Source organism: Corylus avellana, chromosome 4 (assembly GCF_965113065.1).
Source record: "Corylus avellana chromosome 4, dhCorAvel1.hap1.2, whole genome shotgun sequence".
NCBI classification, from domain to species: domain Eukaryota; kingdom Viridiplantae; phylum Streptophyta; class Magnoliopsida; order Fagales; family Betulaceae; genus Corylus; species Corylus avellana.
Window position 1 is genome coordinate 5484198 of NC_142493.1, and position 72089 is coordinate 5556286.

At 35.8% G+C, this 72089-nt stretch overlaps 4 protein-coding genes, 1 long non-coding RNA gene and 1 pseudogene across 7 annotated transcripts in view; 2 read left to right on the top strand and 4 right to left on the bottom strand.

Annotated features, from left to right (window-relative positions):
• Positions 1-634: 634 nt before the first annotated feature.
• LOC132177646 (uncharacterized) lies at positions 635-2934 on the bottom strand. The gene is made up of 2 exons (XR_009439788.2): positions 2758-2934; positions 635-2116 (listed from the first exon to the last, which is right to left on the bottom strand). It is a non-coding gene; the product is annotated as an uncharacterized LOC132177646 (long non-coding RNA).
• A 1405-nt stretch (positions 2935-4339) lies between these two features.
• Positions 4340-17693, bottom strand: LOC132177910 (small RNA 2'-O-methyltransferase-like; annotated as a pseudogene).
• A 1684-nt stretch (positions 17694-19377) lies between these two features.
• Positions 19378-20151, bottom strand: LOC132179962 (dehydration-responsive element-binding protein 2A-like). The gene has a single exon (XM_088515489.1). The coding sequence runs from the start codon at positions 20149-20151 to the stop codon at positions 19378-19380; it is 774 nt and encodes a 257-aa protein (XP_088371615.1).
• Positions 20152-40501: 20350 nt separating this feature from the next.
• LOC148586184 (uncharacterized) lies at positions 40502-46537 on the bottom strand. The gene is made up of 9 exons (XM_088515490.1): positions 46061-46537; positions 44976-45944; positions 44800-44862; positions 44647-44709; positions 44463-44537; positions 43832-44306; positions 43575-43772; positions 41227-41459; positions 40502-40600 (listed from the first exon to the last, which is right to left on the bottom strand). Exons 1-9 carry the CDS (start codon positions 46502-46504, stop codon positions 40502-40504), a joined length of 2619 nt encoding a protein of 872 aa, XP_088371616.1. The 5' UTR covers positions 46505-46537.
• Positions 46538-51589: 5052 nt separating this feature from the next.
• LOC132177521 (Ankyrin repeat family protein with DHHC zinc finger domain-containing protein) lies at positions 51590-62123 on the top strand. Its single transcript, XM_059589884.2, has 13 exons — positions 51590-51960; positions 52342-52482; positions 54671-54783; positions 55131-55210; positions 56144-56307; positions 58019-58157; positions 58249-58345; positions 58816-58873; positions 59287-59364; positions 59498-59596; positions 60706-60784; positions 60880-61028; positions 61705-62123. The coding sequence occupies exons 1-13, from the start codon at positions 51727-51729 to the stop codon at positions 61891-61893; spliced, it is 1620 nt and encodes a 539-aa protein (XP_059445867.2). The 5' UTR covers positions 51590-51726; the 3' UTR covers positions 61894-62123.
• Positions 62124-65655: 3532 nt separating this feature from the next.
• The window catches only part of LOC132177639 (small RNA 2'-O-methyltransferase), a 10179-nt gene continuing 3745 nt past the window's right edge, over positions 65656-72089 (top strand). The window contains exons 1-7 of one of the 3 annotated variants that reach the window (XM_059590038.2): positions 65656-65890; positions 66470-66626; positions 67722-68003; positions 69854-69943; positions 70336-70793; positions 70908-71153; positions 71858-72089. The exon at positions 71858-72089 is cut by the window's right edge and continues 724 nt beyond it. In XM_059590038.2, the coding sequence (XP_059446021.2) occupies positions 66486-66626; positions 67722-68003; positions 69854-69943; positions 70336-70793; positions 70908-71153; positions 71858-72089 (1449 nt within the window). In that variant the 5' untranslated portion in view covers positions 65656-65890; positions 66470-66485. The remainder of the gene's footprint in view (positions 65891-66469; positions 66627-67721; positions 68004-69853; positions 69944-70335; positions 70794-70907; positions 71154-71857) is intronic. The other 2 variants (XM_059590036.2, XM_059590037.2) reach the window with 2 other exon arrangements.

Below are 72089 nucleotides of genomic sequence, written 5' to 3' on the forward strand. Positions count from 1 at the left end.
ACAGGCTCTTAATCTATCAAAGGGTCCAAACAGAATTTTTCCTTTTTAATCTCTCTAAAATGACTACAAGTTCACATACCTTCTATACAAGAGTTTTACATTTTGTGGTCAACCACATGAAAGTTACAATTGAAATGATTCATATGTTGCCGAAAGGTAGTATAACATTCACTTATGTTTGAAATTCAGGAGTTCTAAGATAAATTATGTCTAGTATAATGCATGACAGAAATGCAGTAATCCTAAACATACTTGTTCATATTGAAACAAATCAGTTTAAAATCGTGAATCAATGAACCTGCATCACAATTAAGTCACTAAATTAAAGGACAAACTATGTGTACAAACAATAAATTATGTGGCACCAACGTTTTTTATAGTGGAATGGTTGCTATGTGCTGCAAATCAATGGTTTTTGTTCAAGGGATCACACATTAAAGAATCTAAACAAGGAAGATGAGAAACATAAGTATATTTAAGCATGCACTAGATGGAAATTACTCTAAACCAAGAGATAGCAATTAAATAGATGACCATTAATATAACTATGTATTTCATTGAACAAACATATATACTACAAAACTTTTTTCCTTATTAGAGATCATTAAACTTCAAACCCAAAACATTGTAAAGAGAGTTGAACATAGTGTGTATTATGCAAGACAAGCAATAAGAAAAATACACAACTAAAACTTTGTTTATTATCCCGACCCATAAAGATCGTTCATTTACATTTATATACCCCCAAAGCCCCAATCTGAAACCTATAAAGATCACTTACAGAGGAAAAAAGAAGTTAAATTCCCCAATCAGCATGGAGAATCGCTTATATATATAAGCTATAAAGAATCAACTAAAAAGAATACAAATCAACATATCTAACAAAATTGCCATACCCTCACACGAGTCAAATCTGAAATATAATAATCATGAATTCATCCTTCTTATACTCCATTAACCAACTCCGGAAGGTGCCTACCCATATGATTCAAACCCCTAGCAACTTGTCATTTGGATTTTGCAACTATGTAAGATCTAATGATGGCTTCCCACATTGGTCGACATCAAGACACCCCAATTGACCAATATCGTCGAAAAATGATCCCATGTCTTTAAAGAAATCATCGTTGAAAATCCGAGAGGCTCTGGTTGGGTACTTTTACAAACTCTGTGGAAGGTGCCCGTGCTTATGATGAAGCTGCGAGCTGCGAGGATTCTGTATGGCTCACGTGCTCGCCTCAACTTTCCAGCAGGGTTGGATTCAACGACTACATCAAACTACTATAAAATACCCTTGAGGAATGAGGATGGAGAAAGCATTGCTACATCGACATCACGTTTTAGGGTGTTTCTCCTAATGTGATGATTGAGGAAGGGGAAGGTGAATTGAGAGCTGAATCTTAGCATTCTCTAGTTGCTGAAACTAACACGCCCACGATACAGGAGGATCTGACATGTCCTTTGATGGATGAGGGTGAAATGTTTGATTTGGATAGCATTCTAGAGCTTTTCAACGATGATTCAATTGGGGTGTCTTGATGTCGACCAATGTGGGAAGCCATCATCAGATCTTACACAGTTGCAAAATCCAATCATCAAATTAGGCGAAACATATGTGGATGTAGCAATGCTTGGACATGTCAAATCCTCCAGTATAGAGAGCGTGTTAGTTTCAGCAACTACAGAATGTTGAGATTCAGCTCTCAATTCACTTTCCCCTTCCTCAATCATCACATTAGGAGAAACACGTGATGTCGATGTAGCAATTACTCAAGGGTATTTTAGAGTAGTTTGATGTAGTCGTTGAATCCAACCCTGCTGGAAAGTTGAGGCGAGCACGAGAGCCATACAGAATCCTACTCGCAGCTTCATCATAAGCACGGGCACCTTCCACAGAGTTTGTAAAAGTACCCAACCAGAGCCTCTTCCCCCGTTTGGCACTCGGATTTGTACAAACCATTTGCCCCAGGTCCTTTGTCTTACTCCTCTATGCATTGTGCGTTCTGAGACCCTCCCTGGCCTTTCATGCATCCTTTCTTAGACCCAATGGCTTGAATTTACCAGATCGTTTGGTGTCAACTGTGCAAGAGTCTCAACAGCTCGTGACTTCCTCTTTCTAAAAAATAAAACAAAAAGAAGAGATTTTTAGATCACAAGTAGCCATCTTTGAAAATTCTTATGCACATATTGTTCATCAGCAAAAGGCAACAATCAAGCAAACTGAAACAAGGCGTTACTTCTAATACGAGAAGAGAACGAAACCAAAAATCCAAATATATATAGACTAAGCCCCAACTACTTGGGCCTTACTGTGGGCTGCCCAATCCAAGATCCGAACGGCTTCGGCCGCTAACCTAATATACCCATTACAGAAATTTGAAAATAACCTTTTCACCCAACAAGTACATTACTACACAGACATGCAGATCTAGAAGGGGAGAGGTCGACCGCATAACGGTGTAAAACAAAGAACCAGTAAATCAGTGATGGCAAATATTGGCTAACAGAGTAATCGACCGACCGCAGTACTTAGTCAAGGGAAAACCTAGAGATCAAACAAGAAACAATCCAAAGATCAAACAAATCGACATGTGCGTACGCCCAGGTGAAATTAACCGAGAAAAATCAAACAATAAACAAAAATGAAAACCCAAAAGACAAAAAAAGGAATTTCTCAGAAAAAAACAATCACCGCTCCCAGAGACCAACTCACAACAACAAAAAGAAAAACTTCAAAGAAAGGGACAGAAAAGGTACCTGCTCTTTGAAGACGACATGGCGGAAGCGAAAGAAAGCTCTGTCTGCGAGAGGCTGAGAGCAGAGAGAGCGATCGATTGTGAAATTCAGAGGCTCGGAGAATGCGTCTTGCGAAAAAAACCCTAGAAAACCAACGCGGCGATAGAACGCAGGAAACCGAGTAGGCGAACAGAGTGAGAGAAGTTCCTTAATTTATAAGTAGCTATCTCCGGATATTACATGACTTTTTGAAAAATAAGAAAATAAAAAAAATAGATAAGACCAAGAAAGGCCTTTTTTTTCTTTTCTTTTATCTTCATTTCGTACAACGTTAATTATCTTTTTCTTTTTCTTTTTTTTTTTTTCATTTTTTCTTATATATATATATATATATATATATATATATATATATATATATTACAGTTAAGGAATTATCATATTTTGTGTTACCTTTTGCTTTTATCTTTTTGAAAAAAAAAAAAAGAAAAGGTAAAATCAGTCTAGTTGGTTTCATTAAGTTGCAAATTGTTTATATATATATTTTTTATTTTAAAAGAGAAAAGGTAAAATCAGTCTAGTTGGTTTCATTAAGTTGCAAATTGTTTATATATATATTTTTTATTTTAAAAGGCACGTGTTACAATATTATTAGCGCTCATATAACGCATTAACATATGTAAGATATTGTTTAATTTGCTAACGAAAATGCCCACATAAACCTATTTATGTTTTCTGCTTACTTTAAGGAGTTCTTAATTTTTTTTTTCTTTTTATAATAATAATAATAAATTTCTTAATAATTAAATATCTCAGCTTGTGTAATGTTTATAATTTGAAAGTTTATGCATCATTCTTTCGATATACCCCTTCAAAGTCTACCATTCTTTTTTAGAAAAAAAATAAAATAAAAATGAGCCTTGTGAGATAACACAATGTGCATGTTTTCTGCCTTACTCAATTAGAGCATCGACGGTTTGTATGTATAGAATTCCAATATAAAGATACAATGTTATTAAAAAAACATATGTTTCTTACATGTTAAGAGACAAATGACAATTTATTAGACTAATTTGTAGTTTGCTACAAACCAGTTTGTAGCTACATTTTGTTTAAATTGGAACGTTATGCATGAGTCTTCTATTGGATATTAATCTTCTGAGTATTATCTTTTACATGCCTCTTTATTTTTCTCATGTTTCTTAATTTTGCTAATGTCATCACCATTCAAGTCAATAATACTCATATGGTCATTTGTCCAACAAACAAAAACAAAAGGTTTACTCATATGAAACTTATCCAAGTTCGAGATATTGGGTTGAGTAGTAAAGATGCTTCCATAGTTTGTTTGGCATTTACAAAGAAAACGAGAAAAACAAAAAATAAATAACCCCAATCTTGAATGAGTAAATGGACCTTGAACAAGGATCTACTGGTTTGCTTGTATATTCTCAAAAAGGACAAAAAAAAGGTCCAAACAAGTCTTAATATATGCAATTGAAGGAAGAGAACATGCAAGAAAATCAACAAGGATGGCCAATTGCATGACTTTGTAACTACATGTGCATGCATACACATGTATTATCTATCAGATCCAGTAATTTTTCCATGCTTAAAATCAGATACTCTACCTAGGAGGCCTAAAGCTCTAACAAAATCAAAAGCAAAAGCAAAATCTCAGTTGAAGCACTCAAAAAATGACCAAACAAGGGACATTAATTTGTCAACTAGAAGATGTTAACCTATCCCACTCCCATATAACTTTGTAATGACATGTTGAATCATCGCCTTTTGGATGAACGTCTCTCTGCAACGGGTACATTCTTCTGAAGACAGCAATCTGGGAAGCAAACCCTGGCTCCGAATCAGCAGATCCACCAACCCCGCTGAACTCGACACTGAAATTGTGCTTTGCAGCTAATTTGGTTACCCAACAGTTGAATTGATCTCTAGCCAACTCAAATTTGTTGTCATGGTTTCGAAATTTACAAGATTGTGACTGGGTTTTATCATCAGGATCATCTTCTTGGCTTGGTGGATTAGCCTTTTGGAGTATCACATTGTATTCATAGTTTGGCATCAAAACAATAAGAATCTTTGGAAGAAATGAACTCAACACCACGTCTCCAAACAGATATGCCTGATCTTCCTCCATATGCTCGATAACCTGAAATGTTTCTATAAATTCAGTTGTATGAAATTGAAGATTCTTATTTTTTAATCAAAAAATAGGATAGGATGAATACGTACATTTATCCATTGAAGCTAGTTGCAGAAAATGTAAGCTAAATGATTTCTTAAAGAATCTACCACTTTTATGCTTAAATAAAATCCAATGAAGTGCAATTTATTTTGATTCATATTAACAATGGTCAAGACGAGGATTTGATAATTGCCAGAAATATATTCTATAAATTACAATCTACCATGCATGTCTCCTCTTATCGTCCAAGGTGCCAAGAATGTGAAACTTCAACAAGTTCCCAAGGTAGTCTTAAATATTTTCTCTATCTTTCATGGTGAAACCACAAATGTATATGGTCCTTACTGTTATTTTATTCTCTCATACACCATGCTCACTGGCATATGCCATTTTCTTGGCTTCTGATCCTTGCTAAGGAGTTATTGTCCAGAACACCAGAAGCAGCACTCAACAGCTAAGGAGTGAACATAAACAAAACTTTTAGGATATAATACATAAACTCTCCATTTGAAAACTCAGCAGCTGTAAATGGTTGAGACCTTTGCAGCACGGCTTAGACTCTTTCGTGAAATATCAATGCCAACAACTTTTTCCAGAGAAGTCGGATGATTCAATAAAGCATCCAATAAACTTCCAGAACCACATCCAAAGTCAACCTGAAAAGAAAACAAACATCAACTCAATTTAAAATATCAACATTGGAAAATATTAGTGGAAAATGCTTGTATACCAAAGTAGTAGCATGAGATTGTCCGATGTGTTGCACTGCATATTCCACACATTGCTTCGAAAGCGGAGGGCTAAAAAGAGCCTGCTCCATTCTGTCCTCTAGAGGTTCTGTAACTCCCAACAAAGTTATAGAATACTCTAAACAGCAGGATTCTGCAAATTAGAAAACAAAGAAGACTGCACACAGTTAGTTGAATCTCAGAATCAATACTTTCAGCTAAAGATATGTAAGAAGAACAACAAATAGGACCCTATTACAGATTGCTAACCAATTAAAATGATATGTCAGTAGGTTCGGTCACAAGTTGCAACATAATACAAAATTTGTTATATTTTTTTATGTGTTTAATTATCCATTCAAGGTAACACATTTTCCGGAGGGAAAAATGTTGTTTCCACCATTTTTAATCATGAATCTTTTTCTAACAATAACAAAGACTGTTGTTACTGACTCTTTATAGTAAAAAGGGAAGTACTCACCATATTATACAATAACAAGGAGTAATGAGAGAGACTTCTTATTGAGAAATTTCTAAGATTTAACCTTGCTATACACCACTCAGTCAAATGACTTCTTTTTAAACTCATGCACATGTTTAACCGTGTCAACCAAACAATCACATGCCTTGAATGTAATGAACCATCTTTCAAAGTAGAGGAAACTGAGACAGCATATCGAGATAAGATCTAGATTAGAACGAAAATTCATCAATTTCATAATGACGACAATCAAATTTAGTAGTCACAAGCTGCTCCATGAAATCATCTTCATAACATTTCTACGAAAGGGGATGGTAACTCACTAGAAGATAACAATGAAAAATTCCTTGCAGAATCAACTGCAGCAGCTAATATAAACTCTTTAGGGGCCAAATCTGTTTTGAAACAAGCAGACTGACCAACGGACAGCTGTGTCACAACTGCTTCAAGATGAGGAATCACTGCTCTAGCCCCTATCTCAAATTCAAATTCATCACTACTTTCAAGAATTTCTTTCGTATGTTCATCTTCTGTCACCAAAGATACATAATAACTAATAAATAACAAGGAACCTATTGGACGGGCAGACACCAGAATCTGGACCTTCAATGTTTAAAGAGAAAACCCCTTGTCCTGGCATAGTATTTAGCATACTCATACTATTTGGTTCTAGAAATTTCACGCCTTCAGTCTCACTGTGGTAAACATTATGAATTGATCTACACAACGCAAACTCCTTAAAAAGGTTTTCATGACAAATCCGAATGTTGAGAATATTGGCAGTGCTGTTTAGCTTCTCTAAAGGCATATCTATGTCCCTGAAATATGCATTTAACCACGAAAGAACTTTCAAAGAAGTATTATGGATAGAATCATATTGCTTCTTAAAAGAGTTTTTAGGGAAAAACTTTCTGTAATCAAATGCTGACACTTGGAACAGATTTTTACTTCACATTGATAGGTGACAACTGATTCAGCTGATTCGCTAGTACCAGTAGCAATAGCACCTTTATTTGCACATTCTATCTCCTCATCAGTTGAATCTATACCTTGCAACTTCTTGTGTGACTTTGTTGGCTCAGACAGTCCTTTTAAAGGAGTACTTACAATGGAGAAGTCAGGCTCAGATAGCCTATGGTGAAGACAAAACATACACATGATCTCTCTAGGGAGAAAACCGTAGAAGCAAAATTTGTTGAATTCATCATCGAGCCTGGGGGTAACTCTTTCAGCTTGAGAATAGTTGAACGAGGGAAAGGGTATTTTCGTTCGATCTTTCTGGGGAGAAACAGTGCATTTTGGCTACTCTCGACCATTAACGATGTGGCTAAGGTGGAATGGAAATCAGTGGGGGGTTTTATTTGAAAGTTCAAGAATGCTCAGTGTGCCCTCTTGGGCAATGGGCTAGCGGTGTAGCAATGGTCATGGAAGCTATATGGTCATTCCCGTAGAGGAGTTCAACAATGGAAGGTGGAGAGACTATTTCAAGAGGAGGAAGTCCTTGTTATGCTCTGTAGAAGCAGCTTGGTTGGAGAGACTATTTCAAGTGGAGGAAGTCTTTCAGGTAGTGCTTAGCATGGATGGTGATAAACCGTCAGGTCTGGATGGCTTCACTATTGCTGTCTTTCAGTTGTGTTGGGCTATAGTGAAGGGCGATCTAATTTTTACAAGCATGGGTTGTTTGAGAAAAGCCTCAATGTTAGTTTCATTACCCTTATCCCTAAAAAGGTAGGGGCAGTTGGAAGTAATGGATTTCAGACCTATAAGCTTGGTGGGGAGTCTATAAGATTTTCTTTCCTACTAGAATGAAACATGTGCTGAGTTTGCTCATATCAAATACTCAAAATGCCTTTATAGGGGGGAGACAAATTCTCGACTCAATTCTTTTAGCAAATGAGTATTTCGACAGAAAGTTAAAATCGAGAATTCCTGAAGTTATGTGCGAGCTAGACTTGAAAAAGGTCTACGACCATGTCAACTAGGAGTTCCTTTCCTATCTATTGGGGTGTCTTGGCTTTGGCTCTAAATGGAGGCAATGAATGTCTGCATGTATCTCCACATCCCGATTGTCTATTTGGATTAATGGTAGTCCGCATGGATTCTTTAGGAGCTCTAGGAATTTAGCATATGACATGCTTATGATGTGTGATGTAGATCAAGATCATATCTATAATTTGGGACACATTCTTTTGTGCTTTGAGGCTATTTCGAGTTTGAAGGTAAATCTTCGAAAATCTGATTTAATTGCGGTGGGGGAGGTTCCAAATCAGGAAGAGCTAGCCAATATTCTCAATTGTAGTATATCTGCTCTACCATTGAAATATTTGGGACTCCCTCTGGGTGCTTCTTGCAAGTCAAAGGTTATTTGGGATGGGGTAGTTTGAGAAAATGGGAAAAAGATTAACCAGTTGGAAGAAGATATACTTTGTCTCGGGGTGGTTGCCTAATACTAATCAGGGGTACATTATCCAGTTTACCCATGTATTTTTGATCCATGTTCCCTCTACTAGGAGGAGTAGGTAGAGGATTGGAGCGTCTTCAAAGGGACTTCCTATGGGATGGAATAAGTGGTGAGCCAAGTTTCATGCGGAGGATTGTTTGCTCCTCAGTTCTTAGAAGTGGATTGAGTGTTAAAAACCTCATGCTATTTAATAAAGCGTTACTGGGTAAATGGTTCTAAAGATTTGTGTAAGAGGATAATTCTTTATAGAGAGGTGATTGTTGAGAAGCAAAGGATCCAAAGAGGGGGTTGGTGTTCGGAGGAAGTTAGAAGGCCCCATGCGGTGGGCCCTTGGAGGAATACCGCAATCGTTTTTGGCATGATGTTGGTGTGGAGAAATAATGCTCAAGTCTTCTTTCCTTGAAATTTATTATATAGCTTGTGACAAAGATGCCTTAGTATTAGATTACTTGGACTCTTCTGGCAATTATATCAATTAGAATCTGAGTTTCGTCAGGCAGTCCAGGATTGAGAGTTAGAGTCCCTACACTTGTTCCTTGACCTATTGTAATCTTTGAAAACCCATCTGGAGGAGCCGAACCGAATTAATTTTATGAGAAAACGTGTGATCAATAACAAAAAAAAAAAAAAACAGCATCTCAACCATGAAATGATATGCTTGATTTACTGAGGATAATTCCAACTAAACAGTATGTTGAGCATAAAGGATGATTAAAACATGGAAATATGTAGCGACATGAAAAAACTATTTGCATTAAGGAGGAAAATACCTGAGTGGCAAAGATAAGTAGTTCACCAACTGAAAAAAGAATTAGGAAAACATACATGCTCTTGAAACAAAAGGCACTGAAGCAAAATACCGCTCCCAAAAATGTTGCCACTGAAAGAAGCTGCAACAGTTTCCAACTAAGCTATTTAGTGGCAGGGGCAAGAAGAAATATTTTCGGTATGATTATTGTAACAAAGACATAAATATTTGAATTGTATAAGGCCATTCCTGAAGGTTTTCTCAATTCCATAGAAGAAAAAGAACTGTCATGAATTCTATTTCAAGACAAGCCAAGTTCATTAAATTTCTATGATGTGAATACAAGATGATTTGCTTAATCAACATTGTAATTAGTTTCTAAATTTAAAATTGAGTTCTGCACTTTATTCAGTTTCACATCATAAAGGACCATGGAGTTTTGTGATGTTGAAATATAATATAGAAGGCAAATATTCATTTAAAGGTTTCTCTTCATTACAAAGTTTCAATAACGTCAATAATATGTAGAAATAGCATCGGTAGCTATAGGAAGATTTAGTTGTAGGGAACTGCATTCCTAGCTCTGTATGAGAATTGCACACATGCCAATAATATTTCTTAGAACTTAATGTAATAATGGCAAAATGCTTAACAAAAAGCCTAGAGGCCTAAACAAGCTGCCATGGTTAATTATTCATCTACTGATGCAGCAAGGAGAAACCAAGTAGACAACTAGAATAACAGGGATAAACAGCAACTTTTACTCTGAAAATAATTGAAGGACAAGTAGCAAATAGAAACAGGAAGTGAGAACCCTAGACAGCTCTCCAACACAAGATTAACTAAAAGCTTAAGCTATCGAGTGGAGAGGTACAAGTACGTATACCGATAACCAAGCACACACCCAATGGATGTGAGATTCATAAACATGTATGGCTTATATTACCCTCTACGTAATAGAATTAAAACATAATAATCTAACAGCCCATCAAATTAATTCAATAGAGTAGAACATTAATAAGCTCCCTAACAGCATGCTGACTTGTGGCTTCATCAAATACCTATTTCCCCGATGTTTGTCACTTCAACACATTTTAGCACCTGCTTTTAAGTATGGCAATCAAATATTCTAAATGGCTGTCTCTAGATGTTGTGATGCTTGGAGTATATACGCTGGTTATTCTTTTCGATCATGTTCTTATTTTATACTAATATCCAATGTGCCTAGAGTACCAAAAATGTATAAGACATGCTTTCCGAAGTTGAAAAAATTATTTTCTTTAGATAGTTTGTCTTGGATACATATCAGGAAGTATCTGAGAATAATTGGTAATATGATATAAACATGGCTCCCCTAGAAAAACTGAAGCTAGTTAGGTAACATATCAAAGGAAATCTTGGCGGATGCTAACCTTCACCTCAAAGTGATTTTATGAAGAATAAAATTTCACAAGAAATAAAAAATGGCCACAGAGAGAGAGATAGACAGCAAAATCAAAGACCACCTAGCAGTTCAAAAAGATAAATATTTGATTATCTCGCTCTTCTATGCACAACAGCTCAACATGAAGAAAATAATGCATGAATGCTACCAAAAGAATCAGGGAAGGTAATCCTAGTTCCTTTCCTCTAAACTCAAAAGAACCCACCATAAAAGTATTGGAGATGGTGTTATTCATAAAATCAAGAACAAAGCCTCCAGCTAACGTGCCCAATATTCCACAGACAATTGTAATCCCTCCAAAAATCAGATCTGCATTGCTCTGAAAAAATACCCAATTGCATATGGTGCAGCAAGATCACCAAGTCGTATCTTGGGGTTACATTGTTATCATTTAATAAGTGCATCTTATTTATGCAAATCATGTGAATTTAAATGAAAGGGGTATTTTTGAAAAGATTGTATTAAACGCCAATTGAGATAACCTCCAACCTATATATTCATAACAAAAAAGGAATACAGTCAGCCGAATAAGGTCTGGGAAAGAAACATAAAGGAGACAGGATCAAGTAAGAAACAGCAATCAGAATATCAATTTGAGTAGTAGATAAACAATAGCCACACATCCATAATTCTTATGATTTGACAATTAAATATTAGGAGATCATGTATGACAACATGGTCCTCAATCATACAACAGTTAAAGTAAAGAGGCGTACCAATCCACCATAAACATAGCCAAGTGCATATCCAGTTGGTATACACATGTAGAATATTGCAAGCCATGCTGTTTTCTGATACAAATACAGGTATAAGAATGAGGTTTCAAGCAGATTAAAAAAGCAAAATGCAGAGGCAAGTATAACACCAAATAAAAGAATCATAACTAGAAGGGGAAAAAACACACAATGGTGTAAACCTGGGATTAAATCACATCCGAAAGCAATTGAGAATTTGGAAAGGGAAGGGAGGTTACAAGGGACATTACGACTATTTACATTGATCTGACAAAAATTTTGCCTGGATTTCATAAGGAAAAGAATAATATGACCCACTGCATCATTGCCCAAGGAACTCTGCAACAGAACATGATAACAAAGAAAGCCTCAAATCTCTAGGTTGAACTGTAACTCCGCTTGGAAAGGGCTGAGCATGGTCATTTTCCTTGGCCTAATTGAATAAAGATACATGAACAATATTGCAGAAAGAGACGAGAGAAATGGATCATTCTTGAACAAAGTGTGTCGTATACAAGACAGGCAATAAGAAAAATAGACAACTAAAACTTTGTTTATCATCCCGACCCATAAAGGTCATTCATTTACAACGTGTAAATTTATATACCCCAAATCCTCTATCTAAAACCTATAAAGAATCACTTACAGAGGGAAAAAAAAAAAAAAACAGGTAAATTCCCCAATCTATAAATTACAATCTACGATGTGTCTCCTCTTATCGTCCAAGGTGCCAAGAATGTGAAACTTCTACAAGTTCCCAAGGTAGTCTTAAATATTGTCTCTATCTTTCATGGTGCAACCACAAATGTATATGGTCCTTATTGTTATTTTATTCTCTCATACACCATGCTCACTGGCATATGCAAGTTTCTTGGCTTCTGATCCTTGCTACACTTAAAAATTGTGGCATACGGTCATATAGCCCAGCTAGAGGGCTGCATAAGTTTTTGGCCTTTTTCATCAGCACAGTATAATATAGGGTTCATCTTCCAGAACACCGGAACCAAATAGCTCTCAACACCTTCACCCATCTACACTCGTGTCTTACTCCCAACTTTTCAACTACTGCCACATCCATTTTGAAATTAGAAGTTTTCATTTCATTTTCCCAATATTAAAGCTGCAGAAGTCACAAGTACTTTGCATTAACAGCAATATGCCATCTGTATGAAAAATACACCCACATGCAAACATGGGAAATGGAACAAGTAGAATTTTTATGCTACGGCTGCACAAGGTAAAACTACAGAACATAAAACAAAATTTTAATTGTTAAGCTCAAGTCCTAAGAATACATGAGGAAATAGAAAATGAAAAAGATGATAAAATCAACATAAATTCAAAACTTAAAGCTGGGAAATTATTTTAAAAAAAAAAATCCGCTGGAAGCTATGCACTTTAGGTAACAATCAAGTGAATTGAGAAGGGTGATAAAATACCCCTAAGCAAGTGCCAATGTCAAATTCACATAATCGGGAATCAAAAATTGTGATGGAACCATCATAAAGAATTGCAGATTTTATGCTTGAAAATTGGGCATTGGCATCGGTATTCTTGCTAAGTTTTGAATGAAGTATCTGCAGAATTAACAATAACCAAGATGCTTAGATAAAGAAATTGTAAAGTAAAGAAACATCATAGTAGAAAGAAAATACAGAAATCATTATCCGCACTATTAAAAAAGGATGAAAATAATTTCTACTTTAACGTATCTACCACACAATACACGTGCAGGAAATGTTTAAAAGTTAAAAGCAACCTTTAAACTGGTTACATTCACTGGGATGACAAGATTTCACACCCACAAACATAAAAAAGAATTCCTAAACATGATGAGAAGAGTTTTGCATGACATGAAGCAAATCATTCTGGTAAGAGAAATCAAAAACTGCCGAGCTGTACACATTCCAGCATGCCTAATATGTATTATTTTACTTCCCACAACTGATTAAATACATTAAACATGACATACAACAAGGACCACATCTTCTTCACAAGGCTCCTAATGATTAGTCAGACCTATCAAAAATTGGAACCAATTCCCTTGAATATATTCAAAGTTTTTAGCAGAAAAACTTCCATTATGTAGTCCTCATGGTAATAAACCTAATATCTAACCGAGGAATGAACATAAACAAAACTTTTAGGATATAATACAGAAATTCTCCATTTGAAAAACTCAGCAGCTGTAAATGGTTCAAACCTTTGCAGCACGGCATAGACTCTTTTGTGAAATATCAATGCCAACAACTTTTTCTAGAGTAGTTGGATGATTCTATAAAGCATCTAATAAACTTCCAGAACCACATCCAAAGTCAACCTGAAAAGAAAACAGAGATCAACTCAATTTCAAATATCAACACTGAAAAATATTAGTGGAAAATGCTTGTATACCAAAGTAGTAGCATGAGATTGTCTGATGTATTGCACTACATATTCCACACGTTGCTTCGAAAGCGGAGGGCTAAAAAGAGGCTGCCCCATTCTGTCCTCTAGAGGTTCTGTAACTCGCAACAAAGTTATAGAATACTCTAAACAGCAGCATTCTGCAAATTAGAAAACAAAGAAGACCGCACATAATCAGTTGAATCTCAGAATTGATACTTTCAGCTAAAGATATGTAAGAACAACAACAAATAGGACCCTATTACAGATTGCTAACCAATTAAAATGATATATGTCAGTAGGTTTCGTCACAAGTTGCAACATAACACAAAATTTGTTATATTTCTTGATGTGTTTAATCATCCATTCAAGGTAAAACATTTTCTGGAGGGAAAACAGTTGTTTCCACCATTTTTAATCATGAATCTTTTTCTAATAATAACAAAGACTATTGTTACCGACTCTTTATAGTAAAAAGGGAAGTACTCACCATATTCTCTAATAACAAGGAGTAATGAGAGAGAGTTCTTATTGAGAAATTTCTAAGAGTTAACCTTGCTATACACCACTCCGTCAAACGATTTCTTTTTAAACTGATGCATACGTTTAACTGTGTCAACCAAACAATCACATCCCTTGAATGTAATGAACCATCTTTCAAACTAGAGGAAACTGAGACAGCATATCAAGATAAGATCTAGATTAGAACGGAAATTCATCAATTTCATAATGATGACAATCAAATTTACGTAGTCACAAGCTGCTCCATGAAATCATCTTCATAACATTTCTATGAAAGAGGATGATAACTCACCTGAAGATAGCAATGAAAAATTCCTTGCAGAATCAACTGCAGCAGCTAAGCCAAATCTGTTTTGAAACAAGCAGACTGACCAATGGGCAGCTTTGTCACAACTGCTTCAAGAAAAGGAATCACTGCTCCAACCCCTATCTCAAATTCAAATTCATCACTACTTTCAAGAATTTCTTTCGTATGTTCATCTTCTGTCACCAGAGATACAGAATAACTAAAAGATAACAAGGACCCATTGGATGGGCAGACACCAGAATCTGGGTCTTCAATGTTTAAAGAGAAAACCCCTTGTCCTGGCATAGTATTTAGCATACTCATACTATTTGGTTCTAGAATTTTCATGCCTTGAGTCTCACTGTGGTAAACATTATGAATTGATCGACACAACGCAAACTCCTTAAAAAAGTTTTCATGACAAATCCGAATGTTGAGAATATTGGCTGTGCTGTTTAGCTTCTCTAAAGGCATATCTATGTCCCTGAAATATGCGTTTAACCACGAAAGAAATTTCAAAGAAGTATTCTAGATGGAATCATTTTGCTTCTTAAAATATTTTTTAGGGAAACATTCTATAATCAAATCCTGACACTTGGAAAAGATTTTTACTTCACATAGATAGGTGACAGCTGATTTGCAGGCACCAGTAGCAATAGCACCCCCATTTGCAAGTTCTATCTCCTCTTCAGTTGAATCTATACCTTGCAACTTCTTGTGTGACTTTGGTGACTCAGACAGTCCTTTTAAGGGAGTAGTTACAATAGAGAAGACAGGCTCAGATAGCCTATGTTGACGACAAAACGTACATAGGATCTCTCTAGGGAAAGAACCCCTTCAGTTTGCTCTTGGAGTAAATGCCAAAGGCAACTCTGCTATAAGTACTCCACTTGGTATCTTATTAATGAGCATCCTGTAAGCAATCTAAATGTAACTAATTTAAGGAATGGTGCATAATTACATGACAATTCAGCACCAAAACAGCAATTGCATATGCAAAACTTACATACCACCATATTCTCTCGGACAAGATGCCCCAAAAATACGAAGAAAAAAGAAAGAACCCTCTAGATGAATCGAAGAACAACTCAATTCCTGGAGGGTTTCAAGAAAATGATGATTTCCCCTACAATTTGTAATTTTCATTCTTTCATCATTAACCAAAAGTGGAGCAATTAAATGATTAATAGAATCATCATAATGCTAAATACTAGACCCTACCCAGCCCAAAGGAAAGATAAGCAAAATGGTAACTCCAAAAAAGAAGAGCTAATTAATTATAACGAGTTAAGATATGACACAAGGTAGCATTGGACAGACAAGTCACACAATTTGTGTGTAGTGCACGTGTCATTATCTATTGACATGGTATGGGGGAGTGACCAAGGAATCAATTTGAAAATTTTCTTCAACCAATGCACCAACAAAGTACCTTTGAAAGATGATTTGTAGAACTCAAACTGAGTGCTATGCAATAGCGCAAGAATACTGAAGACGTGCATATTCTTTACGATTCAGCAGTATTAATTATTAAACAATAAAGATCAAGTATTAGATGGGAGGTGAGGATCCGGTTTGCTACAAAAGGTAGATTTAAAAAGACTAGAGGAAATGATATTCTTTGTAGTGCTTGGGGTATAGATGGGATATTGGTTTAATTTTGTGGAGGCTTTTTTAGCTTGTATAGGTGTTTTCAGCTTTAGCTTAGTGCTTTAGCTTTTCTTTGTGAAGTGTTTAGTAGTTGGTTAATGAAAGTAACTCATTAAACAATAAAGATCAAGTATTAGATGGGAGGTGAGGATCCGGTTTGCTACAAAAGGTAGATTTAAAAAGACTAGAGGAAATGATATTCTTTGTAGTGCTTGGGGTATAGATGGGATATTGGTTTAATTTTGTGGAGGCTTTTTTAGCTTGTATAGGTGTTTTCAGCTTTAGCTTTTCTTTGTGAAGTGTTTAGTAGTTGGTTAATGAAAGTAACTCATTCATCAAAAAAAAAAAACAATAAAGATCAAGTATCGTTATAGTGAAGACTATAAGAATGAACATTGTGAAATAAACACAATAAAATACATGAAGTTAGAACAGACCTGTAATATGATTGCACACATACGTCTTCATAGAAAAGGTCTTTGGACTTCCACGTGTATCCAATTGATGCCAAAATTGCATCACCATATAAACCTTGACCACAGAAATAACTTGCCCTTGCATTTAAGGATCCTTCAAAAAGAAGAGCTTCTTTAACAATAAGAGGATCTGATGACATATACAAAAGATATGACTGGTGGGCAGCAAAGTACACTCTCGCCTCAGAAGAAGCTTTACCAACAGTCCTGTTAAAAACAAGTACAAATCAGTACCAATAACAAGACTCAGACATGGAAGCCAATTCATAAAATGAAAACTTCCATCCTCCTAGGCCCTGCCATTACATATCTTCCACCTACTTGGAGGCTAGAAGACTAGTAGCATCTGTTAAACCAAGTTTTTTGGCAATAACATCCATGTAGTAACCAGTTGAAGAAACATCTAGAGTCACAGGTCCAACAGTCTTCTCCAACGAACATGGAATACGTACGGCTTCAATCAAAGTGCTTAGTGGGGAGCCAGATGTTTGGCTAAATGATGACTCCATAATCTCAGGAGGGTATGGATCTTGCCTCCGAATCCAAAGCTGCTCTTCAGAAGAAGCAACAAGGCCAGATGATCTTGTAGCAGCCCTCATAATCTATGGTATAGCCAAGAATGGATTTGACTCCACCTTTGGATTAATGGATTTACAGAGATTGCTTAGCTTTGAATCAAAAATAGCCATGACAAGAACAGGAACCAAACCATAAAGATAACCTTCTCCCTGCAGAGCTGCTCTAAAGTGACCACTTAGAATATGAAGCTATGAGAGGAACTTAATTGACGACACAAAAGCAATATAGAAAACATCAAAGTCAAATATATGCCCAAGACACATAAAATGAGAGTACCATAAAATGAAAGTTTTTATCTTCCATCAAATTCGAAGCAACAAATGGTTTTATTATAACACAAACCAAGGTTTAGAAAAATAAATGACATTGTAGAAATCACCCTCTCTCTGCATAGCTGTTCTAAGGTGACACCACACAAGATCAAGATAAATGAACTATACCAATGGCAAAATAAAAAAGCATAAAGCTACAGAAAATTATATCACACACTCAAATATAGCAAATACTTGCGTACATTCGCATGCATTTATGTATTTTTTTTTATAAATAAGTAATTCATTGAAAAGCACAAAGGACATACATTTATGCACGTATAAGATAAAAATAGCAGAAAGCGACAGATTGAATAAATAACTGGGCTAATAATATAAGTATCAAACAAAACCACAATGAAACAAGTTCTAATGCTTCGACTTTTACTCATAAAAGAATGTGCTTATCAGATTTGAAAACAATTAGCATAAGAATGTGTTGTACTAGTTACTTAGCTGTCAACTATTCTTTTGCAATTGAAAGTTCCAGAGCTAAGTGGAAGAAAATCAGAAGATAAATGCCAACAGGTGATCTAAAAATATGCATGGACAATTACTTTCGCATCAGTTGCTGAGGTAACAAAGCTAAGGATCCACAAAATAGTTTCATGTGAAATAACCAGCACAAGAATTAGTTAAGTGTATTATGTAAATAAACTTTGCTGGGTGGATTTCAGGCGGTGCATAGAATTAACAAGTTGATGTACTTACATATATGAAAAGATTAGATTGAAGTAAGTCTCCATTTAGAAATAACGTAAATGCCCCATTCTCTAATTATTTCAATAAGGAATCTCAAGCATGTAAGAATCAGACAAAAGCAAAAAACAGTAGTCACGGGTTCAAACTGCTAGAAAAAGAAGGCAATGGAGCCTTAGTTCAATCTAATGTTTTAGCAATTGGTTTGTGGTTTTCAAAGTGCATTCTGTTTTGGCACACTAGGTTCAGAACGGTGAAACAATTCCAAGCAAGTATACCAAATTAATTCCGATAGAAACAAAGTTAAGATGCTCTGAATTATATAAACTCCAAGCATCAATGAAGGGTACATATCCATATATGGTAGAAAATAGAGCTTTAAACCAAGAGATAGGAATTAAATAGAGGACCATTAATATAACTATCTATTTCATTGAACAAACAGATATACTCAAAACTCTTTTCCTTTTTCCTCGTTACAGATCATTAAACTTCAAACCCAAAACATTAACAATGTAGGAAGATAAGAGAGTTGAACAAAGTGTGTAGTATGCAAGACAAGCAATAGGAAAAATACACAACTAAAACTTTGTTTATTATCCCGACCCATAAAGGTCGTTCATTTACAACATGTAAATTTATATACCCCCAAATCCCCAATCTAAAACCTATAAAAAATCACTTACAGAGGAAAAAAAAAAGCAGTTAAATTCCCCAATCTAAAACCTATAAAGAATCACTTACAGAGAAAAAAGGTAGTTAAATTCCCCAATCTAAAACCTTTAGAGAATCACTTACAAAAAAATTACAAAAATTTAAAGAATCAACTATAAAAATCAGCATGTCAAACAAAATTGACATGATTCAGACCTATCATCCTTCTTATACTACTCCATTAATTAACTCTGGAAGGTGCCTACCCATATGATTGAGACCCCTAGCAACTTGTCATATGGAGTTTGCAGCTGTCTGTAAGATCTGACGGCATTCCGCATTGGTCATCACCAAGAAATCCCAAATGAACAGCATCAAAATCGAAGTTAAATAGCGATTCGATGTTGCTAAAGAAATCATCGCCAGAAAGATCGGGAATGTCACCCAAATCAAATATTCCATCCTCATCCATGAAATGGCATGTCAGATCTTCTTGTATTGTACAGCTGGCTGTGTTAGTACCTTTCCCAGCCTCATTCTTGTCCTCAACAGATGCAGCATCATTGTCAGCAAATGCAATGCTTTCTACATCCTCATTCCCCAAGTTGGGGGAAACAGGTGTGCTCTCGTCAACAGAAAAGACCGCAGAGTTGTTTGATGCAGTCGTTGAATCGAACCCTCCTGGAAAGTTGAGGCGAGCACGAGAACCGAACATAGTCTTTGCGGCATCATCATAAGCAAGAGCAGCTTCATAAGCAGTTGCGAAAGTACCAAGCCAGAGCCTGTTTCCCCCATTTGGACGCCGAATTTCTGCAACCCATTTACCCCACGTCCTCTGTCTCACTCCTCTGTATCTACATTTTGAATTCTCAGGCCCTCCCTTGCCTTTCATGCATCCTTTCTTAGACCCAATCCCTTGAATTTTCAGAATTGGTTTAGACTCAAGCTGAATCTGATTCTCTTTCCACTTGGCAAGAGTCTCATCCACGGACATTCTACTCCGTGACTTTCTCTTCCTGGAAAAGCAAGAGAACACATTTAACTCACAAGTAGCCATCTTTGAAAACCCTAACCAACAACACGGAGATAAACAAGACGAAAAAAAAAATAACACAAAAATAACACTAACAGACCCACCACTCCGCAAAACCCCAGAAAACCCAACCCGCAAGAAAGGAAGGGAAAAGAAAAGCTACCTCGTAGTGGTGGTCTCCGAAGACATGGCAGTGAAAGAAAAGTTCGGTTGGTGAGAGGCTGAGAGCAGAGAGCAAAGAGTGAGACGGAAATTCAGATCTGTGAGTTCTGAGAGCGCTTCTTGCAAAAGACCCAGAAAACCATGAACAGAGTTGGCGGTGATCAGAAAAGGAAACAGAGTTTGCGGTATTCAGAGCAGTGAGCTCTGAGATCGCTCCTTGCAAAAAGACCCAGAAAACCAAGAGACAGAGTTGGCCGTAATCAGAAAAGGAAACAAGAGTTTGCGGCGATCAGAAAAGAAAACAGAGTAACGAAGAGACTCGTTCTCTTCTTCCTATATAACCGTTTCCTCATCTTCCATGACGTGGCGCGTTTCTATTCGACGCTACGGCCCTGTGCGAAACCCTAGACTGCGGCCCACGCATACAGGAACCTAGCAATATGGGCGCCATATATTCAAATTAAATTGACTCTTATATCCCGACATGTTGCTCATATCTTCATTTATGCCTTGAGTCCCTCGGCAGTAAATAATTGCATTTTTGAGGAACAATTCGTTACTACTCATGTCTGAAGGACTGCAACCAATAGCAGTTAGATAAGGCCAAGAAAGGTCTTTTTTTCTGATTTCTTTCTTTCTTTTATCTTCATTTCGGACAACGTGAATTATCTTTTTTCTTTTTTTCTTTTTTCTTTATATGTATTACAGTCAAGGAATTATCGTATTTTATAATAACCTTTTGCTTTTATCTTTTTGAAAAAAATAAGGTAAAATCAGTCTAGTTGGTTTCATTAAGTTTCAAATTGTTTTTTTTTTATATATATTTTTTATTTTAAAAGACACGTGTCACAATACTATTAGTGCTGACATGGGGCATTAACGAAAACTGTCTAATTTGCTAACCGAAATGCCCACATAAACCTATTTATGTTTTCTACTTATTTTAAGGAAATTATTTGTAACTCGGTGAAACCATAATTTATTTTGCATTTTTTTTCCTTTTTAAATAATAATAATAATAATAATAATAATAATAATAAAATTTCTTGATTTTTATTCTTACTATTACATATACAAACCTGATTTTTTAATTTTAATAATTAAATATCTAAGCTTGTGTAATGTTTATAATTCGAAAGTTTATGTATCTTTATGTGGAAATACTTCTTGACAATTTGTCTATTTAAGGTATGATATGTCGACTCTTTATTTTGAATTTCTTCAAACATAGAAGATTATGCCAATACTTACTTGAAATATCCTTTTATGTATGTGTGTGTCTATATATATATATAATCATTTCTATTTTTTAGTAAAAAATTTCGACAATAATTAGAATTTTTATTTTCCAAGTAATTCAAAGATTTTATTAAAGTCAAAAATTCAAACTTCCAAGATGTTTTCCTCATTTTCCTTTTGTGCTTTTTTTTTTTTTTTTTTTTTTGGCTCTTTTTATCGCATTATAAAGGCTTTGATAATGTTATAGTATAATAGTACCATCGATTTTCTTTAGGTCTACCATTTTTTTTTTTTCAGGAAAAAAATTAATAATTAGATCTTGTAAGATAACACAAAGTTTGCCATTCTTCTTTACTCAATTAGAGTATTGGCGGTTTATATATATAAAACACTATTAAAAAAATTATATGATTCTCATATGTTAAGAGCCACGTGACAATTTATTTGTTGTTAATTTTTTTCTAAATTGGAACGTTATGCATGAGTCTTCTATTGGGTATCAATCTTCTGAGTATAATCCTTTACAAGCCTCTTTATTTTTCTCATGTTTCTTAATTTTACTAATGTCGTCACTATTCAAGTCAATAATACTCATAGAGTCATACGTCCAACAAACAAAAAAAAAAAAGGTTTACTCACATGAAACTAATCCAAGTTTTAGATATTGGATTGAGTAGTAAAGATGCTTTTATAGTTTGTTTGGTATTTACAGTGAAAAAGAGAAAAACAAAAAATAAATAACCCCAATCTTCAATGAGTAAATGGACCTTGAACAAGCATCTACTGGTTTGCATGTATATTCTCAAAAAGGACAAAAAAAAGGTCCAAACAAGTCTTAATATAAGCAATTGAAGGAAGAGAACAGGCAAGAAAATCAACAAGGATGACAAATTGCATGACTTTGTAACTACATGGGCATGAATACACATGTATTATCTATCAAAAGGCCCTGAAACAAAATACCGCTCCAAAAAAATGTTGCCACTGAAAGAAGCTGCAATAGTTTCAAACTAAGCAATTTAGTCGCAGGGGCAAGAAGAAATAATTTTGGCATGATTATTGTAAATAAAGACAGAAATATTTGAATAAGGCTATTCCTGAAGGTTTTCTCAATTCCACAAAGCTTCACTAAACCAAACTTGTATTATATAATAAGCATAGAAGAAAAAGAAGCGACATGAATTCTATTTCGAGACAAGCCAATTAAATTCACAGCAAGCTCAACTGTTCAAAGCTTCTAGCCTATGCAAATAAAATTGCCTTATCTCTCCCCCCCCCCAAAAAAAAAAAAAAAATGCTTTCCCAAAAATTCAACAACATATCTGAAGATTCTGACCCAACTTATGCCACCAGAACTTCATAGCTACATCATTTGTCTCATTACCACTTCCTCAGGAGAATACTTCCTTACTTTCGCATTTTGCAACTCCAATTTGCCTTCTATCCAAGTTCATTAAATTTCTATGATTGTGAATATAAGATGATTTGCTTAATCAACATTGTAATCTAAAATTAATATTGAGTTATGCACATTATTCAGTTTCATGTAATACAGGACCATGGAGTTTTGTGATGTTGAAATATAATATAGAAAGCAAAAATTCATTTAAAGGCTTTTCTGCATTAAAAAGCTTCAATAACCACATCGAATCTTAGAAAGAAAAAAACATGCAAAAAGGCTAGACATGAGAGTCCCAAGGCACTAAAGAATATGTAGAAATAGCATCGGTAGCTACAGGAAGATTTAGTTGTAGGGAACTGCATCTCAAAGATTAAGGTTCCTAGCTCTGTTTGAGAATTGCACACATGCCAATAATATTTATTAGAACTTAATGTAATAATGGCAAAATGTCTAACCATTGGGAAAGCCTAGAGGCCTAATAAGCTGCCATGGTTAATTATTCATATAATGATACAGCAAGGAGAAACCAACTAGATGCCTAGAATAACAGGGATAAATGCAACTTTTACTCTGAAAATAATTAAACGACAAGTAGCAAATAGAAACAGGAAGTTAGAACCCTAGACAGCTCTCCAACACAACATTCTCTAAAAAGCTTAACCTATCGAGTGGAGAGGTACAAGTATATATACCCATAACCAAGCACACACCCAATGGATGTGAGATTCATAAACATGTACGGCTTATATTACCCTCTATGTAATAGAATTAAAAACATAAGAATCTAACAGCCCATCAAATTAATTAAATAGAGTAGAACATTAATAAGCTCCCTAACAGCATGATCAAATACCTATTTCCCTGATGTTTGTTCTTATACTTGAACACATTTTAGCACCTGCTTTTAAGTATTGCAATCTAATATTCTAAATGGCTGTCTCTAGATGCTGTGATGCTTGGAGTATATACGCTGGTTATTCTTTTCGATCATGTTCTTATTTTATACTAATATCCAATGTGCCTAGAGTACCAAGAATGTATAAGACATGCTTTCCAAAGTTGGAAAAAAAATATTTTCTTTAGAGAGTTTTAAGTCTCAGATACATATCAGGAAGTATATGAGAATAACTGGTACATGATATAAATATGGCCCCCTTAGAAAAACTGAAGCTAGTTAGGTAACATATCAAAGGAAATCATGGCGGATTCTAACTTTTACCTCAAAGTGATTTTATGAAGAATAAAATTAAAGACCAACTAGCAGTTCGAAAAGATAAATATTTGATTATCTCGCTCTTCTATGCACAACAGCCCAAGAAGAAGAAAATAATGCATGAATGTCTACCAAAAGAATCAAGGAAGGTAATCCTAGTTCCTTTCCTCTAAACTCAAAAGAACCCACCTTAAAAGCATTGGAGATGGTGTTATTCATAAAATCAAGAACAAAGTCACCAGCTAACATGCCCAATATTCCACAGACAATTGTAATCCCTCCAAAAATCAGATATGGATTGCTCTGCAAAATTACCCAATTGCATATGGTACAGCAAGATCACCTAGTTGTATCTTGGGGCTACATTGTTATCATTTAATAAGTGCATCTTATTTGCAGCACAGTTTCTATGTGCTGCAAATCAGTGATTTTTGTTGCGAAGGGATCACACATTAAAGAATCTATACATGGCAGAGGAGAAAGAAAAGTATATTTAAGCATGTACTCGATGGAAATTACTCTAAACCAAGAGATAACAATTAAACAGAGGACCATTAATATAACTATGTATTTCATTGAACAAACAAATATACTACAAAACTTTTTTTTTCCTTTTTCTTCTTAGAGATCGTTAAACTTCAAACCCAAAACATTAACAATATAGGAAGAGAAGAGAGAAATCGATCATTCTTGAACAAAGTGTATAGTATGCAAGACAAGCAATAAGAAAAATAAACATCTAAAACTTTGTTTATTATCCCGATTCATAAAGGTCATTCATTTACAACGTGTAAATTTATATACCCCCAACTCCCCAATCTAAAACCTATAAAGAATCACTTTACAGAGAAAAAAAAAAAGATGTTCAAATTCCCCAATCAGCATGGAGAATCACTTATATACATAAAACTATAAAGAATCAACTATAAAGAATACAAATAAGCATATCTAACAAAATTGCCATACCCTCAAATGAGTCAAATCTGAAATATAATAATCACAAATCAAAGTATCCATTCATCCTTCTTATACTCCATTAACTAACTCCGGAAGGTGCCAAGTCCCAACTCTGTGTAAGATTTGATGATGGCTTCCCACATTGGTCGAAACCCAATTGACTAATATTGTCGAAAAATGATTCCATGTCTTTAAAGAAATCATCTTTCCCAGCCTCATTCTGCACATTAGGAGAAATATGGGCGATGTCCTCAAATGCAGCTTCATTATCAGCAAATGCAATGCTTTCTACATCCTCATTCCACAAGTTGGGGGAAACAGGTGTGCTCTCGTCAACAGCAAAGATCGCTGAGTTGTTTGATGTAGTCGTTGATCCCATGTTTTCAAAGAAATCATCGTTGAACAGCAAAGACCGCACATATGATGATGGCTTGCTACACTGGTCGACATCAAGACACCCCAATTGACCATCGTCGAAAAATGATCCCAACTTTTCAAAGTAATCATCGTTGAAAAGCTCTGGAATGCTGTCCAAATCAAACATTCCATCATCATCCATCAAAGGAAGATCCTCCTGTATTTCAGGAACTACTGAATACTGAGAATCAGCTCTGTCCTCAACAGCAGAAGATGTAGCAATGCTTTCAGGGTAGTTTGATGTAGTCGTTGAACCCAACCCTGCAGGAAAGTTGAGGCGAGCACGAGGGCCGTACATTTTCTTCGCAGCTTCATCATAAGCACGGGCACCTTCCAAAGAGTTTGTAAAAGTACCGAGCCAGAGCCGATTCCCCCCGTTTGGCACTCGGATTTCTGCAACCCATTTGCCCCAGGTCCTTTGTCTTACTCCTCTATAAGTGCATAGTGAGTTCTCAGGCCCTCCCTGGCCTTTCATGCATCCTTTCTTAGACCCAATGGCTTGAAGTTTTCCAGATCGTTTGGTGTCAACATTACACTCTTTCCACTGTGCAAGAGTCTCAACAGCTCGTGACTTCCTCTTTCTGAAAAAAAAAAAAAAAAGAACAGAGATTTTTAGATCACCAGTAGGCATCCATCTTTGAAAAGGCAACAATCAAGCAAACTGAAGCAAGGCGTCACTACTTCTAATACGAGATCGAGAAGAGAACGAAACCAAAAATCCAAATATATAGACTAAGCCCTAACTACTTGGGCCTTACTGTGGGCAGCCCAACCCAAGATCCGATCCAAGGGGCTTACTGTGGGTAGCCCAACCCAAGATCCGATCCAAGGGGCCTTACTGTGGGTAGCCCAACCCAAGATCCGAAGGGCTTCGGCCGCTGATCTAATATACCCATTACAGAAATTTGAAAATAACCCTTCCTCACCACTGTAGATTACTACAAACAAGTCCATTACTACACAGACATGCAGAAGGGGAGAGAGGTCGACCGCAATAACGGTGTAAAACAAAAAACCAGTGATGGCTAATAATTAACGGCGAACAGAGTAATCGACCGACCGCAGTAGTTAGTCAAGGGAAAACATCAAACAAGAAAGAACCCAGATCCAAAGATCGAACAGAGATGTGAAATTAACAGAGAAAAATCAAACAATAAAACAGAATCAAGGAAAAACCAAAAGACCCAAAGACAAAAAATGGAATTTCCCAGAAAAAAACAAGACAATCGCCACTCCGCAGCAAAACCCCAGAGACAAACCCACAACAACACAAAGAAAAACTTCAAAGAAAACGCAAAGAAAAGGTACCTCGTAGTCGTTGTGGTCTCTGAAGACGACATGGCGGAAGCGAAAGAAAAGTTGTGTCTGCGAGAGACTGAGAGCAGAGAGAGCGATTGTGAAATTCAGAGCCGCAAAAAGAACCCAGAAAACCAAGGCGGAGATAGAACGTACGTGGGGGAAAGGAAACAGAGTAAACGGAGAGAGTGAGAGAGAGGTTCATTTATAACCCTTCTCCTCCAGATATTACACGTGACTTGGAGACTTTTCTATTCGTCCTACTGCACTTTGGAAGCCTTACGGCGAAGTCAAGCGTGCCGAGAATCCGGTGGGGATCATCTGGCTGCTGTAGATGCGCGCCTAAACTTCAAATTAAATTTACCTTAATGCCCTGATATGTGCTGATAACTTCATTTATGCCCCTCCACACAAAATTAACTGTTGTGGAATTGAGTCCCTGGAAAGTAAATAATTAGCTTTTTTTGAGGATGAATTTGTTACTGCCAACTTATGAAACCAATTCTCTTAATGTCTCTCTTAGAATACCAAATTAATGTTAAATGTCTCCCGACGTTAATCCAATTGTGAAACTAATTATGAAACCAATTGTGTTAATGTCTCTCTCTTACAATACCAAAATAATGTTAAATGTCTCCCCACGTTAAACAATTTTAATAAGACAATAAGTTCAAAAAAATAAAAAAACAAAAACAAAATTTTTTTTAAAAAAAAGTAATTGTTTGAAAAAAAAATTTAATTTTTAATTTTTTTTTGAAATGGAAAAAATTATAACACATACAAATTAAAATGATCCCCTTGGTTTTTTTTTTCCTCTATTTTAAATATTTTGATTCTTTTTTTTTAAAAAAAAAAAAAAAAAATTAGTTTGAGGGGTATATGTACTTTTTCTCTTTTTTTTTTTTTTTTCCCTCTTATATCACAATTAGGGTAGTATCAAATTATGTTCAACCTTCAGCTTTTATTTATTTTGTAAATAAATAAAGTTATTGAGTTTTATTATTATTACATATTAAAGATAAGGGCAAATATATTATAAATCCTTGAATCAATGCGTCAAAACTAAAATCTCCTTAAACTTTTTTTTTTCTTCGAATTTTTACTTCCTCAATCAATCGAAAAGGCAAATTAACCTCTATTGTTACATTTTCCCCCACAGGTTTAACATCCATCAGTCCCAAACTAAAATGCATCGTTTTGCCACGTCAAAAAAATATAATAATAATATTTTTTTTTATTTGTAAATATGGGTAAATTTGAAATTTTAAAAATTTTTAGGGGAAATCTCTAAGCGGCTAAGCGGAGTGGGGTAATTGGAAAAAATTAAAAGATCAATATGCTAAAGTGAGTGTTTAAAACTTTGAATGGCGAGAATGAGTGTTTGCAAAATGCGTAACATTTCAGGGGGACTAAGTGAACTACCAAAAAAAATACCCACAATAATCATGTGTCTTGTAACCTATCATAGTGAGTCTTGTATGAAGACCCATGACAGTTGCATCCTGCAGTGGATCACTAGTTTTTTCTGATAAACCTCACTTTAGACCCTAGAATTAATGCGTGTTTTGACAAGTCTCCAAAACTTTAAAATCTTTCAATTTGAACCCCTGAACTTTAAATTACAGTTAATTTGAACTTCTCCATCGGATTTCAAACGTTAGAAGTGAGATAATGACGTTTATAGTCCTCAACTTTTTTATAAAATTTCAAATTTACACTGAAAAAAAATAAAAATAAATAAATCACAAGGTGACCCACGGTTAGGCCACATTGTGACCATTTTTTCCAAAAAAAATATTTATTCATTTTTTTCAATTTTTTCTTTTTTAATAAAAAGAAAATTGAAGGGTGATTTTGTCTTTTCAAAAGTTTTAATGGCAAAAATTAACTGCAATTAAAAGTTTGCAGAGTGAAATTGAGAAGTTTTAAAGTTTGAGAAACTTGTCAAAACGGGCGATAATTTAGGAGTTTCTAGAACAGAAGGAGTATATTGCAATTTTTTAATAATTTGAGACAGATATTGCTTCATTTAATAGTTTGAAGGAGACTACAAATTGCGTGTAGTACGTGCCCCAAACCCTAAGACTTACATTTGAATGAGGAATCCAAATGCTTAAGGTAATGATGGCTTAAGGCAAAAAAATTTTCCTTCTTCTACTCACCGACAACTAAGTCATTTATCCATCAAGAGTTGGCGGTGATCAGAAAAGGAAACAAGAATTTGTGGTGATCAGAAAAGAATACAGATTAGATATGCCAACTCTTTATTTTGATTTTCTTCAAACAAAGAAGATTATGTAAATACTTACTTGAAATGTCACTTTTATATATATAATCGTTTCTATTTTTTATTAAAAAAAAAATTATTAAGAAAAATTTCGAGAATAATTAGAATTTTTATTTTCCAAGTAATTCAAAGATTTTATTAAAGTCAACAAAATTGAGAAGATATAGCCGATTTTACATTATATTCTTTATTTTTTAAAAATATTTTTTTTTCAATATATTTTTTTTATTGTGCTAGATCATTATTAAAGATGGTCAGGCCAAAACATTAACCACAACATGTCAAGTGCTCATTTCAGTAAGAATTTCGGAGGGCAATAGGCAGTAGCCTCCTTTCATCATTTCTAAACATGAAAAACTCTCAAAAGCAACATTAAATATTTGGCGTTACTCCAAATTAAGTTGATGGAATTTTATCAAGTCCAGTCTATAAATTTGCCATGAGTCTTTTGATTTGTGAAAATCACGTGCTTTTTTAATTAACGTGTAAGATATTCAGGATTTTTTAATAGAATTATTAAAACCAAAATCAAGGAGGGGTGGTACATGCCCTTTGAGATTGGCCACAAGCCACACCACATAGGGGCTGGAGTTGGTTCGGCAACAAGTTAGATTTTTTTTTTTAATTATAAAAATATAGTATTAATAATTAGAAAGAGTAAATTTGCTTTTTCAATTGTCAAAGTAAGGGCATTTTCAAATGATTTTGGTCAAATTTTATTTGTCCATCCATTCTAATAGTCAAAACTAACGAATGGACATTTTTGCCACAAAATAATAGTTTGATGTATTTAAGTGTCATACATGTTAGTTCATATATATATATATATATATATATATATATATATATATATATAAGTGACTAGTATTTCGATGGCGCTTTTTTGTATTTAACCCTTAAGTTTCTTAATAGGAGGAGAATGCTCAAGTACATTGGAAGTAGACTAGTGGAAAAAGTCTTGTGTTTCTCACAAAACGAAGATAAATGGAAAGGAGGAGATTAATTTGAGTTCTTTGCCTCCGGAAGCAATGTAATTGCTAATCCAAGTCATAGCTTAATGATAAAATATTTAGATTATAAGAACAAAGAACCCGAGTATCTCATTGATATGAACCCCAAGTCATGTGTGCCTCAAGTTTAGTTCAATAATGAGAGTATCTCCATATTAGGTTTTATTATTCTATAAGGAGATTATCTTCAAAAGGTGACCCTCATGTTTAGACTAATAAGGAGAGTATCTTCTTTATTTTGTTTTCAATAAGGTCATAATAGTATTTACGATTCTTCCCTTGTAAGGTCAGAATCTTAATACTAAAGTCCAGACCTAATACTAGGTCTCTTATGTAACGTTTTTTCCTATTTAAAGGAGGTAGAAGGAATAAAGAGGTATGCTGAATATTATCAAACTACACACTTGTTGTGCTTTTAGAGGTCAAGGCTCCTCCGAAGTAGCCAAGCTTTTAGGTTCTTGTCTTTGTGCTAGTTGATTCTCATCAATTGGTATTAGAGCTAAGTTTGCCTCCCTGCTCGAAACTATAAGAGGCCTAGTTTCCCTCGGAAGAAACCAAAGAGAATCAACATAGGCCGCTCTAGGAATAAAGGTTGGACTTACCGAGATTTTACTCTAGAAGCTTGGCCAGTGACGAGATCAATGACGAAGAACGTACAACAAACGGTGATGGAGGGCAGAGTGGGAAATTTGGAGCAGTCAGTGCACGTAATATCAGAAGTCCAGCAAGAGATGATGGCCATTTGATAGAAATTATGGAGAAGATATCTACCCAAGGACGAACACAGCGTGAGGAAGGGGAGAGTTCTCAGGGGAAGAGACACGAGGACGAGAGAGAGAGAATTCCCGGCCAGAAACCAGAGACCAGAACCAGTCGTTCACCAACAGACACGTCAAGTTGGAGTTCCCACGCTTCAATGGGGGAGAAGACCCAACTGGATGGATCTATAGAGCAGAGCAGTTCTTTAGATTCCAAGGGACGTTAGAAGAGGAGAAAACACCCTTGGATTCTTTCCACCTAGAAGGGGAAGCCTAGTTGTGGTATTAAATCTTGCTGAGAGAGGGGCGGAAAGTATGTTGGGTTGAACTCATAGAAGGATTGTGCACTCGGTTTAGCCCCAACCAATTCTATGACGAAGTTGTTGGCTTGGTTTGACGAAGTTGCAGCAGTAAGGGAGTATCAAGGACTATCAAGCAAGCTTTGAGTCCCTTCTTTCAAAAATAGGGACCTTAACCCCGAGCCAACAAGTTAGTTGTTTTGTAAGCGGATTGAAGGAGCTATCAAGGCAAACGTTTTAGCAGGAAGGCCACACACTCTCACTTCTGCCATCGGCCTGGCTCATTTGTATGAAGCCCGACATCTAGCCCTTCGAAAAAATACCATACCAGACACCTGACGAATCCCCCTGAACCAGCAAACTGGTGTAGGACAGCCAACCATACAGGTTAAAAGATTGACGCCTACGAAGCTTAAAGAGAGACAAGAGAAGGGTCTTTGCTTCAAGTGCAATGACAAGTATGGACTAGGGCACCGTTGAAAAAGATTGTTCATGATTGAAGCATATAGAGGGGAAGGTGATGATGGAGATGGAGTAATGGAGGAGGAAAGGCCTTCCAAAAATTTTCCTACATGCCATCACGAGAAGAGATGCACCGGACACAATGAAGGTTTATGGCCAAATTGGGAGATCCATCTCTTTGGTACGTATTGACTCAGGGAGCACTCACAATTTTGTGAGCTTAACCGTCGCCGAGGTCTTGGAGTTAATTTCGAAAAAGAGGGAGACTATGGAAGTGATCATGGCATTGGGAGAAAAAAATTACAAGTCTAGGGAAGTGCCACCCAATTACAGTAGAGTTGCAGGGGTGGAAATTTCAAATTGAGTTTTTTGTTCTTCCCTTAGAAGGTTATGGGATCATGTTGGGTGCCCAGTGGTTGCAAGTATTAGGGCCTATATGGTGGGATTTTGAGGAATTGAAGATGAAGTTCACTTGGGAAGGAAAGCAAGTGACACTGCATGGAGTGCGGGCTGCAAAGAACCCAACTAGAAAATTACATTCCATCCTCTCCACCAACAGTAACGTGCAACTTGAAGATATAGAAAACACAAGGGAGGTAAAAATAGAGGAGATGGATGCAATCCTAGAAGCAAGCAAGGCAATTTTTGAGGAACCACGTGGGCTGCCTCTTCCACGCAGCCACGACCATCGCATCCTTTTGCAGCCAGGGGTGGGTCCGGTAAATGTTAAACCTTACCGCTACCCGTTTCATCAAAAAGTTGAAATTGAGAAGCCAGTCGAAGACATGTTGGAGCGGGAAATAATTCGATCCTCCAATAGCCCCTATTCATCTCCGGTACTCTTAGTAAAGAAGGGGGATGGCACTTGGAGAATGTGTGTCAATTACCGTGAGTTGAACAAAATAACGGTAAAGGATAAGTTTCTCATACCTATTATTGATGAACTCTTGGACAGATAGAATGGAGCCAAGTTCTTCACCAAATTGGATTTGCACTCTGGGTATCATCAAGTGAGGATGGAGATGGCCGACATTGAGAAGACTGCTTTTTGCACACACCACAAACACTATGAGTTCCTCGTCATGTCGTTCAGATTAACAAATGCGCCATCCACTTTCCAAGCACTCATGGATGAGGTATTCCGAATTTATCTCCGTAAATTTGTATTGGTTTTTTTTGACGACATATTGGTGTATAGTAGTACTTGGGAGCAACATTTACAACATGTCACCATTGTGTTGGGAGTCTTGGAAAATCAGCAGTTATATGTCAAAAGGACCAAATGCCTATTTGGTCAACATGAGGTTCAATATTTGGGCCACGTAATTTCATCCAAGGGAGTAGGAGTTGATCTCGACAAAGTAGAGGCCATGGAGAAGTGGCCGAAACCTAGGACCCTCAAGGCAATGTGGGGATTTTTGGGACTCACGGGATACTACCGGCGATTTATCAAAGACTATGGGAAAATCGCGGGCCCTTTAACCTGCATGTTGAAGAAGAAGAATTTTACATGGACAATCGGAGCAGAAAAAGCCTTTGAGAACCTCAAATGAGCTATGACCCATGCACCCATCCTTGCCTTACCGGATTTCTCTAAAGAATTCGTGGTGGAGTGTGATGCCTCAAGAGTGGGCATTGGTGCCATACTTCTTCAAGAGCGGCCGATTGCTTTTTCAGTCAAGCGTTGCAGAGAACCCAGTTATTATTATCCACCTTTGAGAAGGAGATGTTGGCTCTCGTCATGGCGGTTCAAAAGTGGCGACCATATTTGCTGGGTAGACATTTTGTGGTAAGGTCGGATCAGCATAGTTTGAAATACCTATGGACCCAAAAAATCTCCACTACTGCTAAACAAAAGTGGTTATATAAGCTGACGGGGTTTGATTTTTCCATCGAGTACAAAAAGGAGAGAGAGAATGTGGTGGCCGATGCTTTATGAAGGAGAGAGGATATGCAGGTTCCAGGGGAGCTAGCCGCCATCTCAAGTCCAATTGCCAACTGGTTGGACGAGATCAAAGGGGAAATAAAAGGTGATGCAGAGATGAAGGAGCTAGCACAAAGAATCCAAGATGGAGAAGTATTCTGTTTTTTAAAGAACGAATTTATCTTACGAAGCGATCTGCACTTATCTCCGCAATTATAGAGCAAATATATGAGTGATTTCATGAAGGATACCAAAAGACCTTCCAGAGAATACGGGCGAATTTTTATTGGAAGGGAATGCGGCGACAAATAAAAGAGTTCATCAATGAATGTGAAGTTTGTCAACGCCATAAGGTGGAGAGCCTTACACCCCATGGATTGTTACGACCAATTCCGGTGTTGGAGAAAATTTGGGAGGATATTTCTATGGATTTCGTAGATGGGTTACCTAACTCAAGGGGAAAAACTACGATCTTTGTGGTTGTAGATTGTCTATCCAAGTATGCCCACTTTGTGGCTATTAGTCACCCCTACATAGCCATGAGTGTAGCTAAAGTTTTTTCCGAAAATATTTTTAAGCTTCACGGTATGCCTAAGTCAATTGTGTGCGATAGGGACCCGGCGTTCACTAGTCATTTTTGGAAGGAAGTGTTTCGATTGCAGGGTTCTAGTTTCAATTTTAGCTCCGCTTATCATCCGCAAACAGATGGCCAAACTGAGGTTGTGAATCGCACCATGGAAATGTATTTGTGTTGTTTTACGAGCTCTCAACCTAAGGAGTGGGGCAAGTGGTTGGCTTGGGCTGAATGCAGTTATAATACAAGCTGGCATTCTACCCTCAAAACAACCCCTTTTGCAGTAGTTTATGGGAGAGATCCACCCACCTTGCTTACTTATCTACCTGGAACGACAAAGGTAGAAGTGGTGCAAAGGGAGCTACTGACACGTGATCAGGTGTTAAGGGAGCTGAGGGAGAACATGAAGTTGGTGCAGGAAAGAATGAAGAAAGTGTATGATGGCAAGCATCGGGAAGAAGAGTTTAAGGAGGGGGAATGGGTGTTTCTTAAATTACACCCATATAAACAGGTATCCGTCCACCTATGTAGGAGTGCAAAGCTGGCAGCAAGGTTTTTTGGGCCCTTCAAAATCATCAAAAAAATAAGTCCAGTAGCTTATAAGCTGGAGATGCCATTAGGAGCTCGCATCCATCCTGTTTTCCACGTCAATTTGCTCAAACGACATCTAGGGGGAGAACAAATTGCATTGCCACAACTGCCGGATGTCTTGGAAGATGATCGAATCATTCTGAAACCAAGAGCTATGTTGGAGACACGGATTCGGAACAAGAAGCCTGAGATTTTAATTCACTGGAAGGGATTATCACCTGCGGAAGCAACATGGGAAGAGCAGGAATTCATTCAAGAGCAATTTCTAGAATTTTCTCTTGAGGACAAGGGAATTGTTAGGGAAGGGGAATGATGTGAACCCCAAGTCACGTGTGCCTCAAGCTTAGTTCAATAAGGAGAGTATCTCCATATTAGGTTTTATTATTCTATAAGGACATTATCTCCAGAGTAAAAGTTATTTCCATTAGAGGATTAAGCAAGACTCTGAACGCATGAAAGTGAAAATAATATATATAAGTAAAAAAAAACAGAAGAAGCCAAAATTCCCATTTTGTACTAAAAGAACAAGAAATATATAGGGAAAAAAAGTGGGGTATTATTTACCATGCGTAGAGAACAAAAACCCCAGCTTAATAAGAGAGGTTCAACAAATAATTAGACTACAAAAGGTTTCGAAGGGAAAGTGTAATGGAAGGTAACTAGCACTACAGATGCAGAACAAGTGTGCATTTCATAGATCAACAATATCATTAAAAGTACACATGGAATACATGAAAGGTTACACCAAGAATGGTAAAAAGGAGGAGAATGTTGTGTATACCAAAAAATGTAGGGACGAAACCTTAGTATATAGAAAGTACACAAGAGCACGCCTAACTAAAGAGAGAAAGAAAGCAAGAGAGTCGGAAAAGCTAATAACTATTGGAACTAAACAAGCAACTGTCCAAGTAAAGAGGCAAAACGAAGAAGGATAAGAGCTCCTCTAAAGTCCTCTCTAGCTAGGTCACTAAAGATCCTATCATTTCTTAACAAATATCAAATCTTAAAACTAGTGCATCACTAATTCTTAATCGGAACCGGCCCATAGGGAAACATCTCCAGAAAACCCAATTTAATCTCTCCAAACAGGCTTCTCATTGCCATCAAATACCAAGCCATTCCTCTGCAACCATAAACACCACCTCAAGCAAGGAGGAACAGCCCTTCAAACTAAGTGATGGAAATGAATATATAAAGATAACCATTTCCCACAACTTCGTAATTGTGCAAAAGCTTTTGCACGTGAGTTTTCATTGGGCCGGGATATCAACATTTTGACCAACACTTGGATATTTTCAATGTTATTTCTTTTAATATCTGTTCTCTTTAATCTGTTAAATAGTTAAATTTTTCTAAAAGCCTTCAAAATTTGGTGATGCCGTATGATAGTTTATCCACACATACACAAAATTTAAACAAAGAAAAGGAAAACAGAAAGACTAATAGAGAAAGCCCATGTGAAGCCCCTTTAGCTTTTTACCCAGCAAGCTTCACATGATGAAATGATTTACTATATTGAAACATCCTCTGAAAAACAACATGATTGTGCTAACAAAACCTCATATCATCATGGTTGCTCACAGTCAGGTGAGGCTAATCTTCTAAAATAATCAATTGTGCAGGGAAATTATATGCACCCTTATTTTATCCCAAAAAAGGGGAGACAGGATACTTTCCATAAGTCAGTTCAATATTCCTAAAATTATATGATTAGAAGTGCAACCAAACTTAAATTATGAAATATTCTTTTTATCCTTCTAAATATAAAGCATATCAATCTATAGTTGAAATATGACAGTATTATCAGGGAGTTCTTTGTCTCATCCTGCTCAATATAACACATGTAATCACATTATATTTTTTTTTGGATTTTAACAGAAATATTAAATTAATCATTGAGGAATCATACAACCAATTCAGGAAGTCCAGTTAGTACGCTACAAGAAATTTAAGTATTAGCCTAACAGGGGCAACCTTATTAGCATCCACTGTAAACTTTACAATGGACGTTAATAGTCAATGCTAATAGTCGACCCTAATGTTTAGTATTGGCGTTACTGCACATGTCGACGCTAATATACTGACGATAAATTATATCACACGCTTGAGGTGGAAAAACAGTTAGTGGCAACAAAATCATTAAAGTGGACGCTGATTACCTCTCATATCAGCGTCCACTTTTAGTGGACACTAATACTCATCTAACATAATAAATAAATAAATTATATCACGCGTGGCTTGAGGTGGGAAAACAATTAGCGGCGGCAAAATCAATATTAGCGTCCACTTTGTGGATGCTGATTACCTTTCATATCAATGTCCACTTTTAGCGGACACTGATACTCATCTAACATAATAAAATAAAGGAAAAATTACAGTTTACCCCTCCAAAGTTGTCAGCGATTTGCAATTCCGCCTCCAAAGTTTCAATTTTTGCAATCCACCCCCCTAAAGTTTCAATTTTTTGCAATTCAGGCACTCCGTCAGTCAAACCCGCTTTGACTGACGGAACAGTGACCACGTGCGACGCACGTGGTCACTTTATGCGATTTAGTGCCCAAAATACCCCCATCAATTGGTTACACCTTGACCCACGCCCAAACCCATCTTACCCACGCCCCCGACCCTGCTGACCCGACCCAACCCAACCCAACCCAACCCAACCCAAACCAGACTTAAAACAACTAATCAAACACGTGAAATCAGGCATTCCGTCATTTTGCTTGGTTCTCCTTGCTGACTCACGAGCGAAAGGGACCCGAGAGAGGTAGAACCCACCTCCGACAGCCACGCGACAAGCTACCCGACACCCACTCGAGATCAACCCAAAGCTCCATCCTTTGCGCCTTTGTGTACGACGAGGTGAGATTTTGCCCTTATTTGATTCGTAAATTTCCACCGAAATGTGTAGTATCGTTCTAGGGTTTTTCGTAAATTGGGGTTTTCTTGAGGGGGTTTTAATTTGGTAATCACTAACTCTGTGATGTTGATTTATTGTTAACAAATTTTTGTTTTCTATTGTATATTGATTTATTGCGAAGAGAGAGAGAAATGATGGAGTATACCTCAAGTTCTGGAGCTTCATCTTCACCGCAGAGGCTTTGTTACTGTGAGCGGCCGATGGTTGTAAAAACAGCTCAAACAGAGCACAATTTCGGGAGGAGGTTTGTGGGTTGTGAAAATTACAAGGCACGTTTTATGTTTATGATCAGTGTTGCGAAAATTTGGACAAGTTCTTCAAACACGTGATTTCTTGTTTATGGTTGTAATTTTTGTAGGGTGTTCTTTAGGGTTTAGGGTAAGTATTGATAATTTCTTGTTTGAATTTCTTGTTTATGGTTTTAATTTTCGTTGTTGGTTATATGTGTTTAAGTTGAGTAGTGATGGTTGTGGGTTCTTTGTTGGGTTATTTTAGGGTTTAGTTATTTGTTATAATTTGTTTAGGTATGATGCTTGTGTAATGGTTGAAAACCAAGATTTGTGCAAGTTCTTCAAACTCTTTATCCATTTCTTGTTTATGGTTGTAATTTTTGTAGGGTGTTCTTTAGGGTTTAGGGTAAGTATTGATAATTTCTTGTTTAGGGTTTTAATTTTCGTTGTTGGTTATGTGTGTTTAAGTTGAGTAGTGATGGTTGTGGGTTCTTTGTTGGGTTATTTTAGGGTTTAGTTATTTGTTATCATTTGTTTAGGTGTGATGCTTGTGTAATGGTTGAAAACCAAGATTTGTGCAAGTTCTTCAAACTCTTTATCCATTTCTTGTTTATGGTTGTAATTTTTGTAGGGTGTTCTTTAGGGTTTAGGGTAAGTATTGATAATTTCTTATTTGAGTTTCTTGTTTATGGTTTTAATTTTCGTTGTTGGTTATGTGTGTTTAAGTTGAGTAGTGATGGTTGTGGGTTCTTTGTTGGGTTATTTTAGGGTTTAGTTATTTGCTATAATTTGTTTAGGTGTGATGCTTGTGTAATGGTTGAAAACCAAGATTTGTGCAAGTTCTTCAAACTCTTTATCCATCTCTTGTTTATGGTTGTAATTTTTGTAGGGTGTTCTTTAGGGTTTAGGGTAAGTATTGATAATTTCTTGTTTAGGGTTTTAATTTTCGTTGTTGGTTATGTGTGTTTAAGTTGAGTAGTGATGGTTGTGGGTTCTTTGTTGGGTTATTTTAGGGTTTAGTTATTTGTTATCATTTGTTTAGGGTTTAGGGTTTGAACATGCCATACTTCTCGCGCATGGCTTCTAGTGTCAATATATAAGAGCATCTAGGGTTAGGCGTGATGCTTGTGTAATGGTTTAGGGTTTAGGTATCGAATTTTATGTGTAATGGTTTTTCAACTACACTATCATATTCAATAGTGTAGCAGGAAAAAAAAAAAAAAAAAAGATTGTGAAAAAAACTTTAACCATTTACCTATTTTAAATATAACTATAAAAAAAATGGGTATGTGTAATATTGTATGTGTTTAGATTGGTGATTAATATGTGTTTACTATTTTATAGATCAACCGAGATTGTGGTTACTTTGAATGGGTTGATCCTGAGCTGTGTGCGAAATGTAAAAGGGTTGGAACTTGGTTCTGGCGAAAGCACCAAAAATTGTTGTCAGAAGCAAAGCGGTGTGAAGACATGGTTCAACTTGAAGTCAGTAAGGTGAAGGTAGAAATGGAGAGAGAAAATCTGTGTTTGAAGGTAGAAATGGATAAAGAAATTGCCCGGTATCATAAGGAAGTAGAGATTGGGGAGATCAAACTCCATGCAGTTAAGAAGAATTACCAAACAATTCTTGCGTGTTCCTGGGTAATTTGTTTAAGTGTCATTTTCGTTTTGTTGTCTGGATACACTTCAAGTGGTGCGTATGAATGCAAGCTTGGCCGTTTGAAGTTGAACTGAGGTCTATGTAATTTTGAGATGACATTGTGTTTTTTTTATGTTTGTGTTATTTTGGGAGCACAATGTGGTATTTTGTAACATAAGTAATTGTGGGAGCACAATGCCGTACTTTTTAGAGCCGTGCAATTGTAGAAGCTTATTTGAAATGTAATGTACTTTTTAATGAATTTATTAGTTGCTATGAATGTAATTTCCTGTTTTACGTATACACGAATTGCGTGTATGGCATGTCACTTGGGTATTTTGAGTTTTATTTTTTACCTTTTAAAAATAACATTTATCATTTCAATTAAAAAGTGATTTTTTTTTTTTTTTTTTTTTTTTAGTAATTTTTGATTCAAACAATATTTAAAAAAAAAATTAATGTGATGTAAAAAGTAAAAATATTAAGAATTAAAAAAAAAAAATTGAGAAATAGTAAGTGGTCAATGCCAAAGGAGCTATTATTATTATCCTATAAGGTGTATGTATCAAAAGATTAAATTAAAAATTAAGAGCATTCCTATTAATCTTTTCAAAGAATTTGAACAGTAATTTTTAAAATGAATCAAATATCAAATTCCTTATATGACAGAGTGATTTTTCTCTTTCGTGGCGTGCCATATCAGCCACTCCACTGAGAATCGGAGCTGATTTCTGAGGGGAGCAGAGTAGCTTCGAGGCATTTCTACCGCTGGATGACAATACTTTTTTAACTATGGCACCGAAGAAGTCAAGGACTCGCCGGACTGGGTTGGTGCCCAACCGGAGGAATGGCCACCGGCCGCCAAGTTGTATGGCGGGTAGGAGACACTTGCACTTCTTCAAGATCATACTCCCCTCTTCCATTGACGGCAAGAAACTGGTAATGCATGCCTTCTCACTACCACATATGCTTGTTGCTTTGTTTCTTTGTCTTTTCATGTCTTGAAAGGGAGGGATACATTGACTTGAAAATCAAGAATTATATCCAACGATTCCCACTTATCGTACCCATTTTTGTGGTTATGGGTATCAACCTACCACACATGATCCAATGCCCAAATACGACATCATATAAATTTTATAATGTTATATATATGTATATATATATATATATATATATATATATATATATATATATATATATAAATGGTATGATGCTTGAAAAAGAATGAGAACATTAAAAAGAAAAAGCAGAGGGTCCCCTGAAGGGGTGAATTGCTTGGGGAACCATCCTCGCAACTTTATCAATCGCATGTTGAAACCAATCCCCAACCAGGCCTTTAAAATTGCAATACAAAACAAACAACCTTTGGATGCATATATCTTAAAAAATATGTTTTCCTTTTACTTATAATTTATCTCAACGTCCCTTTTTATCTTCCTGAGATTATATATGAATTAATCTAAATTCTTTGATGACAACAAACTCAAAATAATATCATAAGAAATTGGTAAATTAAAACTAAAAGACGAGAAGGGGAGAAAAAGTGGAAAAAGAAGGCCAAATCAACCTTATGTGTCATATATGTAGCAAAACAAGAATCCGGTTTCTAATACAACGATAGAACTAAAAAATTGCACAACAAATTCAAAGAACAAAGATTGAGAGAGGATCTGAGCTATCCAAGAATTTAACGAATTCAGTAATAATCTGACACACCGTATGTTGAACTATAATACAAGGCATCTCCAAACACCAATCAATCTCAACGGACCCATGATACGGAATCTCAACGGACCCATGATACCACAACTCTTTAGATGGGTTTCTCTTGGAAGGAACCTCTGTTTCATTACTTGCTACAGCATTTCCACCAACTCCTTTCTTGTCTGAATCAAGATTCAGAACAATACCGGGCTTCTGAAGACCTGGTCTATTAAACAAACATTTAACTGCAGAAATACAAACCAATGAACATATAAGAGGTTGGTTCAACCATAGAACAACAAACAACTAATTTGAAACTACAAGGACTGTCAAGGAATTAAAAGAAAAAATATATATATAGCAAACAAAGAAGCAAGCAAGCAAACAAAGAAAAAGTTATATCCTCCTCGCCTCCGTCTGCTTCCACCATACTCTTATAACAGGCCTCTTTCCAAGAAGAGTGATAAAAATACCTGAGAGAAAGCAATAAATTCTTTCATTTGGAGTACACTACATTCCAAAAAAAATTCAAACTATTAAACCAAAAATATTAAACATAAACTAAATGCAAATACCTAGATGCAAATAGTCCTAATTGTTCCAGCTTAACTCTAAAACCAAATCAGAAATCACTTGAATAGAAATATCATTTCTATCCAGGAGTTAATAAATCTAAACTCCCACAAAAATAATAAATCTTCAGAATTCATTTGCACAGAATTCATTAAAAAAAAACAAACCGTTGAATTGTCTCCCTTTTAATCCATAGGTTTTTCAATGTACTAGATTCCAACAAAACAAACAGAGCTCCTATACAAATGGGTATTTGTCGTACATTATAAACTATTGCTTAAATTTTGAGGAAGACACCAACCGGGATATAATAACCATAGCATCAAAAGTAAACCAAAAAACCCCCTCAAAATCTAATTTGACGGCAGAGCATTGCTGCATCAAATTTTTCCAACGAAGAAAACATGCATTTCCCATGAGTTTAAACCGCCTTGCAGTAGATAAAAATAATGTATTCCTTCGGTAAAATTCCTGAGGAGCTTCATTCCATTGAAACGAATAAAAACCCTGATTTCCTAGGCAAACCTCCTCATAGAGAAATATACAAAACCCACAAATGATCACACAAGCCCAGAATATTTATAATGCGAACCATACTTCCATATCCTTAAGTGAATGATAAATCCTGGAAACAAATTTTCCAAGAAAATCTTCAAATCCAGGTGAAAAAAGAGGACATTTTTTCCCCAAAACTGTTGAAAATAAAAAAATAAAAAATAAAATAAAATAAACATCCACAAAGCCTGGCACAAAATGGTTCAAAAAAATAGAAGTAGTTTTTTAACCCCCCCCCCCCCACCCTCAACAGTCAAGACCAACTACTAGTATGTAGGTTAACCCCATTCCAATATTGCTTCTGCCCATACATTGATCTTTAAAACCACAAAGTATTATTTAACAATTAACATCAAAAGTATTATTTAAATTATGTGTTTTACACAATCTAAAGTTTTGAACAGTTAACGGCTTCCACAGAAAAATGGAAGCCTATAATCAAATTTTAAATTAAGATAAATTCATGTGTTTACTATCTCCAATGCATATTGCATTAACCCTTCGAAAAATAGACTTGGTAGAAAATAGAAATACAATCTAAGTCAGAAATAGAACCAAATAGAACCTGATATGCCATATATTAAATAAGCATAAAGAAAAACAACTCCACTCAATGAGATTGAACCAATTACACAATAGATTAATTCAAGTTCCACAGCAAGTAAAAATGCCACTTTACTAATGACTTGTCTGAAAGAAAGTGCAAGGTTTGATCTTACCTTCAATAATTTGTGAACAAAATCAGCCGAAGTACTTGGTCCAAATACCTAAAACAAAATGAACGTATCATTTGCTGTAATAACAGTAGAATCGAAATAAGAAGATCTGGCTATTGAAGTGAAAATAATAATCTAGACGTGTCAAGATGAAGAACTATAAATTGAACACATACCCCCCAGAGTTATGCAAATCGTTGGTGCAAGTAACCAACTAACACATTCACAATTTCCATACAAAAAATGTCCACATTTCCAACCTACTTCCAACCGAGTCGAAACTTACCTGCAACACATTACCAACTTCCTACCACATATGCTGTTATCCATACATATATCCAACAACCAACCACACCACATATATTGTTATCCATACACATTACAAATGAAAATCACATATATTGTTATCCATACACATTACCAAAAAATAAAACATATCAAAACCACAAAAAACACATAAGGCTAGTTGTCCATGACTTTACGGCTTCCATTGTGGATTGAGCCGTTTCCTCTTGCCTTCCATAATTTCAATACCCTTTTCTACTGTTGTTGCAATGCGTTTTCCTTTCAACTTTGCGATATTATCAGACTTTGCTACAGTACCATCAGCATGTGGAGGTGCAGCAGTAGTAGGTGCAGCTACCCCACCTCTGCCTGCACCACTTCTGCCTGCAACACTTATGCCTACCCCACCTCTGCCTGCCCCACCTCTGCCTGCAACATCAATGCTTGCCCACCTCTGCCTGCAACATCAATGCCTACACCACCTCTACCTCCACCACCTCGAATTGCAAATCCCCTCCCCATTTTAGCCCGTCTAGGTCCACCACCCATAGTTTTCCGTCCACTTCCACCACCTCTAGTTCTAGGCCCTGTACGTGAAGGTTGAGGTCCAGCGGGGACCGCTTCAGTGAGGTCAATATGTACAGGAGCCCGGGTTGGTGTACTACGGAAAATACCTCTAATCCTATCAGATGTACGAGTCCTTGATGCAGGACCTTCTGTGACCATTACAGGAATTTCAAGGGCATCTTCTGTACCTTCCACCCTGCCCCATGATGCAGGTAAGGTAATTCCTACCCCAGGTTCAAAGGGGGCGAGATCGTCATTTTGGCCTTCAACAGGTGGAGGTGTTGCGCCTCTTTCTGCTCCAAATCCAGGGGGAGGTGTGTGCTCTCTTTCATCAACAAGTCTGGGGATTACAAATTCACGTGGAGCATGTGTAGGCTGACCTTTCCCCTTACCCTTCTGCAAAATCACAACAAATGAATATATATATATATATATATATATATAAAATACAAAATAAATAAGTACTAGATGGTAGCAAAGATGTTATATGTCATATTAGGGTTTATGTGAATAAATGTACAAAGTAAAGACGGCTATCATATAGTTAAGTACCTTCAGTATGGTTGATGCTTGTGGACCAGCGGTTGACCCAGATGTTGTATTCTTCTTCTTCAAGGCCTCTTTATTCTAAACAATACCATAGAAAGTAAGAACAAATTATGAACTAATAAAAATATACCCATTATGCGTTGGGTATGAGAAAACCGACTACTAAAACAACATAATTTCTAAGTACCTTTACTGCATTTGATGACTGGCTGGGACCACCACTGCCACTACTTTTCACCACCTTAGCTTTCTGATAACATCAAATGTAACAATTGTCAAGTGACTACATTTGCCTACAAACCGTAAAAAAATGGCAGTACAAGCGCCTACAAATGTCTACCTTGCCCACAACACGTGCCTTGCTTTTACCAGTTGATCGAGTATTGGACCCAACACTTTGTGACTGCATAAAAAATTGAAAACAAATATTAGCATGTCATACAAAGTCTAAAACAAGCCAGTTAAAACCAGGTTATCTATTAAGGACGATTTAATAGGGTTGAATAACACTTACACTTGCTGTAGGGGGGTATTAAGCTGACTTCCTGAAGATTGATTAAGTGGACAGCTCCTCTTATTGTGACCCAAACCAGTACACTTGGCACATCTCATCCTTGCTCCAAATTTGCTAATTCGGTTAGGATTTTTGGGGTCCCTACTCTCATTAGGAGCCCTCTTTCTTAACCTCTTTGGTCTCCCGGGGGCTACTCTAATTGTAGGTGGTTCCAAATGATCATGTCTGGTCTTTATCCATTGTTCCTGACTAGGCATTGGGTAAATTATTGGTGCATATGCCTTCTTGTACGTCTCGATTGTGTAGCATTCATCAACATAGTCCTCCGGATTCCCACAATCATAGAGTACAGCAGCAAATGCATGGGGACAGGGGATTCCAGTGATTTCCCATTGCCTGCAACCACATCGTCTTCTACGTAGGTCTACCACATACTGTTTGTTGCTGGGAGCAGAAACCTCAAACATTCCATCACCAGCATAGGTTGCAATGCAGTTCATTGCATCCAAACCAATTGCCTCCAATTTTTGCACAATCCTAGGGCACAACCTCCCTGTCAACTTCGCAATCCCTTCCCTCTTAGCCTGATATCTCGTCAACAGCTTTTTTCTTATCATTTCCAACATTGTCAAAATAGGCTTGTCACGAGCCTTAAGGATGTATGCGTTGAAACACTCGCAAATATTGTTTACCAGCAACTCACACCTTGGAGCTTCATTAAACCAAGCTCGAGACCACCCACTGGGGTCAAGCTTGTTCAAGTAATCGTATGCATCCTTACTAAGTTTCTTCAATTCTTCCATATGAGTTGTAAACTCATGTTCAGTGTATGCGGTTGCTGCAGCCCATAACTGCTCTTTCAATGCCAATCCTTTATGGCCCTCCAAGTCTCTGAAGTTGGCATACAGATGCCTAACACAAATTCGATGATCCGCCGTTGGAAGCACAGACTCTAAAGCTGGCATCAGACCCTGCACAACAATTTAATAATGCATGAAAAAATGACCAAAATAATACAATTAATTAACAAATTTGTTTAAGTGTGATTTGAAAATTATGAGCAAAAATTAAATGTAACATAACTTACCTTTTGTCTATCCGAAATAAATGTAGGTCTGCAGCCCCTTTCATGCACTCCAAGATCGGACACTAGGGTTTCCAAAAACCATGTCCAAGAGTCCTTGGTCTCAGCTTCGACAACAGCAAATGCGATTGGGTACATATTATTATTCCCATCCCTTCCAACTGCAGCTAACAATTGTCCCTTGAAAGGCCCTTTCAGGAAGCATCCATCCACCCCTATGACAGGCCTACAACCATCAAGAAACCCCTTCTTCATTGCAGCAAGAGAAAAATACAATCTTCCAAACTTTGGAAGCACATTTGGGTTTGGTCTGTCAACCTTCATCATCATACAACTTCCCCTATTCGTTTGTCTCAATGTCTCGCAATAATCCCACAGGTGACCATATTGGTTTTCAAGCTTCCCGAATATTTTTTTACATGCCTTGGCCCTAGCCCTGTACATCATACTTGGACTCACATCCACTTTCCACTTTTCCTTCACTTCATGTTGTATGACATTCAAGGACATATTCGGCTGAATTCGGAACTTCTCAATCAACTTGTTCGATATCCAAGTTGAGTTCACAATGGAGTTCTTGTATTGCCTACCACACACATGTTTAGGCTGCATAGATCTTAACTGAAATGTTTGTTCATCAGAAACCTGCCTTGCATATACTCGGTACCGACACTTGTCATCCCTACACACAACAATAGACTTTCTTCTTTCATTTTTTTTGAACCTAATTTCCTTGCCCCTCAAAAGATTGTACTCCTTAACTGCTTCTCTAAATGTTTGTATGTCTGGGAAAGTCATGTAGAGATGCAGCTCTGGGTTAACTAGGTCCATTCGCTGAAATTCGGGCGTTTTTGTAGATGTCCCTTCAGCTTCTTCATCACTACGGGGTGGTGACTCCAATATGTCACTTCTAGCCAATTCTGAGTTTGTGTCATCATCATCTACTTCTTCAAATTTTTTATTTTTCTTACGCCCACTTTCGGACCTAATAGAAGCATCAGTTCTACGGGCCTCACCATGGTTCCCATCTTCTTCATCACCTGTTTCTTCCTCCTCACCCTCATTGTCATAACCACCATCACCATCACCAACGGTTCCAGCTTCACTAGTTCCTGCTCCGGTTGCTCCAGTTTCAGTATCGCCTTCGTCAACATCTACATCAAATAAATCCTCGTCATCACTGAGTTTGCCTTTCCACCAAGGGTCATTGTAATCAACCCTTCCCTCCCCTTCATCGTCATCTTCTCCTTCGTAATCCTGAACATCACCCTGACCCTCCCCAAAACACACGACATACAAATGCACAATATATTGCCCTTTATGGCAACCAACCATGAACAATACGTCGGCATCAGAGCTGATTAAATGCAAACCCCCCATTAACGTCTTATCCGGTTCTCTGAAGTATATTAGATCCCCTGGCTTGTACCCGTAGTCTTTACAAATATCTTCAAGCTCAAAAAAAGACAAGTTGTCAGGATCATACCCTTCACCATGAACAGTAACTTCTCCCCCCACGTAATTGCAACCACAACTTCTGTCGAATCTACCGCCATACCTAACCTCGAACACTAGATTCAAAGACATCCTACAAAAATAATGAATAAAATGTATGAGAAGCAGCTTTAAATAAGTTTACCAATATAATTATTGCTTAAGAATGAAGTTATGCAAATCTAAGCTCAAACCCTAAAAATACATGCAAATATTTTGGAAGCAAGACAACCAGGTGATAATTCAAATATTTGTTAGGGTTAGGATTTAGGGTTTAGGGTTTAGGTTTCTTAATATTTGAGAGGAATGTGTAGCGTGGTGTCTTGTGTGCACATAACGTAAGCTGGAGTGTCACATCAATAATATGAGTTATAATACTACATTGACTGTTAGAGTAAATGATTTTCAACATTGCATGGAATCTAATTTGATTATGTAGCTGATTACAAATTAAAGCCAAATCTGTAAAAATATAGACATGCATAATAGAATAGTGAAGCTAGTTAATTACATTAGAAAGAAAAGGAGAAAAAAAAAAAAGGAGAAAAGACTGTTAGAGTAAATAATTTTAACCAATACCCCTAAATCGCACTTATTGAAACCTCTAGCTCAAAAGACCTAAATGGTATAGATTTTACCTTATTATTTATCACTATTTATTAATGAAATACTAAATATTGTTCAAACTTATCCTTACATAAAACTACCCTAGCTATTATAGAACAATCAATCAATCCAATTACATGAAACTCCCACAAACATGATGGTTATTAAAGGTTCATATGTCATACCTTTTTATTTTTTATGTAATACATAATGAAACCCTAAACCCTAAACCCAAGTAACTGCAGCTCTACCCAACGACTTTCAAATTTGGCATTATCATTATTTTAGGGTGTTAATTAATTCAGCTTATCATCTCATCTCCTCTGCTTGAAGAAAAACATATGCCATCTTACCTAACACTGACATCGTATTGGAAGAAAATATATATACATGTTTATGGAAGAACATTTATATAATATATTGTGATTCTCCTTTTCTTTTCTTGTAATTAAGTCTTAGCGTAATTGCTGACATTTATGCTTCGTGGAAAAAAAAAATTAACGTAAATTTGGAGCAACAAAGTCATAATCATATAATTACTAATAGATTTTACTTTCAATCTTCAAAAGGAGAAAAAGAGTTGTATAGTAAGAAGATGAAATAAAATTAATGATATATTCTTCACGTGCACATATAACATATTTCATACTGGTTGATGTAACGTGTTTTAAACGTGATATGAGAAACCACTTAAAACACGTTATATGATGTTCTCAATGGCTAACTAAATCGACTGGAGACATTTAGTGAATTAAGATAATAAAATTAGTTTTTTCAACTTTTTAGTCGATTTTATGCTTCTTGAAATGGTGGATAATTGGTGATTAAGTTTAATCAATCCTGGGTAAGTTTTATCCAAAAGAATATTTCAATGACCATTAATCAATTAATAAATAATCAGGCTGATCTTGAAATGAGAAAATTACTGTTTGGCGTGGACCCAACTTCTTTGTCTCTAACATGATATATATATAGGGGTATTAAATTGGGCAGCTAGTGTGAACTGAGTGATGCTGATAATTAAGAATGCTCATAAATTGGGTTATTTCTTTTTAATTGGTGAATTAATTATTGTATGATTGTTGAATGTTACAATCAATGATGCAACTTCTATATAATCAATTTAAAGGATGTAAAACCGTACGAGGTGAGAACTAAAAGCTTGTGAAATAACTTTTATAAAATCTAAAAAAGTACTAATAGATTTGTTTTGTTTTTTACAAGATAAGAAAATGAACTACAACAACAAACAAACCGGAAATAAAAATCAGAAAATATAGAAGCAATTTAATGATAAAACTCAATTTAGACAAACAGTTAGCTAGCATCTCACTGCTTCGGAGGGAGATCTCCAAAGTGGAAGAAAATTGGGAGTGCAAACTAGAGGACCACTTTTGATATACATGCAAATCAGAAAAGAGGACCACTTTTGATATACATGCAAATCAGAAAAAAACATTGGGACCACTTTTGTTCACACGACAACATTATACAATTTGGGGACCACTTTTGTTCAAACACAAACAACCAAGTTTACTCTCTCTCTTCGCAATAAATCAATATACAATAGAAAACAAAAATTTGTTAACAATAAATCAACATCACAGAGTTAGGGATTACCAAATTAAAACCCCCTCAAGAAAACCCCAATTTACGAAAAACCCTAGAACGATACTACACATTTCGGTGGAAATTTACGAATCAAATAAGGGGAAAATCTCACCTCGTCGTACACAAAGGCGCAAAGGATGGAGCTTTGGGTTGATCTTGAGTGGGTGTCGGGTAGCTTGTCGCGTGGCTGTTGGAGGTGGGTTCTACCTCTCTCGGGTCCCTTTCGCTCGTGAGTCAGCAAGGAGAACCAAGCAAAATGACGGAATGCCTGATTTCACGTGTTTGATTAGTTGTTTTAAGTCTGGTTTGGGTTGGGTTGGGTTGGGTTGGGTCGGGTCAGCAGGGTCGGGGGCGTGGGTAAGATGGGTTTGGGCGTGGGTCAAGGTGTAACCAATTGATGGGGGTATTTTGGGCACTAAATCGCATAAAGTGACCACGTGCGTCGCACGTGGTCACTGTTCCGTCAGTCAAAGCGGGTTTGACTGACGGAGTGCCTGAATTGCAAAAAATTGAAACTTTAGGGGGGTGGATTGCAAAAATTGAAACTTTGGAGGCGGAATTGCAAATCGCTGACAACTTTGAGGGGGTAAACTGTAATTTTCCCTAAAATAAAATAAAAATGAAAATTAAAGAACAGTAGCATCCACTCAAAAGTGGATGCTGATGACCAAAAACTAATTTTTTAAAAAATTAAAAATAAAATAAAAATTGAAGAATAATAGCATCCACCTGAAAGTTGACACTGATGCGAGGTCATTAGTGTCAACTAAAGAGGACGTTGATACTCATATAACCTAATAAAAAAATGAAAATTGAATTTTAAAAAAAATATTAAATTTGATCATAATATAATTTCATTTGATTTCTATTATACATCATTACAACCAAATCAATGAACATGATTAACTATTTTATTTCAACTTCTTTTTTTATTGTTTATTAATGAAATATAGCCATTTCATGTACTAAATAAATAAATTTAGGTTAATTTGATTTCGAGGCACTAGATTAATTATGAACAATGTAGCACATTCTAAACAATAAATTAAAACAAATGGAAGAAACTCGCTCTATTCGTTAAATTTTTTGTTTTGCTGTTTTGCTTTTTTTTTTTTTTCAAAACAAAAGTATTATCAAATAAATGAATACACAAAGGACTCCTAAAAGCATAAAAATAATTTCCACCTTACTTCATAAACTTTTCAAACTAAAAATTTCAAAAAAAAAAAAAAAATTAAAAATTAAAAACAAATTAAGCAAGAGAATAACTTTAATGGAATTGTGGTGTAAATTTGATGTTTTGTACCGTCCAATAAGAAGTAGACGCATAAGCTTAAAACACTAAAAAATGATATAAACTTTTATACCAAATAATTTTTCTTATTTTGACAAAATATCTATTGAGTCTAGAAGTGGTAGTTCAATCGGCTGAGGAGCACTCCTTACGAAGCAAAGGTCATTAGTTTGAATCTCCTCCCTTTCTTGTGTGGACGTGCCAAAAAAAAAAAAAAAAAAACTATTGACAAAATTACCGACAAAACCATTGGAACCATTGTCTTTGTTAGTTTTAAAGACTTTAGTTTGAGCCTTTGAGGAGTTTGGAGGCAAGTGGGGGTTGGGGTGGTGGGCGTTGACTTATAATAAACGAAAAAGTTCATAAAATTGATTTAAATTAAAAATATTTGTGTTTTAACTTTTATAGTGTTTGATATTTTTACATAATGTGTAAATTAAATTTTTATTCCAAGCTTAATAAAAAAGTTTAACAAAATGAATAGAACAACAAATTCATCCATCTTATCTTACATGGCATGATTTGATTAGGTAGAAGAAGTAGTTGCGAGATCACCCGCACCAGATAAAGCTTCAATATCAAAGATCACTAAAGTCAGGCATAAACCCTAGACCCACCCAATTCTCCGTGGGGGTTGCTTCGCATGCGGGGCAGGTAGCTCGAAATGGCTTCGTCGGAGATTGAGGTTGTGTCGTCGGACTCAAAAGCCCACCAAAACCCTAGCGAGGCGCCTGTGATCGACGTGTTCTCCGCCTGCGCGTACGGGGATTTTCAGAAATTGAGGAAGTTCGTTGAAGAAGACGGGGCATCTCTGTCTCAACCGGATTTGAATGGCTACTACGCAATTCAATGGGCCGCTCTCAACAACTTCCCTGATATCGTGCAGTACATCATTGAGGTATTCTCACTGAACTCGTGCATTTGTGTATTTCAGTGTGTGTGTGTATTTATGAATCTATGTACCGAAATGATGAATTATGTGGTGGGTTAGTTCAAATTTTGCTGAATTCATATTACAAATGAAGAAAAAACACGATCTTTCATGTGTGCATATATGTGTAGGAGATGGATTCTCTAGTGGGATTGTTGAAATTTGGTTAAATTCAGCGTTCACTAAACAAGAGAGAAAGAAAAAGAATTACGTTAGAGTAATTTGTTGTGGTTGATGAAGGATATGTTATGTATGTTTGTGAATGTTATTTTTCGGGGATTGGATTGCTGGATTATGGGGCGGGTGGGGTTTGACATAGTTGGACTTGCCTTGTTTTTGTTGGTGAAGCACGGGGGTGACGTCAATGCGACTGACAACATGCAACAAACGGCTCTGCATTGGGTGGCTGTTCGGGGAGCCATTGCCGTCGCAGATGTGCTCTTACAGAATGGAGCTCGGGTTGAAGCAGTTGATGTAAATGGGTATCGGGTAATAGTCTCATTTTCTTTGGTTTATATATATATATATATATATATATATATATATATATATATATAATTTTAATTTTTAATTTAATTTATTTTTTATTACTTTTATTTGGAATCTAGAGTTGGCTATTTTGTATATGTAAATAAGTAATGGTTGTGTCAACATAATAATGGTAATATTTATTCATGCAAATGATTATAAGCTTCTTTTTTAATAAGTAAACGCTGTTCATTAAAAAGCGCAAAAACATAACTCAAGTACACGGAAAGTATACAAGTGATACATCTAACCAAAATAAGAAAAAGATCAAGCAAAACAGGAAAGCTAGAAATATTTAAGGCAAAGGCAACTGCCAAGTAGTAAAGCGTCTTGAAGAAAAAAGCCTTTAATTCCACTACCGTCTACTCACACTGCAAAACTTAGATAATTTTTTTTTTTTGATAAATAAGCGATTCATTGAAAAGCACATTGCCAAGTAGTAAAGCGTCTTGAGGAAAAAAGCCTTTAATTCCACTACCGTCTACTCACACTGCAAAACTTAGATAATTTTTTTTTTTTTTTTTTGATAAATAAGTGATTCATTGAAAAGCGCAGAGGGGCGCAACCCTAGTATACATGAAGTATATAAAGAAAGGCCCCACTAAAGGAAGAAAGAGGAACATAATGATAAAAATTGAGACATAGTGGAAAATTGAGGCACACTAAAAACATTGGCCCAATGGGACAGAGTTTGAATAAACAACTTTTGAGCTCTTCCATTGTCCTTTCTTGATCTTCAAAACATCTTCCATTCCGCTCTTGCCAAATAATCCACATTACATATAGCAGTGCAACTCGCCACACCTCCTACGATAATTTCTTTCCCTTTAAAGACACCACTTTAGGCATAACGAAACCATCTTCCACATTGCGACATTTTGATTAATACCCAACTACCCTCTCTAGCAAGCGAAAAGGTCTGCCACTCTTCTAGACATAACCCAAGCTAAAAGTACATATTTAAAAATTGTATTCCATAGAGCACTAGCAATCTCAGAATGGAATAAAAGGTGATCCACTAACCCCCCCACTCTTCTTGCACATGCAACTCCAATCAACCATTATGACATGTTGCTTCCTTAAGCTGGTGTTTGGCAAACAACACGAAACACCACCACGCTGTTTAGGTGTAAATAAAAATAAAAAAGAAAATAATGATTGGTATGGGAAAATGAAAAAGTGGTATTGGAAAGTGGAAAATTTTGTTTTGTAGTTATTTTTTTTTAATTTGAATAGTAATAAAATGTAAATGATGTGATATAAAAAGTGAATGATTTGATATAAAAGTAAGAATATTTTTTTTGGAAAAAATGAAGTGAATGGTGTGGTGGAATGTGGGGGAATGTGAGGGGATGGGGTGGGGTTTAACAAACAAGGCCTAAGTTATTCATGGTGAAGACCTTCCCTAAAGCGGCTGATCAAAATAAGAACGTCAGAGTCAAATACTTTTTCAAGGGAAAGGAGTACTATCATAGGGAACAAGAACATTGTTATATTGGAAGGAACCTAGCAAAACTTACTTCATCTTCCCGCCTCAGTCTGAAGGGTTACAACAAATTGAAGAATGAAGTAAAGAAATCTACCTCCCAGTGATGAGCTGCTCTAATAAATCCACCTCCCAATAACTTCTGGCGGCCTTGTGGTGGCTGCCAAGACTGCCTGGCACAAACACTGCGGTGGCTGTAGCCAGGTGACCACCACCGTAGAGTGTAAGCTAATATGTATCCTTTTATTTTGGGGAACACTCTTCAATTTTTTATTTTAAAAAACACTTCTCAAAATCTTACCAAACAAATTTTTGTTTGTGGAACCCACATACCACACTTGATTTCAAATGTGAGCCAAATCAATTCTCAATTTTTACCTTTTTTAAAACACTTTTCAAAATTTACCAAACTGACCCTAAGCCGTTGGTGAGCATATTTATAGCATAAATCTTCTAGAAAGCTAATATGAACCATAAATATATCAACAATAAGCTTTGTAGGAACTTCCTTAACATCCTTATTGTGGTTGGAAGTAGTTTAATACCAATTAATGTCAAGTTCTTTCTAAAGTGAGTGCTTAACTGATTTATTTCTTATTTGCATGCACACAGTTGATGTTTTCTCCAATAGTGTGTTATTTGTATACCACATGTTTAATGCAGGCAGTTCATGTTGCTGCTCAATATGGACAAACAGCTTTCTTGAATCACATTGTTGTGAAGTATCAAGCTGATTTCGATGCACCTGACAATGAGGGGAGGAGTCCTATTCATTGGTATGTCTATAAGCTACAAAATTGCTATATATGGATGAGGACATGAGCTTTTCGTTTTCTTTACTGACACTGGGCGATGATTTTTTCTTTTGGTGTGGGGTTGGGGGGGAAGGAATAACGCAGGCTGTTGATCTTGTAAATTCTATACTATTTTTTCCTCTTTTTCTTTATAGGTAAATAGAACTTGAATGCCTGTAAAAAATTGAACATGTGAGCTTCACTTTTGACTGGTACATCATGTTTTGCTGAGTCGATCTTAATTATTTATGATGTCATAATCAGCAGTATTGTGTAATTTGGAAACATAAAGATTTTTCTAAGATTATTCTTCTCATTTTTTCAACAAGGGCTGCATATAAAGGATTTGCGGATACAATAAGATTACTTCTATTTAGAGATGCATGCCAAGGGAGACAAGATAAGGAAGGTATACAAACTGGACTTCCTGAATTGGTTGTATGACTCCTCAATGATTAATTTAATATTTCTGTTAAAATCCAAAAAAATATAATGTGATTACATGTGTTATAGAGCAGGATGAGACAAAGAATTCCCTGATAATACTGTCATATTTCATCTATAGATTGATATGCTTTATATTTAGAAGGATAAAAAGAATATTTTATAATTTAAGTTTGGTTGCACTTCTAATCATACAATTTTAGGAATATTGAACTGACTTATGCAAAGTATCCTGTCTCCCCTTTTTGGGATAAAATAACAGTGCATATAATTTCCCTGCACAATTAATTATTTTAGAAGCTTAGCCTCACCTGACTGAGATCCTTTTATTGGGTCTCCCCATAAATTAACTTTTTTTTTTCTTTTTTTTTTTGGGGGGGATAAGTCAGACATGTGTTATTGTTTTGAGTTTGTTAGTATCAAGACATGTAGGGTTATTCCATTCAATGACATTATTATAGAACTCAAATTTGATAAAATAAAATTCCCCCCCCCCCCCCCCTCCCCCTTATAATTTTATGAATAAAATATTTTCATTTAAACAAAATAGGCAATACAAAAAATTCAACACTGTGGAGAATAGGGACCAAAATCTGTTAAGCCTAATTGTTCTAGATTATTGAATATTATTTTATTCTACCTTATTGATTCACACATGCACATACATGATGAAAATTATACGCTTGAGGCAAGGAAGTTCTGGCAATCGGTGTACTTAGCCAGTGGATTAATAAATGCATGATTTCAAACACTCCAATTATTACACCAAATTTCCGTTATAAATTGTGTTGATCTACATCCCAATGGCTAGGACTTTTTGTAAGAAATGGTGGCTTGCTTTGGTAATTGTGTTCATATATTTGCTCTAGATGTGATGATGTTGAATATACTATGAAAGGTTGTACACCTTTGCACTGGGCTGCAATAAGAGGACATGTGGAGGCATGCACTGTGCTTGTACATGCTGGCACGAAACAGGAACTAATGGTGAAAGATAATGCTGGATTTACTCCTGCTCAGCTCGCGTCAGATAAAGGTCATCGGCATGTGGCTCTTTTCCTTGTACGTAACTTTGTATTGGTATTGCCCTTGTTTTACTTTTGTGTAAAAAGGAATTCTAAACTAGAGTTGCAGATTTGAGCAACCATGATGATCTGAGGTTTTGTTAGCACAATTTTGTTTTTCAGAAGATGTTTCAATATAGTAAATCATTTCATGTGAAGCTTGCTTGGTAAAAAACTAATGGGGCTTCACATGGGCTTTCTCTATTAGTGTTTCTGTAGGGTGAGTGGCAGGGTGGTGTAGGTTTTGCATAATGAGCTTAGGGTTATTGTGGGCTTTATGGGGCATCAAGTTTCTTTAGGATTCTTTGGTTTCTAGGGTTTGCATAGGGTCTTTTTGTGGGTTTTTGAGGTTTCCCTATGTATACCTTTGTGTACATAGAGGCGCATTGCGCTTTTTTTTTTTTATATATAAAATATTACTTATCAAAAAAAAAAAAAAAAAAAAAAAATTCTGTTTTCCTTTTTTTTTTTTTTTATTTGTTTAAATTTTGTGTATGTGTGGATAAACTATCATACGGCATCACCAAATTTTGAAGGCTTTTAGAAAAATTTAACTATTTAATAGATTAAAGAGAACAGATATTAAAAGAAATAACATTGAAAATATACAAGTGTTGGTCAAAATGTTGATATCCAATGAAAACTCACGTGCAAAAGCTTTTGCACAATTACGAAAGTTGTGGGAAATGATTATCTTTATATATTCATTTTCATCACTTAGTTTGAAGGGCTGTTCCTCCTTGCTTGAGGTGGAATTTATGGTTGCAGAGGAATGATATGGTATTTGATGGCAATGAGAAGCCTGTTTGGAGAGATTAAATTGGGTTTTCTGGAGATGTTTCCCTATGGGTTCTGATTTAGAATTAGTGATGCACTAGTTTTAAGATTTGATATTTGTTAAGAAATGATAGGATCTTCAGTGACCTAGAGAGGACTTTAGAGGAGCCCTTATCTTTCTTCTTTTTGTCTCTCTTTACTTGGATGACTGCTTGTTTAGCTCCAATAGTTATTAGTTTTTCCGACTCTCTTGCTTTCTTTTCTCTTTCTTGTTAGGCGTACTCTTGTATACTTCCTATGTACTTAGGGTTGCGCCCCTCTGCGTGTTTTGGTATATACAACATTATTTATTAAAAAAAAAAAAAAAAGATTTGATATTTGTTTTGTCTCGTATTCTCCTCCCTTTTACCATTCTTGGTGTAACCTTTCATCAAATGTAGTTAGGTTGTGCCCTTCTTGTACTTTTAATGATGTTGTTAATCTATTAAAGCATAGAATAATGAAGTACCTGCATTAGATGGTTTTATAAGTTTTCACTACTATGTATGGCAAACTATCATGTGCTAGTTTAGGGACATATTTATTAGATGGTTAAACTTTGAGGACATATTTTATCATGAGACCACAATGCTAGTAAGTTGATTAGCTTTTGTCAGAAATATATTTGCTGCCCAGTAGAGTGGTATCTTGATTCACATTAGCAACATGTCCAAGGCTTATCTGGGAGAACTGGTACCCCATTATTATAAACACATATTTTTGCTTCCCTGCTAATCTTACAAAATGTTGAAATTCCTTACTTTGGTTCACTTATGTATTGAGTTTTCTCTATTCCAAACTTGGTTGCTATCAGTTTGTCTTAAAAAATTTCATATTTTATGATGTGGTGCACCTGATAATAGACTTTTTTTATCCTTTGGGTTTCTGTGCAGTCTAATGCACAGCGGGCTCACAGCAACCACTGGTTAGGTAAATTTTGGAGTGGAAAGATGGCAGATATAGGATATGCTCCTATTCTATTCTGTACAATAATCATTCTCACGGTTCTCTTCATCAACTCAGTTCTTGCTGGTAAATGAGCTACAGTTGTAGATTTGTCTTCCAATAGCAGATGGAGGTATGTTGTAAGTGCATATGACTGACTTCTTGCTACTCGTGCTAGCTCCTAATCTTACAAAGGTTACTGCTGTTGTTGGACTTTGGGGATGGACTGCTGTTTCTGTGTCAGTTGGTTCGCTGGTTATGTTCTACAGGTGTAGGTAGGTATTGTCATGTTCTGTCATATATCTGTTTTAATTTTATTGCATTATGGAGGATATAAATGAATGTTTGTTGACAATTTGACATATTTGTTTTCATTTTGTGGATCCCCTGTTTGTCAAACTGGATATATTGATCTCACGGAAAGAAAAATTACAAGTGCCTCCTTGTCTAGTAGAATTGCACCTAGGGCTGGGTGTCAGTCAAGTTGGTGGCGGAAGTGGGTATTCCACTCCCCGCCACTGCCAAAGTCGGAAAGTTAGAAATGGCACTGACTTTTTCCACCGGAAGGATGTTAGCACAAGTGCTAAAATAGTTGCATATATGACAAACTAAAATAGTTGTCTCATAGAGTTGTTGCTAGACATGATGTATTTTGTTTTTATAAGTCTAGAAGTGTGCTGCTATGTTGAGCTTGTCATTGTACATTTACAAAAGTTATATTATGTCCTCTCATTATTGTATGCAGTAAGGATCCAGGTTATCTAAAAAGACCAGGAGATGTGGGCTATCATAAAGATACAGAGGTGTGTACTATTTATATGCAATCAACATTTGGATGTAAAAGTTCATTATGCCTGCGAGAGTTGTTTACAATAAAATGGCTGCCTCATAGCCCAATTGCACAGATTATATGATGGGTGGTAGGCCTGTAAACAGATCAGATCTAGATTGTGTAACGGGTGATTTGATTCTAATCCAATGAGAGAATTATTCAGATATATTCAACTTGAAAACCTATTGATTCTATAATCCAAATCTGGATCCATTATTTTGCAGAGATCCACTCTGTAATACAATTCATTCTGTCTACATCAAAGAATAAATGATGATACCACTAAAATATATAATACTTAAAAGTGTAAGCTGTGCTATATTTTATGCTGTGTAACTGTAGAGATGTAACTTTTTACCCAAATGATATTTTGATAATCTGCAGGATCTTTTGTTGAATATTGATCTGAACAACTCCTCTATGTGGACGGGAAACTGGTCTCAACTATGCCCTACCTGCAAGGTTTACTCTATTGAACCTTTTCTCTTCCAAGACGTTTTCATAGAGGACATACTGTTCATGTCCTAAATGCATATTAGTGCTTGAGACGCAGTCTTGCATATATTTAGTATGGTTTTCTCAAATACCTTTTCAGATAGTAAGACCTGTTCGATCTAAGCACTGCCCCATATGTAAGAGATGCGTGGAACAGTTCGACCATCACTGCCCATGGATATCTAATTGTGTGGGGAAGGTGAGAAGTTGCACCAACTACTATTTCTGTCCAAGTCAAAAAAGGAAGATGAAACCTTTTGATGGATTCATAAAATTTTGTTTCTTAATAAAATGGGTAGATGTGTGGGATAAAGACATTGCTAGTGAAATTTTTATCTTCTCATGAACTGCAAGAGGACTGTTATATCATTTCCACACTTTGGTGCTACTGTTTCTTTTTGGTGGTTGTCAAAACATTTCTTGTTCGCATCCTCGTCACTTCGCTAATTTTTTTGTTGAGCAAATAATACACTAGGGCTGTGCAAACACCTCTTCCAGCTTCCACCTTCGCTGGAGTTGGAACAGTTGGAAAACCTCCGACATCACCTCCGATGGAGGTGATTTCCAAGGTGCCTCGAGCTGCCTCTGCATCTGAAAATCAGAGTTGGAGACGAAGAGAAGTTCTTTGTTGGACAAAGATCTCGTCGTCTTCAACAGACAAACAAATCTGGGAGATGAAAGCAGTAAAGCACAACCTCAAATGGTGGTGAAGACGAAGATGAAGACGCAAAAACAAGAGAGGTTTGGACATACGTAGATAAAGACAAGGTCAAACGACGCTGTAGTCAATTAAGATGAAGAGAGAGTCTGGAAGATTGAAGAAATGGCTCAAAAAAGAGGATCTGAAGTTCTGAGGCTCAGATGGATATGATATGCTTGTATACTCCCATAAAACGATGCCGTTGCATGTGTAACCTAAGCCCTAACTTTACATTACAAAATGACATCATTTTACTTGAAAAAAAATTAATTATAAAAAAAAAGGTCGGATCGTGTCAGAAACCTGAAATTCTATCCAACACCGATTCTAACTTTTGTTGGAAAACCTAAACAACATCTGACCCCGACTCTGCCTACCATCGGAAGCTGAACCATGTAGGTTGGAACCAGTTTGGTAGTTGGAAATGTGAAAAGTTGGACAGCAGTACAGCACTATGGTACAAGATGCTATAAATACTAAAAAAAAAAAAAAGATGCTATATGTGATTTTGCTACTAAATTTGGAGCTTTGCCTGTTTCTTTTTTTATTTGTTTCTCTCTTTAAACTTTTGACCAGCTTCACTGTCATTGTGATGATGCCTCTTGCAGAGGAACAAATGGGACTTCTTTGTTTTTATCTGCATGGGATTTTTGACGTCATTCCTTAGTGCAGCAGTTGCAATCCAAAGTACGTTGGTTTATTGTTGCAGTGACCATACATTTTGATAATATGTTTATCCTTTTCAGTTCTGAACTAAGATAACATCCTCATTTGTTTCACAGGGATTTGGACATCAACACCAGCCTTGTCCTCCGAAGAAACATGGGTTCATCATGTTGTAGTTCAACATCCTGGTGTTGTTGCCTTTTTGCTCTTCGACTCTGTTATTTTGCTTGCCTCCACTATTTTAACCACATCACAGGCCTCGCAGGTGATTGAATAAACTTTTTCATTTATATATTTAAGGTTTGCTGCAAGCAAGTATATGCATGTATGTGTGTAGCTGTGCTCTTTGATCCATCTCTTGGGGCACGCTAGGCAAAATGGATTTTGTAAGAGCAGGGATTATCTTGAATTGTCTTATATCAAACAGCATTTTGTCTGTAATATTATAACCTTGAGCTTGTGATGGTGAATGATTGCCCGGTGCTGATTATATAGAAAAAGGGATTAATAGAAAGAAATTGTTAAGAATTGTTGGGATTATAATGTTTAGTATTAGATGGAGTGTAGTTAAGGTGTGGGCAATTATGTCACAAAATCTGCAGTTTCTGCAGCTTATATAACTTCATGAAGTCTATGAGTTTATATATCTTACATTTTGGAGTTCTAAATAATATACCATCCTTAACCGTTGAATCCACCAAAAGTGAAATAAAAAATTTCAAGTCTTGTGGCAATAGCACACAGATGCATAAATTTATTTTGATATCGATATACAAGTATAAGTCAATTAAAATTGGATCGAATATAATTGTACATTTAAGATGCTAATAATATCTCTTTCAACTCTCAAAAGTTCCACCTTGAAAATAATGTTTTAGTTAGTCTTGGGAAATCCGTAGTAGTAGCTAATAGTTAATGAAGTATTCATGTTTATAATGCAGATAGCTCGAAATATCACTACAAATGAATTAGCAAATGCCATTCGTTACGGGTATCTTCGTGGTCCAGATGGGCGGTTTCATAATCCATATAACCATGGGTGCCAAAAAAATTGTGCAGATTTTCTCATTCGTGGCTACACAGATGATAATGAAATTGCATGGCCAGCATTGCAGCAGGTAGCTAGGTAGAGCTATTGCCATGATCTGCAGGTTTACAGCTATGCTTGGCATCTTGTTTTCTCTCTACTGTCCTTCATTGTAGATGATGGTGGGTGCCCCCTTGCTATAGCTGCAACCATGTTCCATGACAGGTCCCATAATTGTTACATATAAACCATTCATCAGTTATAGTTTATCATGTGTACAATTGAATATGATGAGATAGAAAAGAAATGAAAACTTTTGATTTTGTTGTTTTATGTTTAAATTACATTCCAAAAAGCTGGATTCTCTGAACCTGCTTTCCTGTTCATTTGTTGCATTCTCTATATTCACGACCAGCTTCATCCACTGGCAAAGTCTGTTGTAGCTTTTAAGTCTCTGATCATACTCATGATACCAAGAAAGCATGACATTTTTCTATGTTTGGTCGGTAGACATGAAATTTTTCTTTGTTCTTTTTGTTTTTTTAAGTTGTTATTACTGCTTTAAAATCACCATTAACCACTCGCTAAATCCTTTTAGCCAAAACATTGACCAAGAACAATTCCTTTGGTAACGAAATATAAAATTGTGGGATAATGATATTGTTAGTCCAGTCCTCATATGAGTATAAATTCTCGAAGGTATCTTATAGAAGAAAGTTGATGCTTTCATAGGCAAAAGAGTTAACCATTCCATTTGTGCATTGATAGTCTTAGATTTGGTCTGATGTAATCTTTGTTTTAGTTGGCTTGGTTTTGCTAATTTTGGTTGCACAGATATGAAGAACTCTGATTCAACTTGATGCAGACACCATCTTGGAATATGTTTGATTTACTACCTCTATTAAACCAGGAAAAAATGTGTACCTAAATAGCTTAGTGATTATGGATTGGTGCTGAATTCCTTTTTTTTTTGTTTTTTTTTTTCAAATGTTAGCCGTATGTTTAATTTAGCTTTGGGCCTTTGGCTAGCTTACAGAGTGATGTAGTAGTGCCATATCAGCCTTTTTTGTTTGTTTTACAGGCGAGTTATTTAGGGATGGTTGGACAACTACTCAGTTGACCATCCCCTGGTGGTAAGGGTTGGTTGTTCAATATTCGCCAAGAAATGAAGCGATGAAGTCACAATTTTCATATATATATATATATATATGCGACTTTTTTTTTTTTTTTTTTTGATAATAAGACTTCATCTTCATTTCATCAAAATAAACCTAGAGTACTACAAAACTGTAAACAGAAAGAGCAATTTGCTCTAAAATTACAATATCATAAATGTTACTAGGGATCTCCTCTATCCATATTTTATCAATCTGTTCACGTGTCGCCAGTTTCGCAAGACTGTGTGCTGCCTCATTTGCTTCTCTTTTAACATGATTCACTTTCCTCCATCAGAAACAGCCCTAAGTTTTTTTTTATGTCTTCTATGATCTGCCCATAGCGGCACCACGTAGAGTCACGATTATTTATAGCTTAGCTTTAACGACCACCTCGGCATCTCCTTCAAAAATCACCTCCTATAGCCCTATATCCTTGCAAAACTCCATCGCACTTAGAGCTCCCATGGCTTCTGCAATTACTGCCTAGTTTGCCTCCGTATAGATCTTCCTGGTTTAGCCCTCATAATTCCCATGCGCCTTTTCTCCTTCATTTGGAATAATACTCCACACAAGTATGGGTTGAAATGCCTCTTGCTTTTCCATAAGGATATTTAACCTTCATGAGTTTAAGCCAATAAGAACAAGAAGGTGCATTTATGTGACCTTTTATTTTCAAAATATGTAGAATTTTTTAGGTGCATTTACCCCCAATATTAATCACATAAAGATTCTCTTCATTTCATTTCATGTGAAATGGAAATGAACCGTTTATACTCTAAATTTTGTTTTATTACGTCTTATGGTGCTACGTTATTTAAAAAATTTCAATAACGTGACAGCATATTCAACACATGGCAATATATACACTATTAAATATGTGAAATTTAATCTAAACTATAAAATAATTTTTTTTCAATTTCACTTGAAATGGCTATAATCATATTTATTTACGTGTTGTAAATTATTCTATTCTTTGTGAACAAGTAGCTTAACCAGGCTGACTGCACGCCACAGCTATGATCCCCTAGGAAGCAAAATAAAAAATAAAAAATAAAAAATAAAAGGAACTTGGAGACCGACCAATATTTCAAGGCCTTTTCTGTCTCTGTTACATTTTCCACATTTCTGTAACACAAAATAGAAATCAATTTATTTAAGGTGCAGATCTTTAGAACTCAAAGCCAAACTGTTCAAAGCTAGACTACATAGGGGACTAGGCAATCGGATAAGACATAAAATTGACAGAATAATCATGATAAAGCTTTTTAAGAAATTTGGGAAAGGTACACTTACCCTTCAAACTACAGGCAATTTGTAGATTGTGAAGTCTCCTTCAAACTATTAAATGAAGCAATTTCTATCTCAAATTATCAAAAAATTGCAATATACTTCATCTGTTCTAAAGATAACAGCAATACCATTAATAAAAACATAAATTACAAAAATTCAAAAAAAAAAAAAAAAAAAAAAAAACTAGTGGTCCACTACAGGCTGCAACTGCCATGGATCTTCACACAAGACCCACTAAAGGCCTGTTTGAGATTGTGTTTGGGGAGCTTAAAAGTGCTTTTAACACTTAAAAAATCGGTTTGAAGAAAAAAATGCTCGTTTGGTAAAAAAATTAAAAGTACTTTTAAGGGTTAAAAAAGCCTAAAAATAACTAAAACACACTTTTGGCAAAAGCTTAAAAATGAAGCTTTTGCCCAAAACTCTTTTTAACTTAAAAATTCTATTTTTCAAATGCAATCTCAAACAGGCTTTAAGGTTGCAACACACCACGATTATTGTGGTTTTTATTATTATTATTATTATTATTCAAAGGTTAATTAATGATGTAGTATTAAAAATTAATCTTTGGATCAACACTTGTGAAAAGAATAAAAAAAAAAAATGACTAATTTTCACGGTCATGTTATCCCAACTACATGACAGTCATATAATAGCCTATTAAAATAGCATTACTCATAGCAAAAATATATTAATCTTTTACGCAAATTCAGTTATATTAATTGAGTAATTCTAGAAATCATAATGTTATTCTATAATTATCTCGCAATGCTGACTAATCATTTAATTTGATTTGATTTGATTTATTTATTTTTTTTCTTGTAACAAAGACTGATCCAAAAATTGGTTGAAACTGTTACATGTACTTTGTGAGACAATTATGAAATAAAAATGTTATTTCTAACATTACTCATATTAATTATGTGATCTTTCTTTGCACATTCTTTTCATTTAATTAATTTGGAAATAACATGATCACATTGACATGATTAATGTTAGAATAAATTGAAAATATAATAAATCAAGGGGATTTGATTATCATACTTGTATTTACTTACTATTATATAAATTGATAGCTTCGTATCATACACAAACAAGTCAATAAGCATAATGTAGCCCTAGGGGCCATTCAAAGCAGTGGATATAGGCGCATAACACAAAACTGCTCATAATTCTTTGTTTATCTTTTCTCCCTATTGCTTCTGCTATTAGTTGTATATTTTATATTTTCTCATAAACTTCAACATTGTATCATTGTTTCATTATATTTCAACAACTAACAAATTCATATTTTCATTTTATTTATAATTTTAACCCTAATCTCAAAGATTTTTATACTTGCGAAAAAAGAAAAGAAAAGATTTTTATAGAGAGAAAAGAAAGCAAGGGACGAAAGGTGGCAGGAGTATCAAACAAAGAAAAGAATAATAACCAAGAAAGGACGTCTCAAGAGTGAGCCCGACTTCCTCTCTAAGTTATTCTCGCAGTTTTTTGTGTAGTTTCTGATTGGCTCACCTTTCCCTCCTTTCCCTTTAAAGACCGTTTATCTAATTTCCTTTCCCGAAACCCATCAAACACGAAACCACACTCGAAGCCCAGAAGCTGAAGGGTCTCTCTCTCTCCCTCTCCCTCTTGGAAGGCATTGCCTGTGTATAGGTATACTCTAATATGCCCAATTTACTCTCTTTTTTAGTTGGTGTGCCTGTTGATTGAAAACCCATCAAGTTTATCGTGTTCAATTTTTGGCCAACTATTGTTCCACCTGCTTCTACATTGTTTGGTTTCAGACCCATTGGCTAAAAGTAGCTAACTTTATGTTTTTTCCCCATAAAAATCAAATTTTTTTTTGGTATTTCTTGTAAGATCATCATGCAAGTTATTTGGAGACTTTTGAGTGTTGTTGCCCTCTGTTAAATTTGCTGAGTATATGGAGGGGCAGAAATAAGAGTAAATAAATTCTGGGGTTTTCTATTTCTGTTGAAATTTCTGCTATTTTAATATCTATGAAAATTGTGACTTCATTGCTTCATTTCTTGGCGAATTTTTTTGGTATTTATTTCTCGTTTTCTTTCTTTCCCCCCTTTTTGTACAATCATCATGTAAGAGGTTAGCTTTGGCTGTTGCAAGTTTAACTGTAGCTCTATCAATTTTTTTTCTTAAGGGTCTGTGTGTGTGTGGAAGGCATTGCCTTTGTATAGGTATACTCTAATATGCCCAATTTACTCTCTTGTTTAGTTGGCGTGCCTGCTGAATGAAAACCCATCAAGTTTTTCTTGCTCAACTTTCGGCCTACTGTTGTTCCACTTGCTTCTACATTGCTTGGTTTCAGACCCATTGGCTAAAAGTAGCTAACTTTATGTTTTTTCCCCCCGTCAAAAACAATCTTTTTCTGGTATTGATTGTAAGATCATCATGCAAGTTATTTGGAGACTTTTGAGACTTGTTACCCTGTTAAATTTGCTGAGTAAATCGAGGGGCGTAAATAAATTCTGGGTTTTTCTCTTTCTGTTGAAATTTACGCTATTTTAATATTTATGAAAATTGTGACTTCATTGCTTCATTTCTTAGCGAATATTTTCTGTTATTTGTTTTTTTGTGTAGTTTCTTTTCCCCCTTTTTGTATAATCATCATGTAAGAGGTTAGCCTTGGCTGTTGCAAGCTTAGCTGTAGCTCTATCAAAAATTTTTTTTTTTTTTTTTTTTTTCATTTGTTTGTATATGTGATAGGGTTCTTTTGTCAATTTGTTTGGGAACTTGGGACTTGGGGTTTTGTCAACATTCCTTGAGAGGGTTGAACGTATCTAAAATTTGTATTTTATTCTGTTTCCTTGATCCAATTAAACTTTTTTGTTTTCCCCTAGATGTAGGTTCAAAATGCAGTGATCAGAGCTAGTTGTAGAATATTAGTTTGAGCTGTTTTAAGGATTTGATTAGCACATCTTCATTATATATCTAAATTCAGCATGTTTGAAATGTAGTTTTTGGATTTTGGTTGCTTTAAGAGTGGGAATAACGTAGGACAAGGATTTAATTACCATCTCTTCATAACATGCTTTTCATGTAGTTGCGGGACAATGTTAGTGTCTTGTCTCAATTGCTGCTTTTTCTATTCTATGTTGAAATTGGGAGTTTTAGGATACTGGATTTTATGATCGCATTTTCGTTTTGTTTCTTTTATGAGGGTAAATTAGGTCTAGGAGGTTTATTCATTTATAGGAAGAAAGTTAAATTTGAGTTGATATTGATTAAAAAAGAAATTATTCCATGTTAATTACCATAAATAATTAGCATACATAACATGTATTTTATATTTTTAGCTTTTATTTGATACTTTATAGTGCAAAGTAAATAGATGCTCAAATTATATATAAGTCACCTTTTTTCGTAATGAGGTTTATCCAAGCATCTTTCAGATCACAATGTATGCATTAGACGAATTAGTAATTCGCTAATTTGCTTTGCTAATAATTTATATATTCAAACCCAGGTGATACGCATGGAAACTGGAGGATCCCCTGCTGTTGCAGTGAAGAAGACAACCCTTTCACCTAAAGCTATTATATCCCAAAAGTTTGGTACAAATGCCATCTATGAGGTAGAGGAAGTACAAGAACCTGCTGAAAATGGATGCCCGGGATTGGCCATCTCACAGAAACGGCCCTGCCTTTACCGCTGCATCTTGCAACTACCAGAGATTTCTGTTATGTCAGGAACCTTTAAGAAAAAGAAGGAAGCTGAGCAATCTGCTGCTGAGATGGCTATAAAGGAGGTTTTGTCCATCTCTCTTTCCATCATTTTTCCTCCATTATCTTTATTATTTGATTGGCTGGCCAGCTGTATCTTCATACATTGTCTCAGTTAATTGAAAAAGAAAATATGCAATTTATTGCATAGCGTGCTGTGCAGCTTTTCATATTTGACTAATATTTTGCACTTTACTCTTTTTTCAATTATCTATCTATTTATTTGTCAAAGTTTCTTTCTTGTTTTTCAAATTCAGAGGGCCCTTCACTGGTAAGCTTTTAAGCCTTAATATCATTCTACTATGAATGGGAGTTACTTTTCTCACCTTATACTATTCTAGCTGATGCAGTTAAAAGCACGATGAGACAAGGATTTGCTTCAATTTTCCATCTCCGCCTATTTTTCTCAGGGGAAAACTAGGAAGCCTCTTTAAGGTGCTAAAATAAGCAAAAACCTCAAGAGTTTTCTTTGGAGTTAACAACGCAAAAGAAACTTTTATTGATGGTAATAGGAATAGCATATTAGAATTTTATAATAATCTATTTAGAGGAAAAAAAACTTAAAAAATCGTAGAAATTGTTAATCATGACCCTTGATTTGGACTAATCCTAGCCGTGCATAATAAGAGTAAACTAAAAGGACCTGAACACTCTTGAATAACCTTGATTTGACTACAGCACCAAATGAGCAGTAACCCACCACAGTCACGTGAACAGTAATTTCTCCTTTTTGCTCTTTTTCTCCAAGACAATTGTCCTGCATCTGTAGTGCTAGTTACCTCTCATTACACTTTCCCTTTGAAACCTTTTGTAGTCTTATTTGTGTAGCCTCTCTTATTAAGCTTGGGTTTTTGTCCTCTACGCATGACAAATAATACCCCACTTTTTTTCCCTATATTTTTCTTGTTCTTTTAGTACAAAATGAGAATTTTGGCTCATTTTATTTTATATTATTTTTCACTTTTCGTGCGTTCGGGAGTCTTGGTAAAAGAGAGGATTTTCATATGAAAGGAACTATGGGTTTTTTTTTTTTTTTTTTTGTCAACAAGAGTGACAGTATTGCCTGACAAGAACTTTTCTAGCATACGGTGTTCACTATAGAAGACATTTTCTACATCTTTCCAAGCATACCTCTGACACTTTCGTTGACAAAGTGTTTGTATTGCTGCTTCTCTTATGTCTTAAAAAACTTCCATAAGTTGACAAGAAAATACATTGACATCTTTCTCCACTTGCTGTTAAGTGTATGGTTCTGTTATAAATCTTTTTCTGCTCCGGTTGTTGTCATAATTTTCTTTACCCTTGTCAACCTCATCATCTACTTGTTATCCAACTTAATTAAGCAGCATGTCATTGAGGGCTCAAATAAAACCAATTTTTTTTTTTTTTTTATAAGTAACTGAATTTTTTTAAAAAAGTGAAAGGGTGCAACCCAAGTACATAGGAAGCATACAAGAGAGACACATAACTAGAAAAAGAAAAAAATCAAGAAAATCATAAAATAAAGTCTGCTGCGACAGAAAAATTAGCCCACTCCTAAAGCTTGCATAAAAATTTAAAGTGATCCCTGCAATGGGGTGTCAGTTCTATTTCCCATTACCCATGCTGTGTCTATTTTAATGGCATTGATCATATGGGTTCTGGTTTTCATATGATTGTATGTGCTTCTCATAAATGCATATTGGATTATATACTTTTCCGTTGGTATTATTCTTTGGTACTATTTTTAGGATTTGCTTATTGTCTTTTATCTGCTTGTTCATGTGTTAGCTTTAATTAATTAGTCAGAGGTTTAAGATATCTTTTTGGTAGGAAAAGCATTGGGTAATAACAATTTGTTTCTCTCTCTTTTTTTGGTTAATTCTTTCTGCTGCAGCTAGGCATCCAAATTTCAACAAGTAGTCCCACTCTGCAGGAAGCATGGGATAAATTAGTTGATCGTATCGCACATTTATTTTCAGATGAGGTTAGTAGTTTAAATTGACATGAATTATGTAAAGCTCTATTTTCTACTATATATGGATATATATCCTTCATTGATGCTTGGAGTTTATATAATTCAGAGCATCTAACTTTGTTTCTATCAGAATTAATTTCATATACTTACCTGGAATAGTTTCACAGTTCTGAACCTAGTGCGCCAAAAAAGAATGCAATTTGAAAACCAAAGACCAAGTACTAAAAAATTAGATTGAAGTAAGGCTCCATTGCATTATTTTTTTGATAGTTTGAACCCGACTACTGTATTTTGCTTTTGTCTGATTCTTACATGCCTGAGATTCCTTATTGAATTAATTAGAGAATGGGGCATTTACGTTATCTGATGTTTTCTATATTGCTTTTGTGTCGTCGATGAAGTTCCTCTCATATCTTCATCCCCTAAGTGGTCACTTGAGAGCAGCTCTGCAGAGAGAAGGTGATCTTTATGGTTTGGTTCCTGTTCCTGTCATGGCTATTTTTGATTCAAGGCTAAGCAATCTCTGTAAATCCATTAATCCAAAGGTGGAGTCAAATCCATTCTTGGCTATACCATTGATTATGAGGGCTGCTACAAGATCATCTGGCCTTGTTGCTTCTTCTGAAGAGCAGCTTTGGATTCGGAGGCAAGATCCATACCCTCCTGAGATTATGGAGTCATCAGTTAGCCAAACATCTGGCTCCCCACTAAGCACTTTGATTGAAGCCGTACGTATTCCATGTTCGTTGGAGAAGACTGTTGAACCTGTGACTCTAGATGTTTCTTCAACTGGCTACTACATGGATGTTATTGCCAAAAAACTTGGTTTAACAGATGCTACTAGTGTTCTAGCCTCCAGGTAGGTGGAAGATATGTAATGACAGGGCCTAGGAGGATGGAAGTTTTCATTTTATGAAGTGGCTTCCACGTCTGAGTTTTGTTATTGGTACTGATTTGTACTTGTTTTTAACAGGACTGTTGGTAAAGCGTCTTCTGAGGCGAGACTGTACTTTGCTGCCCACCAGTCATATCTTTTGGATATGTCATCAGATCCTCTTATTGTAAACGAAGCTCTTCGTTTTGAAGGATCCTTAAATGCAAGGGCAAGTTATTTCTGTGGTCAAAGTATATATGGTGATGCAATTTTGGCATCAATTGGATACACGTGGAAGTCTAAAGACCTTTTCTATGAAGACGTAACTGTGCAATCATATTACAGGTCTCCTCTAACTTCATGTATTTTATTGAGTTTATTTCACAATGTCCATTCTTACAGTCTTCTCTATAACGATACTTGATCTTTATTGTTTGATAATTAATGCTGCTAAATCGTAAAGAATATGCATGTCTTCAGTATTCTTGCGCTATTGCATGGCACTCAGTTTGAGTTCTACAAATCATCTTTCAAAGGTACTTTGTTGGTGCATGGGTTGAAGAAAATTTTCAAATTGATTCCTTGGTCACTCCCCCATACCATGTCAATAGATAATGACACGTGCACAACACACAAATTGTGACTTGTGTGTCCAATGCTACCTTGTGTCATATCTTACCTCGTTATAATTAGTTAGCTCTTCTTTTTTGGAGTTTCCATTTTGCTAATCTTTCCTTTGGGTTGGGTAGGGTATTTAGCATTATGATGATTCTATTAATCATTTAATTGCTCCACTTTTGGTTAGTGATAAAAGAATGAAAATTACAAATTGTAGGGGAAATCTTCATTTTCTTGAAACCCTCCAGGAGTTTGAGTTGTTCTTCGATTCCTCTAGAGGGTTCTTTCTTTTTTCTTCATATTTTTGGGACATCTTGTCCGAGAGAATATGGTGGTATTTAAGTTTTGCATATGCAATTGCTGTATTTGTGCTGAATTTTCATGTAATTATGCACCATTCCTTAAATTAGTTACATTTAGATTGCTTACAGGATGCTCATTAATAAGATACCAAGTGGAGTTTACAAGTTGTCCAGAGAGGCAGTACTTACAGCAGAGTTGCCTTTGGTATTTACTACAAGAGCAAACTGGAGGGGTTCTCTCCCTAGAGAGATCCTGTGTATGTTTTGTCGTCAACATAGGCTATCTGAGCCTGACTTCTCTGTTGTAAGTACTCCTTTAAAAGGACTGTCTGAGTCAACAAAGTCACACAAGAAGTTGCAA

Bases quoted from the DNA above. Each gene is read 5' to 3' on its own strand.
- LOC132179962 (XM_088515489.1), bottom strand. From the start codon at position 20,151: ATGGCTACTTGTGAGTTAAATGTGTTCTCTTGCTTTTCCAGGAAGAGA.
- LOC132177521 (XM_059589884.2), top strand. From the start codon at position 51,727: ATGGCTTCGTCGGAGATTGAGGTTGTGTCGTCGGACTCAAAAGCCCAC. The intron at 58,346-58,815 runs GTAGGTATTGTC...TATTGTATGCAG, and splicing joins GTTATGTTCTACAGGTGTAG to TAAGGATCCAGGTTATCTAA. The intron at 58,874-59,286 runs GTGTGTACTATT...GATAATCTGCAG, and splicing joins GCTATCATAAAGATACAGAG to GATCTTTTGTTGAATATTGA.
- LOC148586184 (XM_088515490.1), bottom strand. From the start codon at position 46,504: ATGATGTACAGGGCTAGGGCCAAGGCATGTAAAAAAATATTCGGGAAG. The intron at 44,863-44,975 runs GTGTAAGTGTTA...TTTTTTATGCAG, and splicing joins TTAATACCCCCCTACAGCAA to TCACAAAGTGTTGGGTCCAA. The intron at 41,460-43,574 runs GCAAGAGGAAAC...GTATTTCTGCAG, and splicing joins GGGTATTGAAATTATGGAAG to TTAAATGTTTGTTTAATAGA.